The sequence below is a fragment of the Tursiops truncatus genome, chromosome X (assembly GCF_011762595.2).
Source record: "Tursiops truncatus isolate mTurTru1 chromosome X, mTurTru1.mat.Y, whole genome shotgun sequence".
Taxonomy (NCBI): Eukaryota; Metazoa; Chordata; class Mammalia; order Artiodactyla; family Delphinidae; genus Tursiops; species Tursiops truncatus.
Genome location: NC_047055.1, coordinates 80,380,450 through 80,452,538, shown reverse-complemented (window position 1 = coordinate 80,452,538; position 72,089 = coordinate 80,380,450). Strand labels below are relative to the sequence as shown.

General features: G+C 38.6%; 1 protein-coding gene across 2 annotated transcripts; it reads left to right on the top strand.

Annotated features, from left to right (window-relative positions):
* The first annotated feature begins 12,592 nt into the window (after positions 1-12,592).
* Positions 12,593-64,050, top strand: NBDY (negative regulator of P-body association). 2 transcript variants are annotated; one of them, XM_073799693.1, is made up of 3 exons: positions 12,593-12,911; positions 14,611-14,745; positions 63,953-64,050. In XM_073799693.1, the coding sequence occupies exon 1, from the start codon at positions 12,676-12,678 to the stop codon at positions 12,880-12,882; it is 207 nt and encodes a 68-aa protein (XP_073655794.1). In that variant the 5' UTR covers positions 12,593-12,675; the 3' UTR covers positions 12,883-12,911; positions 14,611-14,745; positions 63,953-64,050. The 2 variants fall into 2 exon arrangements, with proteins under 2 accessions (XP_073655794.1, XP_033705856.1); XM_033849965.2 differs by lacking the exon at positions 63,953-64,050 and adding an exon at positions 46,469-47,732.
* Positions 64,051-72,089: the final 8,039 nt, after the last annotated feature.

Sequence of the window (72,089 nt, the reverse complement as noted above, 5' to 3'; positions counted from 1 at the left end):
AAAACATTCCCATTTACCATTGCAACAAAAAGAATAAAATATCTAGGAATAAACCTACCTAAGGAGACAAAAGACCTGTATGCAGAAAATTATAAGACACTGATGAAAGAAATTAAAGATGATACAAACAGATGGAGAAATATACCATGTTCCTGGATTGGAAGAATCAACATTGTGAAAATGAATCTACTACTCAAAGGAATGTACAGATTCAATGCAATCCCTATCAAACTACCACTGCCATTTTTCACAGAACTAGAACAAAAAATTTCACAATTTGTATGGAAAAACAAAAGACCCCGAAGAGTCAAAGCAATCTTGAGAACGAAAAAAGGAGCTGGAGGAATCAGGCTCCCGGACTTCAGACTATACTACAAAGCTACAGTGATCAAGACAGTATGGTACTGGCACAAAAACAGAAAGATGGATCAATGGAACAGGATGGAAAGACCAGAGATAAACTCACGCACATATGGTCACCTTATCTTTGATAAAGGAGGCAGGAATGTACAGTGGAGAAAGACAGCCTCTTCAATAAATGGTGCTGGGAAAACTGGACAGGTACATGTAAAAGGATGAAATTAGATCACTCCCTAAAACCATACACAAAAATAAGCTCAAAATGGATTAAAGACCTAAATGTAAGGCCAGAAACTATCAAACTCTTAGGGGAAAACATAGGCAGAACACTCTATGACATAAGTCACAGCAAGATCCTTTTGGACCCATCCCCAAGAGAAATGGAAATAAAAACAAAAATAAACAATAGGGACCTAATGAAACTTCAGTGCTTTTGCACAGCAAAGGAAAGCATAAACAAGACCAAAAGATAGCCCTCAGAATGGGAGAAAATATTTGCAAATGAAGCAACTGTCAAAGGATTAATCTCCAAAATTTACAAGCAGCTCATGCAGCTCAATAACAAAAAAACAAACAACCCAATCCAAAAATGGGCAGAAGACCTAAATAGACATTTCTCCGAAGAAGATATACAGAGTTCCAACAAACACATGGAAGAATGCTGAACATCATTAATCATTAAAGAAATGCAAATCAAAACTACAATGATATATCTTCTCACACCAGTCAGAATGGCCATCATCAAAAATTCTAGAAACAGGGTTTCCCTGGTGGCGCAGTGATTGAGAGTCCGCCTGCCGATGCAGGGGACATGGGTTCGTGCCCCAGTCCGGGAAGATCCCACTTGCCATGGAGAGACTTGGCCCGTGAGCCATGGCCGCTGAGCCTGCACGTCCAGAGCCTGTGCTCTGCAACGGGAGAGGCCACAGCAATACGAGGCCTACGTTCCACACACACACACAAAAAAAACCCAAAACAATAATTGCTGGAGAGAGTGTGGAGAAAAGGGAACACTCTTGCACTGCTGGTGGGAATGTGAATTGGTTCAGCCACTATAGAGAACAGTATGGAGGTTCCTTAAAAAACTACAAATAGAACTACCATATGACCCAGCAATCCCACTACTGGGCATATACCTTGAGAAAACCAAAATTCAAAAAGAGTCATGTACCAAAATGTTCATTGTAGCTCTATTTACAATAGCCCGGAGATGGAAACAACCTAAGTGCCCATCATTGGATGAATGGATAAAGAAGATGTGGCACATATATACAATGGAATATTACTCAGCAATAAAAAGAAACGGAATTGAGCTATTTGTAATGAGGTGGATAGACCTAGAGTCTGTCATACAGAGTGAAGTAAGTCAGAAAGAGAAAGACAAATACCGTATGCCAACACATATATATGGAATTTAAGGGGAAAAAATGTCATGAAGAACCTAGGGGTAAGACAGGAATAAAGACACAGACTTACTGGAGAACGGACTTGAGGATATGGGGAGGGGGAAGCGTGAGCTGTGACAAAGCAAGAGAGAGACATGGACATATATACACTGTCAAACGTAAGGTAGATAGCTAGTGGGAATCAGCCGCATAGCACAGGGATATCAGCTCGGTGCTTTGTGACTGCTTGGAGGGGTGGGATAGGGAGGGTGGGAGGGAGGGAGATGCAAGAGGGAAGAGGTATGGGAACATATGTATATGTATAACTGATTCACTTTTTTATAAAGCAGAAAGTAACACACCATTGTAAAGCAATTATACTCCAATAAAGATGTTATAAAAAAAAAAAAGAAAAGGGAACACCCTTGCACTGCTGGTGGGAATGTGGATTGGTACAGCCACTGTGGAGAACAGTATGGAGGTTCCTTAAAAAAACTACAAATAGAACTACCATATGACCCAGCAATCCCACTACTGGGCATATACCCTGAGAAAACCGTAATTCAAAAAGAGTCATGTACCAAAATATTCATTGCAGCTCTATTTACAATAGCCAGGAGATGGAAACAACCTAAGTCTCCATCATCAGATGAATGGATAAAGAAGATGTGGCACATATATACAATGGAATATTACTCAGCCATAAAAGGAAACAAAATTGTCTTATTTGTAGTGAGGTGGATGGACCTAGAGTCTGTCATACAGAGTGAAGTAAGTCAGAAAGAGAAAGACAAATACCGTATGCTAACACATATGTATGGAATCTAAGGAAAAAAATGTCATGAAGAACCTAGGAGTAAGAGAGAAATAAAGACACAGACCTACTAGAGAATGGACTTGAGGATATGGGGAGGGGGAAGGGTAAGCTGTGACAAAGTGAGAGAGTGGCATGGACATATATACACGACCAAACGTAAAATAGATATCTAGTGGGAAGCAGCCGCATAGCACAGGGAGATCACCTCGGTGCTTTGTGACCACCTGGAGGGGTGGGATGGGGATGCTCAGAGGGAGGGAGATGCAAGAGGTAAGAGATATGGGAACATATGTGTATGTATAACTGATTCATTTTGTTATAAAGCAGAAACTAACACACCAATGTAAAGGAATTATTCTCCAATAAGATGTAGAAAAAAAAAGAATAAAGAGGGTTCCCTTTTCTGCACACCGTCTCCAGCATTTATTATTTGTAGATTTTCAATGATGGCCATTCTATCTGCTGTGAGGTGATACCTCACTGTAGTTTTGATTTGAATTTCTCAAATGATTAGTCATGTTGAGCATTCTTTCATGTGACTGAAGGCAATAAGTGTATCTTCTTTGAAGAAATGTCTATTTAGGTTTTCTGCAAATTTTTGGATTGGGTTGTTTGTTTTTTTGATATTGAGCTACATAAGCTGCTTGCAAATTTTGGAGATTGATCCTTTGTCACTTGCTTCATTTGCAAATATTTTCTCCGATTCTATGGGTTGTCTTTTCTTCTCATTTACGGTTTCCATTCCTGTGCAAAAGCTTTTAATTTCATTAGGTCCCATTTGTTTTTCTTTCCATTTCTCTAGGAAGTGGGTCAAAAAGGATCTTGCTGTGATTTATGTCATAGAGTGTTCTGCCTATGTTTTCCTCTAAGAGTTTGATAGTTTATGGCCTTACATTTAGGTCTTTAATTCACTTTGAGCTTATTTTTGTGTATGGTGTTAGGGAGTGATCTAATCTCATACTTTTACATGTACCTGTCCAGTTTTCCCAGCACCACTTATTGAGGAGGCTGTCCTTTCTCCACTGTACATTCCTGCTTCCTTTATTAAAGATAAGGTGACCATATGTGTGTGGGTTTATCTCTGGGCGTTCTATCCAGTTCCATTGATCTTATTTTCTGTTTTTGTTCCAGTACCATATTTCCTGGATTACCATAGCTTTGTAGTATTGTCTGAAGTCAGGGAGTCTGATTCCTCCAGCTGCGTTTTTTCATTCTCAAGATTGCTATGGCTCTTCAGTATCTTTTATGTTTACATACAAATTGTGAAATTTTTGTTCTAGTTCTGTGAAAAATACCATTGGTAGTTTTATAGGGATTGCATTGAATCTGTAGATTACTTTGGGTAGTATAGTCATTTCACAGTGTTGATTCTTCCAGTCCAAGAACATGGTATATCTCTCCATCTGTTTGTATCATCTAAAATTTCTTTCATCAGTGTCTTACAGTTTTCTGCATACAGGTTTTTTCTCCTTAGGTAGGTTTATTCCTAGATATTTTATTCTTTCTGTTGCAGTGGTAAATGGGAGTGTTTTCTTAATTTCACTTTCAGATTTGTTATCATTAGTGTATAGGAGTGCCAGAGATTTCTGTGCCTTAATTTTGTATCTTGCTACTTTACCAAATTCCTTGATTAGCTCTAGTAATTTTCTGGTAGCATCTTTGGGATTCTCTATGTATAGTATCATGTTATCTGCAAACAGTGACATCTTTACTTCTCCTTTTCCCATTTGGATTCCTTTTATTTCTTTTTCTTCTTTGATTGCTGTGGCTAAAACTTCCAAAACTATGTTGAATAATAGTGGTGAGAGTGGGCAACTTCTTCCTGATCTTAGTGGAAATGCTTTCAGTTTTTCACCATTGAGGATGATGTTGGCTGTGGTTTTTTCATATATTGCCTTTATTATGTTGTGGAAAGTTCCCTCTATGCCTACTTTCTGTAGGGTTTTTATCATAAATGGGTGTTGAATTTCGTCGGAAGCTTTCTCTGCATTTATTGAGATGATCATATGGTTTTTCTCCTTCAATTTGTTAATATGGTGTATCACGTTGATTGATTTGCATATATTTAAGAATCCTTGCATCCATGGGATAAGTCCCCCTTGATCATGGTGTATAATCCTTTTAATGTGTTGTTGTATCCTGTTTTCTAGTATTTTGTTGAGCATTTTTGCATCTATATTCATCAGTGATATTGGCCTGTAATTTTTTTTTTTTTGTAGTATCTTTGTCTGATTTTGGTATCAGGGTGATGTTGGCTTCATAGAATGAGTTTGGGAGTGTTCCTTCCTCTGAAATTTTTTGGAAGAGTTTGAGAACGATGGGTGTTAACTCTTCTCTAAATATTTGACAGGCTTCACATGTGAAGCCATCTTGTCCTTTTGTTTATTGGAAGTTTTTTTTTTTTTTTTTGTGGTACGCTGGCCTCTCAGTGTTGTGGCCTCCCTCGTTGTGGAGCACAGGCTCCAGATGCTCAGGCTCATCAGCCATGGCTCACGGGCCCAGCTGCACCGTGGCATGTGGAATCCTCCCCGACTGGGGCACAAACCCATGTCCCCTGCATTGGCAGGCGCACTCTCATCCACTGCTCTACCAGGGAAGCCCTGGAAGATTTTTAATCACAGTTTCAATTTCATTACTTGGGATTTGTCGGTTCATATTTTATATTTCTTCCCGGTTCAGTCTCGGAAGGTTGTGCTTTTCTAAGAATTTTTCCATTTCTTCCATGTTGTCCATTTTTTTTGGCATAGAGTTTCTTGTAGTAGTCCCTTACGATGCTTTGTATTTCTGCAGTGTCTGTTGTAACTTCTCCTTTTTCCTTTCTAATTTTATTGATTTGAGTCTTCTCCTTCTTTTTCTTGATGTGTCTGCCTAATGGTTTATTAATTTTGTCTATCTTCTCAAAGAACCAGCTTTTAGTTTTATTGATCTTTGCTACTGTTTTCTTTTTTTCTATTTCATTTATTTCTGCTTGATATTTATGATTTCTTTCCTTCTACTAACTTTGGGTTTTGTTTGTTCTTCTTTCTCTAATTCCTTAAGGTGAAATGTTAGAAATTTTATTTATATTTCTTGTTTCTTGATGTAGGCTTGTATTGCTATAAACTTGCCTCTTTATACCAAACTGCTTTTGCTGCATCCCTTAGGTTTAGGATTGTCGTGTTTTCATTGTAATTTGTCTGTAGGTATTTTTCTTGATTTCCTCTGATTTCTTTAGTGACCTCTTGGTTATTTAGTAACATATTGTTTAGGCACCATGTGTTTGTGTTTTTTCTGTTTTTTCCCTGTAATTGATTTCTAATCTCATAACATTGTGGTCAGAAAAGAATCTTGATATGATTTCAATTTACTGAGGCTTGATTTGTGACCCAAGATGTGATCTATCCTAGAAAACATTCTGTGTGCACTTGAGAAGCAAGTGTAATCTGCTCTTTTGGATGGAATTTTCTATAAGTAGCAATTAAACCTATCTGATCTACTGTGTCATTTAAAGCCTGTTTTCCTTATTAACTTCCTTTTGGATGATCTGTCCATTGGTGTAAGTGAGGTGTTAAATGTCCCCCACTATTATTGTGTTACTGTCAATTTCCTCTTTTATAGCTGTTAGCAGTTTCCTTATGTATTGAGGTGTTCCTATGTTGGGTGCATATATATTTATAATTTTTATATTTTCTTCTTGGATTGATCCCTTGATCATTATGTAGTATCCTTCCTTGTGTCTTTTAACAGTCTTTATTTTAAACTCATTTTATCTGATATAAGTATTGCTATTCCAGCTTTCTTTTGATTTCCATGGAATATCTTTTCACGTCCTCTCATTTTCAGTCTCTATGTGTCCCTAGGTCTGAACTGGGTCTCTTTTAGACAGCATATATATGGGTCTTGTTTTTGTATCCATTCAGCGAGCCTGTGTCTTGTGGTTGGAGCATTTATTCCATTCATGTTTAAGGTAATTATCCATATGCATGTTCCTATTACCATTTTTGTAATTGTTATGGGTGGGGTTTTTTTGTAGGTTCTGTTCATCTCTTGTGTTTCCAACTTAGATAAGTTCCTTTAGCATTTCTTTTAGAGCTGGTTTGTTGGTGCTGAATTCTCTTAGCTTTTGCTTGTCTGTAAAACTTTTGATTTCTCCATCAAATCTGAATGAGATCCTTGCTGGGAAGAGTAATCTTGGTTGTAGGTTCTTCTCTTTCATCACTTTAAATATGTCATGTCACTCCCTTCTGGCTTGTAGAGTTTCTGCTGAGAAATCAGCTGTTACCCTTATGGGAGTTCCTTTGTATGTTTTTTGTAGTTTTCCCCTTGTTGCTATCAGTAATTTTTCTTTGTCTTTAATTTTTGTCAATTTGATTACTATGTGTCTCGGCATCTTTCTCCTTGAGTTTATCCTGCCTGGGACACTCTGTGCTTCCTGGACTTGATTAACTATTTCCTTTCCCATGTTAGGGAATCTTTCACTATAATCTCTTCAAATATTTTCTCGGGTCCTTTCTCTCTCTCTTCTCCTTCTGGGACCCCTATAATGCGAATGTTGTTCCTTTTAATGTTGTCCCAGAAGTCTGTGAAGGCTGAATGAAGTCTTTAATGAATGAAGACTTTAATGTTGTCCCAGAAGTCTGAAGGCTGTCTTCATTTCTTTTCATTCTTTATTCTATTCTGTGGCAGTGAATTCCACCATCTGTCTTCCAGGTCATTTATCCATTCTTCTGCCTCAGTTATTCTGCTATTGATTCCTTCTAGTTTATTTTTCACTTCAGTTATTGTATTATTGATCCCTGTTCATTTGTTCTTTAATTCTTCTAGGTGTTTGTTCTTTAATTCTTCTAGGTCTTTGTTAAAACTTTTTGCATCTTCTCGATCTTTGCCTCCATTCTTGTTCTGAGGTCCTGGATCATCTTCACTATCATTATTCTGAATTCTTTTTCTGGAAGGTTGCCTATCTCCACTTCATTTAGTTGTTTTCCTGGGGTTTTATCTTGTTCCTTCATCTGGTACATAGCTCTCTGCCTTTTCATCTTGTCTATCTTTCTGTGAATGTGGTTTTTGTTGCACAGGCTGCAGGATTCTAGTTCTTCTTGCTTCTGCTGTCTGCTCTCTGGTGTATGAGGCTATCTAAGAGGCTTGTGCAAGGTTCCTGATGGGAGGGACTGGTGGTGGGTAGAGCTGGGTGTTGCTCTGGTGGGCAGAGCTCAGTAAAACTTTAATCCGCTTGTCTGCTAATGGGTGGGACTTGGTTCTCTCCCTGTTGGTTGTTTAGCCTGAGTCAACCCAACACTGGAACCTACCCGGACTCCTCGGTGGGGCTAATGGCCGACTCTGGGAGGGCTCACGCCAAGGAGTACTTCCCAGAACTTCTGCTGCCAGTGTTCTTGTCCTCACGTTGAGCCACAGCTACCCTCAGCCTCTGCAGGAGACCCTCCAACACTAGCAGGTAGGTCTGGTTCAGTCTCTATGGGGTCACTTTTCCTTCCCCTGGTCCCGATGAACACACTACTTTGTGTGTGCCCTCCAATAGTGGAGTCCCTATTTCCCCCAGTCCTGTCAAAGTTGTGCAATCAAATCCCACTAGCTTTCAAAGTCTGATTCTCTAGGAATTCCTCCTCCCATTGCCGGACCCCCAGGTTGGGAAGCCTGATGTGGGGCTCAGAACTTTCATTCCAGTGGGTGGACTTCTGTGCTATATGTGTTCTTTGTGAGTCACCCACCCAGTAGTTATGGGAGTTGATTTTATTGTGATTGCGCCCCTCCTCCCATCTCACTGTGGCTCCTCCTTTGTCTTTGGATGTGGGGTATCTTTTTTGGTGAGTTCCAGTGTCTTCCTGTTGATGACTGTTCAGCAGTTAGTTGTGATTCAGGTGTCCTCATAAGAGGGAGTAAGTGCACGTCCTTCTACTCTGCCATCTTGTTATTTCTATGATTCCATTTATATGAAATATCCAGAATAGTCAAATCCATAGAGACAGAAAATAGATTAGTGGTTTCCAGTGGCTGTGGGATGGAGGATTGGGAGTGACTGCTAATTGGTACATGTTTTCTTTTTGAAGTGATAAAGATATTCTGGAATTAGATAGTGGTAATGGATGCACAATTTTGTGTATACTTTATTTTTGTTTTTTTTTTTGTTTTTTTTTTTTTGCGGTACGTGGGCCTCTCACTGCTGTGGCCTCTCGCATTGCAGGCTCCGGACGCGCAGGCTCAGCAGCCATGGCTCACGGGCCCAGCCGCGCGGCATGTGGGATCTTCCCGGACCGGGGCACGAACCCGTGTCCCCTGCATCGGCAGGCGGACTCCCAACCACTGCGCCACCAGGGAAGCCCCTGTGTATACTTTAAAACGCTGAATTGTATATTATAAAAAGGTGAATTTATGGTTATGGATTAATTTTCAATTTTAAAAGCTGGAAACAATGAAAGTATCCACAAACATCCATAAATAGATAATTATTTAAATTAAAAATTATGGTAAGTCCATACAATGGGTTTGTGTGCAGCCATTAAAAGGACCTTTAAAAATGAGAATAAAGAACATGTTACATGGAAAAATCACCAAGCTACATGGTTAACTTTAAAAAAACACCCTACCAAAATGGTGAATGTATGATCACTTTGTGAAATGAAAAGCAACACATATGCAGGTAGATGCAACTCTCACACACATATCTGTGTGTATGTGTGTGTTTGTGTAAACATATACAAATTTATATTCTGCTCTTCTCCACGCTATTAATTATTGAATCATGACTATACTGGCCAACTTTGGATATTTTTACTTTTCATTGGCTCTTTCTGCAGTATTAATTTTTTCTAATCTTACACTATTTTATCTCTTTTACTTATTTAATCTTTTGAATGTTTATAGAGGCTATCTAGATAGAGAGATAATAGATCTTCTTACTTTCTTCTTTGTGTTTCATAGAATTCTAAAAAATTCTAAGTGAAATATTACATTGAAAACCTGAAGTAAGGGCTTCCCTGGTGGCGCAGTGGTTAAGAGTCTGCCTGCCGATGCAGGGGATGCAGGTTCGTGCCCCGGTCCGGGAGGATCCCGCATTCCGCAGAGCAGCTGGGCCCGTGAGCCGTGGTCTCTGAGCCTGCGCCGTGGTCTCTGAGCCTGCGCGTCCGGAGCCTGTGTTCCGCAGGGGGAGGGACCGCAGCAAGTGAGAGGCCCGCGTGCCAAAAAAAAAAAAAAAACCTGAAGTAAAACACACACACAAAAATACATGTAGTCTTCCTCCAAATCATTCTTATTTTTCATTTTATGAGAATGTTACAGGGACTCCATGGTTCTTATCCTTAGATTTTTACCTTAAAAAAATTAACAGAGAAGTCCTTTATATTTGTTCAAAGAAGAGAAAAATTCTTGGCCTTAAGATGAAAGCTAATTTCCAGAAAAAACACAATGAATCAACGAACTCCTCAATTAAAAAACCCTAAATGAAAACAGATTACTATCGCCCAGAGGGTTCAGTTTTGTTCTCTGTTGTCATCCTTTGAGCACTTGAAATTATGAAAGAATTTCAGATCTATAGTCCTTCACCTTGGCAATGCCCTCTTCTTGTTCCATGTTTCACATGCAGCTAGTTCATCAATGTTGAAAAAAAAAGGCTGAACTTGGAAAAAATGATGGGGAAAAATAATTTTGAAACCTAGAAGTAAAAGGCTTTAGTTTTCCATTCTAGTATAACAAAAAAACACAAAAATCCAGTTGTGAGTATAATGGTGGTTGACAGGGCTGGGGAGAGGGGAAAATGTGAAGTTGTTTAATGGGTATAAAAAATTCTGGACTTTGGTTGTACAACTCTGTGAATATACTTAGCATGACTGAACTGTACACTTAAAAAAGGTTAATATGGTCAATTTTATGTTATATGCATCTTAATGCAGTTTAAAATAAAAATAAATAAATCCATTTAAAGTATAAATGGTTCGGGTTGATGTCAGCAGCTCTAAGTTGGGAATGTTTTCAACTCAAGTCAAATGTTTCCCATAAATCAAACCCACCTGGATTTGATACAATTTTTAATTCCAGTCATTTTACTAAAATACGCACATATTTCTCTTAATTTACTAAAACTATATCTATAGCTATAAAACAACTTAATTTCCAATTTTACTCTTAAAGTCTTTTGTCTTGCAAGATTTAGAGACCCCTGTAAAAAGACTGTGAAAATATTACTACATTTACTTTGGGAAATAATAAATAGTCTGATATATATATATATATACACACACACACACACACACACACACACACACACACACACACACACAAAACTCCAAGGTTTGACTTGTACAACTGGGTAGAAGTGTGACATTCACTGAAATGAAGAGTAGGAAAGGAGCAAGTTTGGAGGATTAGGGCTAGATCAACTGTTCTCAAAAGGTATGATTTCCCCCCCAGGGGACATTTGGGAGTACCTGGAGACATTTCTGGTTACCACACCTGGAGGCAGTTGCGGGATGTGGGGGCATGCTATTGGCCTGGGTTGGGATACTGTAAAACATCCTACAGTGCACAGGACAGGCTCCCACCAGAAAGAGTGATCTGTCCCCAAATATCAATAGTGCCAAGAGTGAGAAACCTTGGGTTGGCACCCTCTCTTCTGAATCTGGCCACTCTTTCTCAGCCTTTGCAGCAGGCTTCTCCTCTTCTGACTCTAATTGCTCAATAGTCTGCCTTTAGCAGCCCACTTCTCTTTTCCTCTACATTTTCTCTTGGGAACATCACTCATGACTTCAACTACCAATTCTATGTTGCTAACTCCCACATCTTTATGCCTAGTCCCAACTGTTCTTCTAGCTCTAGAGCATTTTTTCTTTGTATTTCCCTTCACATCTTTTCATTAACTTACTGCTACGTTTCTTGTCTTTATAAGTAGCATCTGGTAGAAAACCACAGGGTCATTTATTTCCCAAACATTTACTGAGTATCTAGTTTGTGTAAAGGGCAGCACTAGTATTTGAAAGAAGGTAGTGGTGGTGGAGATGAGAGGTAATCATAGTAAGTGTCTTAAATGCATTATCCCTGATTATGGCAATAGTTTTACAAGGAAGAAATTATTATCTCCTGGAAACGAAAGCCTCAAGTGCTTAATCAACTACTTAACTATCACAGAGCTTGTAAATAGCAGAGTATTTTAAAAGTCAGTTCTATTTTGACATTAAGGATTGAACTCTCTACATTAAAAAACACTGGGGACAGTGCTGGAAAAGTGTGTCCATAGCCAAAGGGAGATGGATGTGAATGAGGAAGGTCTAAGACGTTCCAATAGCCTTTTATTCTAAGCCACAGTGCACCCTCTTCCGGTTGCTTACCGTATATCCCAGAATATAATACACCAGCCATAGGAGGATGAATCATTATTTTCCTTAACTCTAGAAAAGATAAAAAATTGACAACGAAAGTATGATATACCATCAATTGTCAGAGATTTCCTAGATGTTGAAATATTTTTTAAAAGGTAAGCCTTCAGAGATTTCTAATTTGTTAAAATATGAAGAAGAAAGTAATCTTAGATTCTATGACATACGATGAATTTGTTTTCTACATTCAATTTCCACGGTCAGTGCTGGTGGCTGGTGTGCTATTCTGCACTTTAGTCAACTAAGACGTTTGTATATTGCTTTCTAAATGGTCGTAGATTGTTTCATGGCTCTGTGTTGTGCTTCTGCAACTAGATCGTAAAGCTCTTAGCTCTTCAATCACCTCTTTGTTCTCCTCCCCCCCCCGCCGCCCCGCCCCCACACCAAGCGCCTTTCAACAATCTACGCAGAGTTTACCACTTATGAGTAAACCTAAATTTCTTGTAACTTAGAATTTCATAGACAGTATAAGACTGTTCACAGATTTAGTTACACTGGGGGGCGGGATGGGGAAAACATTATATTAAATATGAGCATCGTTTTTTTAAAGACCCATCCTTGTAGAAACGTTAAAATGTGGTGGGGTAGGGAGCGAGGCGGAGAGGGGATATACGTCTCAGGATACAGGAAATACGGAAAAAGCGAAACCCGGAGGAAGCTCTGTGCCTGGAGGGGACCCGCCGCCATCTCCGGTCTCTTGGCTTCGCCAGGGCCCACCGGAGAGAGCTGACACCCGGGTCCTATAATCCTTATGGGGGACCAACCTTGTACCTCCGGGAGATCCACGCTCCAGCCTGGAAACACGCGGGAAATCAAGCCTCCAAAAAAGCGCTGCCTCCTAGCTCCACGTTGGGATTATCCAGAAGGAACCCCCAACGGAGGTAGTACCCCTCTCCCTTCCACACCTCCTCCAGCATCACCGGGCCTGAAGTCGCACCCACCTTCTCCGGAGAAATAGTACAATACACTTCTCTCACCCCAAACCAGGTCAGATTCTTTCTCATTTGGGATATCCAGGCTCTCTGAAACTTAATTATATATTTTCCCAGATCTCCTTCTCCCTTTCCCTATTCTCTCCAGGATTTCAAAGTTGAAGAAAGAACATGCAGGCATTAAATAGCTCTTTCACAAAATATGTGGGGGTGAATTTATGGATATTTAATAACATTAAGTAATTATTTTAATATATTAGCTATGACAATTGTGGTTATATTTTTAAGAAGTAGACTTAATCTTTTGATATGCTTGAAAGTAATTCAGTAGGGCCAAGGTGAGGGGTACAAACAAAATGTTCATGAGTTAATAATTGTTAAAGCTGAGTGACGTATACATGGGGATTCATTAAACTGTTCTTGCTACTTTTGTGTATATTTGAAACTTTTCCATTCAAAAAATGATTGGTTCAAGATCAATAACAACATTATATTGAAGGCCTAATTCCTATGGCTAGCACTGTGGTAGCAGTATTGTAAGGTGAGCCTTCAGAGGTGTGTGCTTCTCTGTGTATGGCAGGAGAATTCAATTAGTAAAAAACAAAAAGTTACAATATGGTAACTCAAACCCAAGTGCCATAATGTTTGCTTGTTCAAGGTATTTAGGAAGCACGGGGGCGGGGGGGACGAGATGGACCAAATCATTCTGCCTGGTAGTAATCTTGAGCCATCAAAGAGAAAGGGGTAACTCTGGGTGGACCTTAAAGGGTGAGTGACATCTGCCATGTGGAGGGGGAGAGAATGTTTTTCTGGCTTACCTTTCCCAAGGCAGGCTTGTTCTAGGAAAACTTGGCTATAACTCTGAATGTATGAGAAGAACTAGGTGAGATAGAGTGCTGCAGGGCTTTAAATGTTATGCTAAGGAGTATGCAGTTTAATCCATAAGCAGTGGAAGCCACTGAAGATTTTCAAGGAAGTATTGTATTTTAGCAGTCCAGTTTTTACTATCAGAAAAATGATCTTCTATTTAGATGAGCTTATAGAATACAAAAAACAAACGCTGACCGAAACCTCACAGATTCTTGTAATCCAAAGGAGACAGGGCATCCTTTCTTCATTCATGCAACAAACCTTTAAGAAGCCCTTGCAATGGACTAGGCATTATGCTGGGAGCTGTAGGGGATGGATAACCAAAGCACATAGGAGTGAAACAGATATTTGAATAAATAGGTCAATGAATGATGGGATAACAGTGGCAACTAAGGGAGTTCTGGACTTGGGGCTTGGTGGTAGTGCATAGAAAAAGAATGAGCTCTATTGTGCTTGGAGGCATCACCCAGTCATTCCTTACTGCCTGATTTCCCTCAACTTTACCTCTTTGTTCAAAGGGGTAGAGTTGGGACTGGGAGGCACCATAGGGATAGCAATGCTCAAACAGAAAACAAAGGTTGTACAGGGCAAAAAGTGTAAGAGCTACATAATTTCCTCCAGTGACTCAAATCATTGAAAATTATAATAATAGCAAATATTTACTGAACATCTTTATGTGCCAGACACTGTTCTACAAAGCTTCCTAAAGTCTCTGCTCATAATTACTATGCAATAGATCCCTTCTACTACTGTCTATATAACTGTTTTTCATGAATATATAACTGCAATGGGGGTATGGTAAAGCATAAGGACTTGAGGAGCCCAGGGGAAAGAGATGAACAGTAACAGAAGAAATGATTTAATGTTATTTTATTATTTTTCAGTCTTTGAGGGATTGCAGTATGACTCCATTTCCTTGGTGCATCCATAAAATAATTATTCAGTGAAGACAATGAAGATTATTGACAACGCTACCCTGCTTTTCTGATGTCCTGCTTCAGGAAGTTGTGATTTTTAAGGTAATCTCTTTACCAAAAACTTTTTAAGGAAGGAGCAGGAATAAGAGTTGATTATGACACATTAAATATAACTAGCCAAACAAAAAGCTAGCACCAAATGATAAATTGAAACCATTTTCTACATTATATGAAAGCATATATACCATATAATAATAATGTTATCTATAAGCTGTTTTGCTATATTCATTCCTAATTACCTTATAGTTCCTGCTGTTACTGTGAAATGTATATTTTAAACCACATTTTCAGATTATTGCCCGTAAATGAGAACACGATTGATATTTTTACATACTGATTTTATACACTGTAACCTTTCTGATTTATATCTGTTCTAATAATTTGTAGGTTCTCTGGATTATCTGTTAATTTATTATATTGTGAATAATGGCAGTTTGTTCCTTTCCAATATTTATTTTTTAATTTGTCTTACCGGGCTAGCTAGGATCTTCGGTACAATGAGAAATAGTGGCAGTGACAGAGGATTTCCTTGTCTTGCTCCTGAATTTACAAGGAAACTATACGTATTTCACCATTTTTAGTAGATTTTCTTTTTCGGGTTAAAGAAATTCCTTTGTATTCTTAGTTTGCTGAGAGCTTTTATTCTGAATGAGTATGGAGTTTTTTCTCCAAATACTTTGCATCTACTGCCATGATCATGTGGGGTATTTTCCTCCATTAATATGACACTGTGACTGTGTGATAAATTATAATATTCAGTTTTCTAATGTATTTCCTGCTTTTGGTTTCATCAGGCCTCACCATTGAATATTTTGTCCCCTATTTTTATAATTTTTCCTTTTATCTTTATTTTTCTCTTTACTTTCTTTTTGTTTGCTCTTTTTCTAATTTATTTATTTGGACCATTAGCTCAGTAATTTTAAATCTTCTTTCCTAAAATAAGAATTTATAACGAAGTTTTCCACTACATACCACTTTAGAAGAATTTCACAGGTTTTTATGTGTAGTATTTTTATTATTATTCAATTATTAGTATCTAATTGCTCTTATGATTTCTTTTTTGACTCATGAGTTATTTGGTTTTGTTTCAATTTACATACATATGATCTCTTTTTTAGAAATCATATTGTGAAATTATTAATCCAGTTACAGTTAAACTTCATCTTTATTATTCTTCTGGTAACAAAAACAAAATTATACACTGGCTCCTCATCCCAATAGATTTCAGCAATATAAAACTTTTTCTTTCATTAAATACATAGGGAAACTGATTACGCTATTCAGTGATGGAGTTATTGATGATATTTACACTTGTGATTTTAAACCTTTTATTTTGATCTAATTCTACACTTAAAGAAACGTTCTGAGAATATTACCAAAAACTCCCATACACCCTTTACCCAGGTTCACCAATTACCATTTTACCATGTTTGCTTTATAATTCTCTATTTCTGTTTCTCCCTCTCACTCTCCCTTCCCCTTTCCCTTCCCTGTCTTAAGCCTCCCCCCTCCCTCCTTCTCTCTCTTTGAACTATTTGAGAGTAACTTGCAGACATCATGCTCCTTTACCTGTAAATACTTCAGTGTATATTTCCTCAGAATAATGCCTTTCTCTTACATAGCCTCAGTACATGTGTCAAAATAGAAATTGGACATTGTTCCAATTTTTTGTTCCATAAACCTTTATTGTCAAGATTATCCACTCATACTCACTGAAAAAGGGATGAGTTTGGGAGAACATGTATTTCAAATGGACAATGTAAGCTCTATTATAGTTCATTTTTTCCAGCTTTATTTTTTTTATTGGAGTATAATTGCTTTAGAGTGTTGTGTTAGCTTCTGCTGTACAATGAAGTGAATCAGAATCAGCTATATGTATACCAATATCCCCTCCCTCTTAAACCTCCCTCCCACCCCTCGCCCCATCTAGGTTGTCACAGAGCACTGAGCTGAGTTCCCTGTGCTATACAGCAGGTTCCCACTGGCTATTTTACACATGGTAGTGTATTTATGTCAAACCTAATCTCCCACTTTGTTCCACCCTCCCCTTCCCACACCATATCCACATGTCCTTTCTCTATGTCTACATCTCTATTCCTGCCCTGCTAATAGGTTAATCTGTACCATTTTTCTAAGTTCCACATATATGCGCTAATATACGATATTTCTTTTTTTCTTTCTGGCTTACTTCACTCTATATGACAGACTCTAGGTCCATCCACATCTCCACAAATGACCCAATTTCATTCCTTTTTATGGCTGAGTAATATTCCATTGTATATATGTACCACATCTTCTTTATCCATTCATCTGTCATTGGACATTTGTTTCCATATCATGGCTATTCTAAATAGCGCTGCAATGAACATTGTGGTACATGTGTCCTTTTGAATTATGGTTTTCTCAGGGTATATGCCCAGTAGTGGGATTGCTGGCTCGTATGGTAGTTCTATTTTTAGTTTTTTAAGGAACCTCCATACTGTTATATTTGACATATAACATTGTAAGTTTAAAGTGTACAGTGTGATGATTTGCTACATGTATATATTACAAAATGATTACACAGGATAAGATTAGTTAACACATCAATCACCTCATATAGTTACTATTTTTGTGTGTGTGTGTGGTGAGAACTTTTAAGATCTACTCTCCTAGCAACTTTTAAGTATACAATACAGAATTGTTAACTGTAGTCATTATACTATAGTATTAACTCTACTAACTATAGTTATATAACTATATATACTATAACTATAGTATTAATTACAGTATAATATACATCATGCTTTATATTAGATCCCTAGAACTTATTCATGTTACCACTGAAAGTTTATACCCTTTGACCACCTTCACCCATTTCCCCTACCCTACCACCCCTGGAAACCACCAATATACTCTCTGTTTCTATGAGTTCAGTTTTTTTAGATTCCATGCATAAGTGAGAGCATACAGTATTTATCTTTTTCTGTCTGACTTATTTCTCTTTGCCTGATGCCCTCAAGGTTTATCCACTATGTCAGAAATGACAAGATTTCCTTTTTTTTTATAGCTGAATAATGTTCCATTGTGTATTTTTTTTTCTTTGTCCATTCATCTGTCAGTGGACACTTAGTTTGTTTCCACATCTTGGCTATTGTAAATAATGATGCAGTAAACATAGGGGTTGCAGATATCTCGAGATCGTGATTTCATTTCCTTCAGATATACCAAGGAGTGGAATTGCTGGATCATATGGTAGTTCTATTTTTAATTCTTTGAGGAACCAACATACTGCTTTCCATAGTAGATATTTCAGTTCACATTCCCATCAAGGGATGTGCAAGGGTTCACTTTTCTCTATATCATCACCAGCATTTGTTATCTCCTGCTTTTGTTAATAGCCATTCTAAAAAGTGTGAGATATCTCATTGTGTTTTTGATTTGTATTTCCCTGATGATTAGTGATGTTGAGTACCTTTTCATGTGCCTGTTAGCCAGATATGTCTTCTTTGGAAAAATGTCTATTTAGGTCTTTTGCACCTTTTTGAATTAGATTACTTGTTTTTCTGTTCCTTATATATTCTGGATATTAATTTCTTATCAGATATATGTTTTAAAAATATTTTCTCCCATTCCATAGTTTGCTTTTTCATTTTGTCAATCATTTCTTTGTCTGTGCAGAAGCTTTTTAGTTTGGTATAGTCCCATTCGTTTATTTTTTGCTTTTGTTGCTTATGCTTCGGGTGTCATATCCATAAAATCATTGCAAAGACAAATATCAAGAAGCTTTTTCCCTGTTTTCTTCTAGGAATTTCATGGTTTCAGATCCTTACCTTTAAGTCTTTAATCTATCTTGAATTAATTTTTGCGAGTGGTATAAGATTGGGCTCCAGTTTTATTCTTTTTTGTGTGAATATTCAGTTTCCTCAGCATTATTTATGAAATAGACTATCTTTTCTCCATTAAGTACTCTCAGATCCCTTGTCAAATATTAGTGGACTGTATATGCAGCATTTTATTCTGGGCTCCCGATTCTGTTCCAAGGTCTGTATGTCTGTTTTTATGTCAGCACCATACTCTTTTGATTACTATAGTTTTGTAGTATATGAAATTGGGGTTCCAATATTATTATCTAGGCCATATTCCAATTTCACCTATTTATCCCAATAATGTCTTTTATAGCTATTTTCTTTTCCTGATCAAAATTTCAATCCAAGATGATGCATTGCATTTAGTTCTCATGTCTCTTCAGTTTTTTTTTTTTATTATTACCCTGGAACAGTTCAACCTTTCTTTATCTCTCATGACATTGACAATTTAGAAGACTACAGAACAATTATTTTGTAGATTGTTCCTAAGTTTAAATTTGCATGCCAGTTCCTCATTATTATGTATAGATTATGCATTTTGGCAGGAATGTCAGAGAAGTAATAACTTGTTCTTAGGGCAGCATATCAGTGGCGTATAATATTGATTTGACCCCTTAGAAGAAATGTTAACCTTGATTACTTTGTTCAGATGATGTTTGCTAGATTAATCCACTATAAAGTTCCGTTTTCCTCTTTGTAGTTAATAATTTTGCTGGGGGTACTTTGAAACTGTGTAGATATCCTATTCCTCATCAAACTAAAATCCACTGGCCTTAATATCTATTGATAATTCTTTACCACATCAGTTATTACTATGAAGGCTGCAAAATGGTCATTTTCAAACATCATCATTTTTACTACATTAGTTTGTATTCTACTTCAAGGAAGAGCTTTTTTCCCCCTCCATCTATTTATTTATTTATCTTAGTTTGGCACACAGATTTTTTTTACTTTATTTCATGAATACGCTATTGCTATCATAATTTATTTTAATGCTCAAATTGTCCCAGTGGCAGCCCATTCAACCTGGATTCTCTGATTATTTGACATATTCCCATCATTCTTTGATATATACTTTGAGTTCAATATTTCCTTACTTTTTTACTTTCATGTTTGTCTGGTGTTTCCTGACTCATTGACCATTTCTCTATGGATCTCTGGTACCATTTAGTGGGAGACAGTATTTGGAAACCAAGACATGGGTACATGGATTTTTTTTAACTTTTTAAAAAATTTTTCATACAATTATAAAGATTACTTTCCATTTACAGTTATTACAAAATATTGGCTATATTCCCCACGTTGTACAACACATCTTTGAGCCTGTGTTATACCCAATGGTTCGTACCTCCCACTCCTCCACCCCTATACTGCCCCTCCCCCTTCTCCCCACTGGTGACCACTAGTTTGTTCTCTATATCTGTGAGTCTGCTCCTTTTTTGTTATATTCACTACTTTGTTGTATTTTTTAGATTCCACATATAAGTGATATCATACAGTATTTGTCTTTCTCTGTCTGACTTATTTCACTTAGCATAATGCCTTCCAAGTCCATCCATGTTGCTGTAGATGACAAAATTTCATTCTTTTTTATGGCTGAGTCGTATTCCATTTTGTGTGTGTGTGTGTGTGTGTGTGTGTGTGTGTGTGTGTGTGTATACCCAATTTTACCCATTCATCTGTTGATGGACACTTAGGTTGCTTCCATATCTTGGCAATTATAATGCTGCTAGGAACATTGGGGTTGCATGTATCTTTTCAAATGACTGTTTTTTGTTGTTGTTGGATATATACCCAAGAGTGGAATTGTTGGGTCATATGGTAGTACTATTTTTAGTTTTTTGAGAAACCTCCATACTGTTTTCCGCAGTAGCTGCACCAATTTACATTCCCAACAAGAGTATAAAATGGTCCCTTTTTCCACATGCTCACCAACATTTTTTATTTGTGCTCTTTTCAATGATAGCCATTCTGATAGGTGTGAAGTGTTATCTTGTGGTTTTGATTTGCATTTCCCTGATGATTAGTGATGTTGAGCATGTTTTCATGTGCCTGTTGGCCATCTGCATTTCCTCTTTGGATAAATGTCTATTTAGTTCTTCTGCCCATTTTTTAGTTGGGTTTTTTTTATGATGTTCAACTGTATGAGCTGTTTATATATGTTGGTTGTTAATCCCTCATAGGTCATACCATTTTCAAATATTTTCTCCCATTCACTAAGCTGTCTTTTCATTTTGTCAGTGGTTTCCTTGGCTCTTCAAAAGCTTTTAAACGTGATTAGGTCCCATTTGTTTATTTTTGCTTTTATTTCCTTTACTTTAGGAGACAGATCCAAAAAAATATTGCTGTGATTTATGTCAAAGAGTATTCTGCTTTTGTTTTCCTCTAGGAGTTTTATAGTATCCAATCTTACATTTAGGTCTTTAATCCATTTTGAGTTTGTTTTTGTATATGGTGTTAGAGAATGTTGTAATTTCATTCTTTTACATGTAGCTGTCCAGATTTCCTAGCACTACTTATTGAAGAGACTGTCTTTTCTCCACTGTGTATTCCTGCCTCCTTTGTCATTGATTAATTGACTGTGAGTGTGTAGGTTTATTTCTGGGCTTTCTATCCTGTTGCATTGATCTACATGTCTGTTTTGTTCTAGTACCGTATGATTTGGATTAGTGTAGCTTTGTAGTATAGTATGAAGTCAGGGAGCATAATTCCTCCACCTCTGTTCTTTCTTCTGGAGATTGATTTGGCTATTATGGGTCTTTTGTGTTTCCATAAAAATTTTATGATTTTTGGTTCAGGTTCTATGGAAAATGCCACTGGTACTTTCATAGGGAATGCAATGAATCTTCAGATTGCCTTGGATAGTATGGTCATTTTAACAATATTGATTTTTCCAACCCAAGAATCTGGTATATCTTTCCATGTTTTTATGTCTTCAATTTCTTTCATCAGTGTCTTACAGTTTTTGGAGTACAGGTCTTTTGTCTCCCTAACTAGGTTTAGTCCTAGGTATTTTATTCTTTTTGTTGCAGTGGTAAATGGGAGTGTTTCCTTAATTTCTCTTTCAGATATTTCATCATTAGTGTATAGGAATGGAAGAGATTTCTGTGCATTAATTACTTGACCAAATTCACTGATTAGCTCTAGTAGTTTCCTGGTAACATCTTTAGGATTCTCTATGTGCAGTATCGTGTCATCAGCAGTGACAGCTTTACTTCTCTTCTGATTTGGATTCCTTTTATTTCCTTTTCATCTCTGATTGCTGTGGCTAAAACTTCCAGAACTATGTTGAATAATAATGGTGAGAATAGAAAACCTTGTCATGTTCCTGATCTTAGAGGAAATGGTTTCAGTTTTTCACCATTGAGAATGATGTTGGCTGTGGGTTTGTCATATATAGCCTTTATTATGTTGAAGTAAGCTCCTTCTATACCTACTTTCTGAAGGGTTCTTATCATAAATGGGTGTTGAATTTTGTCAAAAACTTTTTCTGCATCTATTGAGATGATCATATGGATTTTTCTCCTTCAGTTTGTTAATGCGGTTTATCACATTGATTGATTTGCTTATATTGAAGAACCCTTGCATTACTGGGATAAACCCCAGTTGATCATGGTGCATGATCCTTTTCATGTGTTTTGGATTCTGTTTGCTAGTATTCTGTTGAGGATTTTTGCATCTATGTTCATCAGTGATGAACACTACACTACATCAGTGTAGTGTTCTTTCTTTGTGACATCTTTGTCTAATTTGGGAATCAGGGTGATATGACCTCGTAGAATTAGTTTGGGAGTGTTCTTCCGTCTGCTATATTTTAGAAGAGTTTGAGAAGGATGGTTGGTAGCTCTTCTCTAAATGTTTGATAGAATTCACCTGTGAAGCCATCTGGTACTCAGCTTTTGTTTGTTGGAAGATTTTGAAAAACAGTCTCAATTTCAGTGCTTCAATTGCTCTGTTTATATTTTATATTTCTTCCTGATTCAGTCTTGGAAGGTTGTGCTTTTCTAAGAATTTGTCCATTTCTTCCAGGTTGTTCAATTTATTGGTATATAGTTGCTTGTAGTAATATCTAAAGATCCTTTGTGTTTCCTCAGTATCAGGTGTTACTTCTCATTTTTCATTTTGAATTCTATTGATATGAGCCTTCTCCCTTTTTTTCTTTTTTTTTAAAATTTAATTAATTTATTTATTTGGCTGTGTTGGGTCTTCGTTTCTGTGTGAGGGCTTTCTCTAGTTGTGGCAAGCGGGGGCCACTCTTCATCGCGGTGCGCAGGCCTCTCACTGTCGCGGCCTCTCTTGTTGCAGAGCACAGGCTCCAGACGCGCAGGCTCAGTAGTTGTGGCGCACGGGCTTAGTTGCTCCGCGGCATGTGGGATCTTCCCAGACCAGGGTTTGAACCTGTGTTCCCTGCATTGGCAGGCAGATTCTCAACCACTGCGCCACCAGGGAAGTCCCTCCCTTTTTTTCTTGATGAGCCTGGCTAATGGTTTTTCAATTTTGTTTATCTTCTCAATGAACCACCTTTTATTTCATAGATCTTCACTATTGTTTCCTTCATTTTGTTTACATTTATTTCTGATCTGATCTTCATGATTTCTTTCCTACTGCCAACTTTGGGGGTTTTTTTGTTCTTTCTCTAATTGCTTTAGGTATAAGGTTAGGTTGTGTATTTAAGATGTTTCTGGTTTCCTGAGGTAGGATTCTATTGCTATAATCTTCCCTCTTAGAACTGCTTTTGCTGCATCCCATAGGTTTTGGGTTGTCATGTTTTCATTGTAATTAGTTTCTAAGTATTTTTTTATTTCCTCCTTGATTTCTTCAGTTATCCCTTGGTTATTTAGTAATGTATTGTTTAGCCTCCATGTGTTTGTTTTTTTTAAAGATTTGTTCCTGTAATTGATATCTAGTTTCATAGTGGTGTAGTAGGAAAAGGTACTTGATACGATTTCATAAATTTTCATAAATTTACCAAGGCTTGATTTGTGACCCAGGATATGATCAATCATGGAGAATGTTCCATGAGCACTTGAGAAGAAACTGTATTCTGTCTTTTTTGGATGGAATCTCCTATAAATATCAATTAAGTCCATCTTCTTTAATGTATCATTTAAAGCTTGTGTTTCCTTATTTATTTTCCTGTTTTTTTTACACTATTTTGAATTTTATTTATTTTTTTATATGGCAGGTTCTTATTAGTTATCCATTTTATACATATTAGTGTATATTTGTCAATCCCAATCTCCCAGTGTGTCACACCAAACGCCCCCTCCCGCGACTTTGCCCCTTTGGTGTCCATACGTTTTTTCTCTACATCTCTGTCTCTATTTCTGCCCTGCAAACCGCTTCATCTGTAACATTTTTCTAGATCCCACATATATGCATTAATATACAATATTTGTTTTCCTCTTTCTGACTTACTTCACTCTGTATGTCAGTCTCTCGATCCATCTATGTCTCGGCAAGTGACCCAATTTTGTTCCTTTATATGGCTGAGTAATATTCCATTGTACATATCTACCACATCTTCTTTATCCATTCATCTGTCAATGGGCATTTAGGTTGCTTCCATGACCTGGCTATTGTAAATAGTGCTGCAATGAACATTAGGGTGCATGTGTCTTTTTGAATTATGATTTTCTCTGGGTATATGCTCAGTAGTGGGATTGCTGAGTCATATGGTAATTCTACTTTTAGTTTTTTAAGGAACCTCCATACTGTTCTCCATACTGACTGTATCAATTTACATTCCCACAGCAGTGCAAGAGGGTTCCCTTTTCTCCACACCCTCTCCAGCATTTGTTGTTTATAGATTTTCTGATGATGCCCATTCTAACTGGTGTGAGGTGATACCTAATGGTAGTTTTGATTTGCATTTCTCTAATAATTAGTGATGTTGAGAAGCTTATCATGAGCTTCTTGGCCATCTGTATGTCTTCTATGGACAAATGTCTATTTAGGGCTTCTGCCCAGTTTTGGATTGCATTGTTTGTTTTTTTAATATTGAGCTGCATGAGCTCTTTATACATTTTGGAGATTAATCCTTTGTCAGTTGATTCATTTGCAAATATTTCTTCCCATTCTGAGGGTTGTCTTTTCGTCTTGTTTGTAGCTTCCTTTGCTTTGGAAACGCTTTGAAGTTTCATTAGGTCTCATTTGTTTAGTTTTGGTTTTATTTCCATTACTCTGGAAGGTGGATCAAAAAAATCTTCCTGTGATTTTTGTCAAAGAGTATTCTTCCTATGTTTTGCTCTAAGAGTTTTATAATCTCCAGTCTTACATTTAAGTCTCCATTTCAGTTTGAATTTATTTTTGTGTATGGTGTTAGGGAGTGTTATTAATTTCATTCTTTTACATGTTGCTGTCCTGTTTTCCCAGCACCACTTATTGAAGAGACTGTCTTTTCTCCATTGTTAATCATTGCCTCCTTTGTCACAGATTAGTTGACCATAGGTAGCTGGGTTAATCTCTGGGCTTTCTATCCTGATCCTTTCATCTATTTCTGTTTCTCTGCCAATATCATATTGTCTTGATTACTGTAGCTTTGTGTTATAGTTATATTTCTGTTTTTCTGCCAATATCATGTTGTCTTGATTACTGTAGCTTTGTGGTATAGTCGGAAGTCAGGGAGTCTGATTCCTCCAGCTCCGTATTTTTCCCTCATGACTGCTTTAGATATTCAGGGTCTTCTGTGTCTCTATACATATTTTAAGATTTCTTGTTGTAGTTCTGTAAAAACTGCCACTGTTATTTTGATAGGATTGCATTGAATTTTGAGATTCCTTTGGGTAGTATAGTCATTTTCACAATGTTGATTCTTCTGATCCAAGAACATGGTATATCTCTTCATCTGTTTGTATCATCTTTAATTCCTTTCGTCAGTGTCTTATAGTTTTCTGCATACAGCTCTTTTGTCTCCTTAGGTAGGTTTATTCCTACGTTGTTTTTTTTTAACATCTTTATTGGGGTATAATTGCTTTACAATGGTGTGTTAGTTTCTGCTTTATAACAAAGTGAATCAGTTATACATACACATATGTTCCCATATCTCTTCCCTCTTGTGTCTCCGTCCCTCCCACCCTCCCTATCCCACCCCCCCCAGGCAGTCACAAAGCACCAAGCCGATATCCCTGTGCAACGCTGCTGCTTCCACTAGCTATCTACCTTACGTTTGTTAGTGTATATATGTCCGTGCCTCTCTCTCGCCCTGTCACAGCTCACCCATCCCCCTCCCCATATCCTCAAGTCCATTCTCCAGTAGGTCTGTGTCTTTATTCCCATCTTACTCCTAGGTTCTTTATGACATTTTTTTTCTTAAATTCCATACATATGTGTTAGCATACGGTATTTGTCGTTTTCTTTCTGACTTACTTCACTCTGTATGACAGACTCTAGGTCTATCCACCTCATTACAAATAGCTCAATTTCATTTCTTTTTATGGCTGAGTAATATTCCATTGTATATATGTGCCACATCTTCTTTATCCATTCATCCGATGATGGGCACTTAGGTTGTTTCCATCTCCGGGCTATTGTAAATAGAGCTGCAATGAATATTTTGGTATATGACCCTTTTTGAATTTTGGTTTTCTCAGGGTATATGCCCAGTAGTGGGACTGCTGGGTCATATGGTAGTTCTATTTGTAGTTTTTTAAGGAACCTCCATACTGTTCTCCATAGTGGCTGAACGAATTCACATTCCCACCAGCAGGGCAAGAGTGTTCCCTTTTCTCCACACCCTCTCCAGCATTTATGGTTTCTAGATTTTTTGATAATGGCCATTCTGACTGGTGTGAGATGATATCTCATTGTAGTTTTGATTTGCATTTCTCTAATGATTAATGATGTTGAGCATTCTTTCATGTGTTTGTTGGCAGTCTGTATATCTTCTTTGGAGAAATGTCTATTTAGGTCTTCTGCCCATTTTTGGATTGGGTTGTTTGTTTTTTTGTTATTGAGCTCCATGAGCTGCTTGTAAATTTTGGAAATTAATCCTTTGTCAGTTGCTTCATTTGCAAATATTTTCTCCCATTCTGAGAGTTGTTTTTTGGTCTTGTTTATGGTTTCCTTTGCTGTGCAAAAGCTTTGAAGTTTCATTAGGTCCCTATTGTTTATTTTTGTTTTTATATCCATTTCTCTAGGAGGTGGGTCAAAAAGGATCTTACTGTGATTTATGTCATAGAGTGTTCTGCCTATGTTTTCCTCTAAGAGTTTGATAGTTTCTGGCCTTACATTTAGGTCTTTAATTCATTTTGAGCTTATTTTTGTGTATGGTGTTAGGGAGTGATCTAATCTCATACTTTTACATGTACCTGTCCAGTTTTCCCAGCACCACTTATTGAAGAGGCTGTCCTTTCTCCACTCTACATTCCTGCCACCTTTATCAAAGATAAGGTGTCCATATGTGCGTGGGTTTATCTATGGACTCTCTATCCTGTTCCATTGATATATCTTTCTGTTTTTGTGCCAGTACCATACTGTCTTGAGTACTGTAGATTTCTAGTATAGTCTGAAGTCAGGGAGCCTGATTCCTCCAGCTCCATTTTTCATTCTCAAGATTGCTTTGGCTATTCGGGGTCTTTTGTGTTTCCATAAAAATTGCGCTATTTTTTGTTCTAGTTCTGTGAAAAATGCCAGTGGTAGTTTGATAGGGATTGCATTGAATCTGTAGATCGCTTTGGGTAGTAGAGTCATTTTCACAATGTTGATTCCTCCAATCCAAGGACATGGTATATCTCTCCATCTATTTGTGTCATCTTTCATTTCTTTCATCAGCGTCTTATAATTTTCTGCATACAGGTCTTTTGTCTCCTTGGGTAGGTTTATTCCTAGATATTTTATTCTTTTCTTGCAATGGTAAATGGGAGTGTTTCCCCAATTTCTCTTTCATATTTTACATCATTAGTGTATAGGAATGCCAGAGAATTCTGTGTATAAATTTGGTATCCTGCAACTTTACCAAATTCATTGCTTAGCTCTAGTAGTTTTCTGTTGGCATCTTTAGGATTCTCCATGTATAGTATCATGTCATCTGCAAACAGTGACAGTTTAATTCTTCTTTTCTAATTTGTATTCCTTTTATTTCTTTTTCATCTCTGATTGCCATGGCTACGACTGCCAAAACTATGTTGAATAACAGTGGTGAGAGTGAAAATTATTGTCTTGTTCCTGATCTAAGAGGAAATGCTTTCAGTTTTTCACCATTGAGAATGATTTTGCTGTGAATCTGTTGTATATGGCCTTTATTATGTCGAAGTAGGTTACCTAATGCCCCCTTGTTGTAGAGTTTTTATCATCAGTGCATGTTGAATTTTGTCCAAAGCTTTTTCTGCATCTATTGAGATGATCATAATGGTTTTTCTTCTTCAGTTTGTTAATATGGTGTATCACATCGATTGAAATGCGTATATTGAAGAATTCTTGCATCGCTGGGATAAATGCCACTTGACCATAGTATATGACCCTTTTAATGTGTTGTTGGATTCTGTTTCCTAGTGTTTTGTTGAGAATTTTGCATCTATATTCAACAGTATATTGGTCTGTAATTTTCTTTTGTTGTAGTGTCTTTCTCTGCTTTTGGTATCACGGTGATGGTGACCACATAGAATGAGTTTCAGAGTGTTCCTACATCTGCAATATTTTGGAAGAGTTAGAGAAGGATGGGTTTTAGCTCTTCTCTAAATATGTGATAGCATTCTCCTGTGAAGTCATGCAGTCCTGGACTTTTGTTTGTTGTAAGATTTTTAATCCCAGTTTCAATTTCATTACTTTTGATTGGTCTTTTCTTATTTTCTATTTCTCCTTATTTTTTTCTACATCTTTATTGGAGTATAATTACTTTACAATGGTGTGGTAGTTTCTGCTTTTTTTTTTAAACATCTTTATTGGGGTATAATTGCTTTACAATGGTGTGTTAGTTTCTGCTTTATAACAAAGTGAATCACTTATACATATACATATGTTCCCATATGTCTTCCCTCTTGCGTCTCCCTCCCTCCCACCCTCCTTATCCCACCCCTCCAGGCGGTCACAAAGCACAGAGCTGATCTCCCTGTGCTATGCAGCTGCTTCCCACTAGCTATCCACCTTACGTTTGGTAGTTTATATATGTCCATGCCTCTTTCTCACATTGTCACAGTTTGCTCTTCCCCCACCCTATAACCTCAAGTCCATTCTCTAGTAGGTCTCTATCTTTATTCCTGTCTTACCCCTAGGTTCTTCATAACATTTTTTTCTTAAATTCTACATATATGTGTTAGCATACGGTATTTGCCTTTCTCTTTCTGACTTACTTCACTCTGTATGACAGACTCTAGGTCTATCCACCTCATTACAAATAACTCAATTTCATTACTTTTTATGGCTGAGTAATATTCCATTCTATACATGTGCCACATCTTCTTTATCCATTCATCCGATGATGAACACTTAGGTTGTTTCCATCTCCGGGCTATTGTAAATAGAGCTACAATGAATATTTTGGTACATGACTCTTTTTGAATTACGGTTTTCTCAGGGTATATGCCCATTAGTGGGATTGCTGGGTCATATGGTAGTTCTATTTGTAGTTTTTTTTTTTTTTTTTTTTGCCGTACGCGGGCCTCTCAGTGTTGTGGCCTCTCCCGCTGCGGAGCACAGGCTCCGGACGCGCAGACCCAGCGGCCATGGCTCACGGGCCCAGCCGCTCTGCGGCACGTGGGATCCTCCCAGACGGGGGCATGAACCCGTGTCCCCTGCATCGGCAGGCGGACTCTCAACCACTGCGCCACCAGGGAGGCCCCTATTTGTAGTTTTTTAAGGAACTTCCATACTCTTCTCCATAGTGGCTGTACCAATTCACATTCCCACCAGCAGTGGAGGAGTGTTCCCTTTCCTTCACACCCTCTCCAGCATTTATTGTTTCTAGATTTTTTGATGCTGGCCATTGTGACTAGTGTGAGATGATATCTCATTGTAGTTTTCTTTTCTTTTTTTTTGCGGTATGCGGGCCTCCCACTGTTGTGGCCTCTCCAGTTGTGGAGCACAGGATCCAGACGCACAGGCTCAGTGGCCATGGCTCATGGGCCCAGCTGCTCCGGGGCATGTGGGGTCTTCCCGGACCAAGGAACGAACCCATGTCCCCTGCATCGGCAGGAGGACTCTCAACCACTGCGCCACCAGGGAAGGCCCTCATTGTACTTTTGATTTGCATTTCTCTAATAATTAATGACTTTGAGCATTCTTTCATGTGTTTGTTGGCAGTCTATATATCCTCTTTGGAGAGATGTCTATTTAGGTCTTGTGCCCAGTATTTGAATGGGTTGTTTGTTTCTTTGTTATTGAGCTGCATGAGCTGCTTGTAAAGTTTGGAGATTGATCCTTTGTCAGTTGCCTCATTGGCAAATATATTCTCTCATTCTGAGGGTTATCTTTTAGTCTTGTTTATGGTTTCGTTTGTTGTGCAAATCTTTGAAGTTTCATTAGGTCCCATTTGTTTATTTTTGTTTTTATTTCCATTTCTCTAGGAGGTGGGTCAAAAAGGATCTTGCTGTGATTTATGTCATAGAATGTTCTGCCTATGTTTTCCTCTAAGACTTTGATAGTTTCTGGCCTTACATTTAGGTCTTTAATTCATTTTGAGTTTATTTTTGTGTATGGTGTTAGGGAGTGATGTAATCTCATACTTTTACATGTACCTGTCCAGATTTCCCAACAAAAATTATTGAAGAGGCTGTCCTTTCTCCACTCTACATTCCTGCCTCCTTTATCAAAAATAAGGTAACCATATGTGCATGGGTTTATCTCTGTGTTTTCTAACCTGTTCCATTGATATATCTTTCTATTTTTGTGCCAGTACCATACTGTCTTCATTACTGTAGCTTTGTAGTATACGCTAAAGTCAGGGAGCCTGATTCCTCCAGCTCCGTTTTTCATTCTCAAGATTGCTTTGGCTATTCGGGGTCTTTTGTGTTTCCATACAAATTGTGAAATTTTTTATTCTACTTCTGTGAAAAATGCCAGTGGTAGTTTGATGGGGATTGCATTGAATCTGTAGATTGTTTTGGGTAGTAGAGTCATTTTCACAATGTTGATTTTTCCAATCCAAGAACATGGTATATCTCTCCATCTATTTCTCTCACCTTTAATTTCTTTCATCAGTGTCTTATAATATTCTGCATACAGGTCTTTTGTCTCCTTAGGTAGGTTTATTTCTGGATATTTTGTTCTTTTCATTGCAATGGTAACTGGAGTGTTTTCTTAATTTCACTTTCAGATATTTCATCATTAGTGCATAACAATGCCAGAGATTTCTGTGCATTAATTGTGTATCCTGCTACTTTACCAAATTCATTGATTAGCTCTGGTAGTTTTCTGGTAGCCTGTTTAGGATTCTCTATGTATAGTATCATGTCATCTGCAAACAGTGACAGCTTTACTTCTTCTTTTCCGATTGGATTCCTTTTATTTCTTTGTCTCTCTGATTACTGTGGATAAAACTTCCAAAACTATGTTGAATAAGAGTGGTGAGAGTGGGCAACCTTGTCTTGTTCCTGATCTTGGTAGAAATGCTTTCAGTTTTTCACCATTGAGGATGATGTTTGCTGTGGGTTTGTCATATATGGCCTTTATTATGTTGAGGAAAGTTCTCTCTATACCTATTTTCTGCAGGGTTTTTATCATAAATGGGTGTTGAATTTTGTTGAAAGCTTTCTCTGCATCTATTGAGTTGATCATATGGCTTTCTCCTTCAATTTGTTACTATGGTTTATCACATTGATTGATTTGCGTATATTGAGGAATCCTTGCATTCCTGGAATAAACCCCACTTGATAGTGGTGTATGATCCTTTTAATGTACTGTTGGATTCTGTTTGCTAGTATTTTGTTGAGGATTTTTGCATCTATGTTCATCACTGATATTGGCCTGTAGTGTTCTTTCTTTGTGACATCATTGTCTGGTTTTGGTATCAGGGTGATGCTGGCCTCGTAGAATGAATTTGGGAGTGTTCATCCCTCTGCTATATTTTGGAAGAGTTTGAGAAGGATAGATGTTAGCTCTTCTCCAAATATTTGATAGAATTCGCCTGTGAAGCCACCTGGTCCTAGGCTTTTGTTTGTTGGAAGATTTTTAATCACAGTTAAAATTTTAGTGCTTGTGATTGGTCTGTTCATATTTTCTATTTCTTCCTGTTCAGCCTTGGCAGGTTGTGCATTTCTAAGAATTTGTCCATTTCTTCTAGTATTTCCATTTTATTGGCATAGAGTTGCTTGTAGTAATCTCTCATGATCTTTTGTATTTCTGCAGTGTCAGTTGTTACTTCTCCTTTTTCATTTCTAATTCTATTGATTTGGGTCTTCTCCCTTTTTTTTCTAGATGAGTCTGGCTAATGGTTTATCTATTTTTTTTTATATTCTCAAAGAACCAGATTTTAGATTTATTGCTCTTTGCTATCATTTCCTTCATTTCTTTTTCATGTATTTCTGGTTAGATTTTAATGATTTCTTTCCTTCTGCTAAATTTGGGGATTTTTGTTCTTCTTTCTCTAATTGCCTTAGGTGCAAGGTTAGGTTGTTTATTCAAAATGTTTCCTGTTTCTTAAGGTGGACTTGTATTGCTATAAATTTTCCTCTTAGAACTGCTTTTGTTGCATCCCGTAGGTTTCAGGTTGTCGTGTCTCCATTGTCATACGTTTCTAGGTATTTTTTGATTTCCTCTTTGATTTCTTCAGGGATCACTTCGTTATTAAGTAGTGTATTGTTTAGACTCCATGTGTTTGTATTTTTTACAGACCTTTTCCTGTAATTGATATCTAGTCTCTTAGCGTTGTGGTCAGAAAAGATACTTGATATAATTTCAATTTTCTTAAATTTACCAAGGCTTGATTTGTGACCCAAGATATGATCTATCCTGGAGAATGTTCCATGAGCACTAGAGAAAAATGTGTATTCTGTTGTGTTTGGATGGAATGTCCTATAAATATCAATTAAGTCCATCTTGTTTAATGTATCATTTAAAGCTTGTGTTTCCTTATTTATTTCCATTTTTTGATGATCTGTTCATTGGTGAAAATGGGGTGTTAAAGTCCCCTACTATGATTGTGTTACTATCGATTTCCCCTTTTATGGCTGTTAGTATTTGCCTTATGTGTTGAGGGGCTCCTATGTTGGGTGCATAAATATTTACAATTCTTTTATCTTCTTATTTGATCAAACCCTTGATCATTATGTAGTGTCCTTCTTTGTCTCTTCTAATGCTCTTTATTTTAATGTCTATTTTGTATGATATGAGAATTGCTACTACAGCTTTCTTTTAGTTTCCATTTGCATGGAAAATCTTTTTCCATCCCCTTACTTTCAGTCTGTGTGTGTCTCTAGGTCTGTAGTGGGTCTCTTGTAGACAGCATCTATATAGGTATTGTTTTTGTATACATTCAGCAAATCTGTGTCTTTTGGTGGGAGCATTTAGTCCATTTACATTTAAGGTAATTATCGATATGTATGTTCCTATTCCCATTTTCTAAATTGTTTTGGGTTCATTATTGTAGGTCTTTTCCTTCTCTTGTGTTTCTTGCCTAGAGAAGTTCCTTTAGCATTTGTTGCAAAGCTGGTTTGGTAGTGCTGAACTCTGTCAGCTTTTGCTTGTCTGTAAAGGTTTTAATTTTTCCGTCAAATCTGAATGAGATCCTTGCTGGGTAGAGTAATCTTGATTGCAGGTTTTTCTCGTTCATCACTTTAAATATGTCCTGGCAGTCCCTTCTGGCTTGCAGAGTTTCTGCTGAAAGATCAGCTGTTAGTCTTATGGGGATTCCCTTGTGTGTTATTTGTTGTTTTTCCCTTGCTGCTTTTAATATGTTTTCTTTGTATTTAATTTTTGACAGTTTGATTAATATGTGTCTTGGAGTATTTCTCCTTGGATTTATCCTGTATGGGACTCTCTGTGCTTCCTGGACTTGATTAACTATTTCCTTTCCCATATTAGGGAAGTTTTCAACTATAATCTCTTCAAATATTTTCTCAGTCCCTTTCTTTTTCTCTTCTTCTTCTGGAACCCCTATAATTCGAATATTGGTGCGTTTCATGTTGTCCCCAAAGGTCTCTGAGACTGTCCTCAGTTCTTTTCATTCCTTTTTCTTTATTCTGCTCTGCAGTAGTTATTTCCACTATTTTATCTTCCAGGTCACTTATCCGTTCTTCTGCCTCAGTTATTCTGCTACTGGTCCCATCTAGAGTATTTTTAATTTCATTTATTGTGTTGTTCATCATTGTTTGTTTCATGTTCAGTTCTTCTAGGTCCTTGTTAAATATTTCTTGCCATTTGTCTGTTCTATTTCCGAGATTTTGGATCATCTTTACTGTCATTATTCTGAATTCTTTTTCTGGTAGACTGCCTATTTCCTCTTCATTTGTTAAGTCCGGTGAGATTTTATCTTGCTCCTTCATCTGTGGTGTGTTTTTCTGCCTTCTCATTTTGCTTATCTTACTGTTTTTGGCGTCTCCTTTTTGCAGGCTGCAGGTACATAGTTCCCGTTGTTTTTGGTGTCTGTCCCCAGTGGCTAAGGTTGGTTCAGTGGGTTGTGTAGGCTTCCTGGTGGAGGGCAGTAGTGCCTGTGTTCTGGTGGATGAGGCTGGATCTCGTCTTTCTGGTGGGCAGGTCCACCACTGGTGGTGTGTTTGGGGTGTCTATGGACTTATTATGATTTTAGGAAGGCTCTCTACTAATGGGTAGGATTGTGTTCCTGTTTTGCTAGTTGTTTGGCATAGGGTGTGCAGCACTGTAGCTTGCTGTTCGTTGAGTGAAGCTGGGTGCTGGCGTTGAGATGGAGATCTCTGGGAGATTTTCACCGTTTGATATTATGTGGAGCTTGGAGGTCTCTTTTTGACCAGTTTCCTGAAGTTGGCTCTCCCACCTCAGAGGCACAGCACTGACTCCTGCCTGCAGCCCCAAGAGCCTTTCATCCACGCAGCTCAGAGTAAAAGGAAGAAAAAGTAGAAAGAAAGCATTAGTAGAAGTACAAAGAAAGAATGAAAGAATAGAGAAAGAAAGAAAGGAAGGAAGAAAGAAAGAAAGAAGAAAAGAAGGAGAGAAAGAAAGGAGGGAGGGAGAGAGGGAGGGACGTAGGGAGGAAGGAAGAAAGGAAGAAAGGCAGGAAGGAAGGAAAAAGGAAAGAAAGAAAAAAGATAAAGTAAAATAAAACAAAGTAAAATATAATAAAATTATTAAAATAAATAAATAATTATTAAGGAAAAAAATTAAAAATGGACTGATAGAACCCTAGGACAAATGGTAGAAGCAAAGCTATACAGACAAAATCTCATACAGAAGCATAAACATACACACTCACGAAAAGAGGAAAAGGGGAAAAAGTCATAAATCTTGCTCTCAAAGTCCGCCTCCTCAATTTGGGATGATTCGTTGTCTAAAGGTGGGAAGGAAGGAAAGAAAGAAGGAAAGAAAGAAGATAAAGTAAAATAAAGTAAAGTTATTAAAATAAAAAATAATTATTATGAAAAAAATTTTTTTAAAAAGACGGATAGAACCATAGGACAATTGGTGGAAGCAAAGCTATACAGACAAAATCTCACACAGAAGCATACACACTCACAAAGAGAGGAAAAGGGGAAAAAATCATAAATCTTGCTCTCAAACTCCACCTCCTCAATTTGGGATGATTCGTTGTCAATTCATGTATTCCACAGATGCAGGATACATCAAGTTGATTGTGGAGCTTTAATCCGCTGCTTTTGAGGCTTCTGGGAGAGTTTTCCCTTTCTCTTCTTTGTTCTTACAGCTCCCAGAGGCTCAGGTTTGGATTTGGCCCTGCCTCTGCGTGTAGGTCGCCAGAGGGCATCTTTTTTTCGCTCAGACAGGACGGGATTAAAGGAGCCGCTGATTCCGGGGCTCTGGCTCACTCAGGCCGGGGGAAGCGTGGGGCACGGAGTGCGGGGCGAGCCTGCGACAGCGGAGACCAGAATTCCATTGCACCAGCCTGAGGCGCGCCATGCATTCTCCTGGGGAAGTTGTTCCTGGATCCCGGGACCCTGGCAGTGGCTGGCTGCAGACTCCCAGGGAGGTGTGGATAGTGACCTGTGCTCGCACACAGGCTTCTTGGTGGCAGCAGCAGCAGCCCTAGCGTTTCCTGCCCGTCTCTGTGGTCCGCGCTTTTAGCCACGGCTTGCACCGGTCTCTGGAGCTCCTTTAAGCAGCGTTCTTAATCCCCTGTCCTCACGCACCAGGAAACAAAGAGGGAAGAAAAAGTCTCTTGCCTCTTCGGCAGCTCCAGACCTTTTCCCGGACTCCCTCCTGGCTATCCGTGGTGCACTAACCCCTTCAGGCTGTGTTCACACAGCCAACACCAGTCCTCTCCCTGTGCTCCAACCGAAGCCCGAGCCTCAGCTCGCAGCCCTGCCCGCCCCACCGGGTGAGCAGACTAGCCTCTTGGGCTGGTGAGTGCCAGTCAGTACTGATCCTCTGTGCGGGAATCTCCCCGCTTTGCCCTCCACACCCCGGTTGCTGTGCTCTCCTCCGTGGCTCTGAAGCTACCCCCTCTGCCACCTGCAGCCTCCGCCCGTGAAGGGGCTTCCTAGTGTGTGGAAACCTTTCCTCCTTCACAGCTCCCTCCCACTGGTGCAGGTTCCATCCCTATTCTTTTGTCTTTGTTTTTTCTTTTGTCTTTTGCCCTACCCAGGTACATGGGGAGTTTCTTTCCTTTTGGGAGGTCTGAGGTCTTCTGCCAGCGTTCAGTAGGTGTTCTGTAGGAGTTGTTCCACGTGTAGATGTATTTCTGGTGTATCTGTGGGGAGGAAGGTGTCTTACTCCGCGTCTTACTCTTCCGCCATCTTCCCCTCTGGTTCTAATTCTTCTTAATTCAGTCTTGGAAGGTTATACCTTTCTAAGAATTTCTCCATTTTTTTCCAGGTTGTGCATTTTATTGGCATAGAGTTGCTTGTAGTAGTCTCTTACGATGCTTTGTATTTCTGCAGTGTCTGTTGTAACTTCTCCATTTTCATTTCTAATTTTATTGGAGTCCTCTCCCTCATTTTCTAGATAAGTCTGGATAATGGTTTATCAATTTTGTTTATCTTCTCAGGGAACCTGCTTTTAGTTTTATTCATCTGTGCTATTGTTTTCTTTGTTTCTATTTCATTAATTTTTGCTCTGATCTTTATGATTTCTTTCCTTTTACTAACTTTGAGCTTTGTTTGCTCTTCTTTCTCTAGTTCCTTTTGGTGTAAGGTTAGATTTTTTGAGATTTTTCTTCTTTGCAGAGGAAGCCGTGTATTATTATAAACTTCCCTCTTAGAACTGCTTTTGCTGCATTCCAAAGGTTTTGAGTCATCATGTTTTCATGGTCGTTTTTTTCTTGGTATTTTTTTATTTCCTCTTTGATTTCTTCAGTGATCTCCTGGTTATTTAGTAGTGTATTATTTTGCCTCTATGTGTTTTTATGTTTTACACAATTTTTCCTGTGATTGATATCTAGTCTCATAGCATTGTGGTCGGGGAAGATAGTTAATATGATTTCAATTGTCTTAAATTTACCAAGGCTTACCCTAGATATGATGTATCCTGGAGAATATTCCATGAACACTTGACCATAAAGTGTATTCTGTTGTTTTCGGATGGAATGTCCTATAAATATCAATTAAGTCCATCTTGTTTAATGTATCATTTAAAGCTTGGGTTTCCTTATTTACTTTCATTTTGGATGATCAGTCCATTGGTGAAAGTGGCGTGTTAAAGTCCCCTACTATAATTGTGTTACTGTCAAGTTCCCCTTTTAAGGCTGTTAGCATTTGCCTTATATATGTTGGGTGCATAAGTATTTACAATTGTTATATCTTCTTCTTGGATTGATCCCTTGATCATTATGTAGTGTCCTTCTTTGTTTCTTGTAATTGTCTGTATTTTAAAGTCTATTTTGTTTGATATGAGAATAGCTACTCCAGCTTTGTTTTTTTTGTTTTGTTGTTTTGTTGTTTTTTTTGGTACACAGGCCTCTCACTGTTGTGGTCTCTCCCATTGCAGAGGACAGGCTCCAGACTCACAGGCTCAGCGGCCATGGCTCACGGGCCCAGCTGCTCCATGGCATGTGGGATCTTCCCAGACCAGGGCAGGAACTCATGTCCCCTGCATCGGCAGGTGGACTCTCAACCACTGTGCCACCAGGGAAGCCCTCCAGCTTTGTTTTGATTTCCATTTCCATGGAATATCTTTTTCCATCCCCTCAGTTTCAGTCTATATGTGTCCTTACGTCTGAAGTGAGTCTCTTGTGGACAACATGTATATGGGTCTTGTTTTTGTATCCATTTAGCCAGTCTATGTCTTTTGGTGGAGCATTTAAACCATTTGCATTTATGGTAGTTATCAATATGTATGTTCCTATTAACATTTTCTTAATTGTTTTGGGTTTGTTATTGTAGGTCTTTTCCTTCTCTTGTGTTTCCTGCCTAGAGAAGTTCCTTTAGCATGTGTTGTAAAGCTGGTTTGGTGGTGATGAATTCTCTTACCTTTTGCTTGTCTGTAAAGCTTTTACTTTCTCCATCAAATCTGAATGAGATCCTTGCTGTTTAGTGTAATCTTGGTTGTAGGTTTTTCCCTTTCCTCACTTTAAATATGTCCTGCCACTCCCTTGTGTCTTGCAGAGTTTCTGCTGAAAGATCAGCTGTTAACCTTCTGGGGATTCTATTGTATGTTATTTGTTGTTTTCCCCTTGCTGCTTTTAATAGTTTTTCTTTGTATTTAATTTTTGATAGTTTGATTAATTTGTGTCTTGGTGTGTTTCTCCTTGGATTTATCCTATATGGGATTCTCTGTGCTTCCTGTACTTGATTGACCATTTCCTTTCCCATATTAAGGAAGTTTTCAACTATAATATGTTCAAATATTTTCTCGCACCCTTCCTTTCTTCTTCTTCATAGACCCCTATACTTTGAATGTTCGTGTGTTTAATGTTCTACCAGAGTCTCTGAGACTCAATTCTTTTCATTCTTTTTTCTTTATTCTGCTCTGTGGTAGTTTTTCCACTATATTATCTTCCAGGTCACTTAGCCATTCTTCTGCATCAGTTATTCTGCCATTGATTCCTTCTAGAGAATTTTTAATTTCATTTATTGTGTTGTTCATCATTGTTTGTTTGCTCTTTATTTCTTCTACATCTTTGTGAAACATTTTTTGTATTTTCTTGATTCTATTTCTGAGATTCTGGATCATCTTTACTATCATTACTCTGAATTCTTTTTCAGGTAGGCTGCCTATTTCCTCATATTTTTGGTGGGTGGGTTTTTATCTTCCTTCTTCATCTGCTGTGTGTTTCTCTGTCTTCTCATCTTACTTACTTACTGTGTTTTGAGTCTCCTTTTCACAGGCTGCATTTTCGTAGTTCCCGTTGTTTTTGGTGTCTGGCCCCAGTGAATAATGTTGGTTCATTAGGTTGTGTAGGCTTCCTGGTAGAGGGAACTGGTGCCTGTGTTCTGTTGGCTGAGACTGGATCTTCTCTTTCTGGTGGGCAGGACCATGTCCGGTGGTGTGTTTTGGCATGTCTGTGACATTATTATGATTTTAGGCAGCCTCTCTGCTAATAGGTGGGGTTGTATTCCTGTCTTGCTAGTTGTTTGGCATAGGGTGTCCAGCACTGTAGATTGCTGGTCGTTGAGTGGAGCTGGCTCTTAGTGTTGAGATGGCTATCTCTGGGAGATCTTTTGCTGTTTGATAGTACGTGGAGCCTGGAGGTCTCTGATGGACCAGTGTCCTGAACTCGGCTCTCCCACCTTCAGAGGCACAGGCCTGTCACCCAGATGGAGCACCAAGACCCTGTCAGCTACACGTCTCAGAAGAAAAGAGAAAATAATGAAAGAAAGAAAAATAAATAAAGTTATTAAAATAAAATTTATTTTAAATATTACAATTTAAACTCTTTAAAAGTTATGAAAAAAACGAAAGAAAGTAGAGAGCAACCAAACTGAAAAACAAATCCACCAATGATAACAAGCACTGAAAACTATACTAAAAAAAACAAAAATAAAAATGGACAGTCAGAACCCTTGTACAAATGGTAACAGCAAATCTATACAGACAAAATCACACCCAGAAACATACACATACATACTCACAACAAGAGAAAAAGGGAAAAAAAAAAAAAAATATATATATATATATATATATATATAGAAAAGAAAAGAAAGGAAGAGAACAACCAAATCAATAAACAAATCTACCAATGATAATAAACTCTAAATAATAAACTAAGATAAACATAAAACGAGAAACAAATTAGATGTAGAAAGCAAACCCAAAGTCTAAAGGTGATCCCAAAATCCACTGCCTCAATTTTAGGATGATTCGTTGTCTATTCTGGAATTCCAGAGATGCAGGGTACATCAAGTTGATTGTGGCAATTTAATCCACTACTCCTGAGTCTGCTGGGAGAAATTTCCCTTTCTCTTCTTTGTTTGCACCGCTGCTTGGGTTCAGCTTTGGATTTGACCCCGTCTCTGCATGTAGGTTGCCTGAGGGTGTCTTTTCTTCACTCAGACAGGACGAGGTTAAAGTAACAGCTGACTAGGGGGCTCTGGCTCACTCAGGCCAGGGCGGAGGGAGGGATACGGAATGTGGGACAAGCCTGCGTCAGCAGAGGCGGGGGTGTGAGCTTGCAACAGCCTGAGGCATGTCATGTGTTCTCCTGGGGAATTTGTCCCTGGATCACGGGACCCTGACAGTGGCGGACTGCACAGGCTCTCGGGAGGGGAGGTGTGGATAGTGACCTGTGCTTGCACACAGGCTTCCTGGTGGTTGCAGAAGCAGACTTAGCATTTCATGCCCATCTCTGGTGTCTGCACTGATAGCCACAGCTCGCACCTGTCTCCGGGGCTCATTTACACAGTGCTCTGAATCCCCTCTCCTCGCACACCCTGAAGCAATGGTCTCCTTTCTCATAGGCTGTTACAGACTTTTTCCTGGACTCCCTCCTGGCTAGCTGTGGCACACTAGCCCCCTTCAGGCTGTGTTCATGCAGCCAATCCCAGTTCTCTCCCTGAGATCTGATCTCTGAAGCTGGAGCCTCACCTCCCATTCCCCACCTGACCCAGTGGGCTTTCTCAGGCTGGTGAGTGCTGGTCGGCACTGATCATCTGTGTGGGAGTCTCTCTGCTTTGCCCTCTGCACCTTTATTGCTGCCCTTTCCTCCAAGGCTCTGAAACTTCCCTCTGCCACCTCCCTTCTCTGCCAGTGAAGGGGCTTCCTAGTGTGTGGAAACTTTTCATCCTGCACAGCTCCCTCCCAGAGGTGCAGGTCCCTTCCCTATTCTTTTGTCTCTGTTTTTTCTTTTGCCCTACACAGGTACATGGGGAGTTTCTTGCCTTTGGGGAGTCTGAGTTCTTCTGCCAGCATTCAGTAGGTATTTTATAGGAGTCGTTCCACATGTAGATGTATTTCTGATATATTTCTGGGGAGAAAGGTGATCTCCACGTCTTACTCCTCTGCCATCTTGAAGGTCACATGGATATTTTTTAGCTTAATATTTTGTTACTCTTTTCCATTTAATTGCACTTAGTACAGACAACATGGTTTACATGATACTGATTTTTAGTATATGTTGAGATTTGCTTTATGTTCTAGAGAACATGATGAATTTATAAGTGTTTCATGTGTGCCTGAAAATATTTTGTATATTCTAATTGTTTCATGTAGCATTCTATAAAAGTCCATTAAACTTGTTAATTGTATTGTTTGTCTTCTATATTACTGTTAATTCTGTTTGTCTGCTACATCTATCCATTATTGAGAGCAATTAAAAATCTCCCACTGTAATTGTAGATTTGTCAAATTCTTGTAGTTCTGTAAGTTTTTGCTTTATATATTCAAGGCTTTATTATGTGCATACTAGTCTAAAATAGATACACTTTTTATCTTTTATAGTGACTCATTTGACCTTTTTGAATTTAAAGTCTACTTTGATAGACTTTGTTTTGGATGATATTTCTGTTTTCTATCCTTTTACTTACTTAATTTCTTTATTTCCTTTCTTTTATTTTTCAGAGAATTTTTTGCCAAAAAAATTGAATGCATTGGTTTACTTCTGAATTTACCAGTAGGATTTATAATTAGAATTAAGGATAAACTTCATAGCTCCAAACATTATTTTCTTCACCAATTTTTTATTTTATGAAACTTCAACTCTTCAGGAACATCAAAAGCCATCCTTCATGTAGATACGTCTATTGTTTATTTTTCTACATATTTTTTCTCTTTGTAGATATATATATAGATATATATAGATAGATAGATAGATAGATAGATAGATAGATAGATACACACTTTTTTTGCTGAACCTTTTGGAAGTAACTTGCAGCTATTGTGACACTTCAACCTTAAATACTTTGATGTGTATCTCTTAGGAGCGAGTGCATTACTATTATCACACTCAGAAAAATTCAACATTGATGCAATTATCTAATATACTATTCATGTCAAAGTTCTCCAGTTGTCCTAACAATATCCTTTATATCTTTTTATTTGTTTTGATCCAGGATCCAGTCAAGAATCATGCACCATATTTAGCTGTCATGCCCCTTTAGTCTTTTAAAATCTCGAATTGCACCTTCCCATCCTTTTCTTTTAATTTTTCATTACATTGGCATTTTGGATGAGTCCAGGCAGTTGTCCTACATTCATCCCACAATCCAAACTTGTCTGCTTTCCCAAGATTAATTTGAGCATTTTTAGTAAGAAGTCTACATAGGTGATGCTCTGTCCTTGCTATTGCATCACATCAAGAGGCACAAAATGCCATTTGGTCCCATTCATTATTGACGATGTTAAGTTTGTTGACCTTGTTTAAAGACTTTTTTAAGAGCAGTTTTAAGTTCACAAAAAAATTGAGAGGAAGGAACAGAGATTTCCCATATGCCCACTGCCCCTACACAGGCATAGCGCCTTCTCCATTATTAACATCTCGTACCAGATTTGTACATTTGTCACATTTGATGAACATACATTGACATATCATTATATTCCAAAGTCCATAGTTATATTTTTACTCTTGAACAATATACATTCTTGCTGTTATACATTCTATGAGTTCGCACAAATGTATAATGACATGTATTCATCATACAGAGTATTTTCAGTGCCTTTAATATCTTCTGTGCTCCACCTATTCATCCCACTGCCTCAACCCCTGGCAACCACTGATCTTTTTAGAGACTCCATGGTTTTACCTTTTCCAGAATGTCGTGTAGTTGGAATCATACATTATGTAGTCTTTTCAGATTGTCCTCTTTCCCTTAGTAATATGCATTTATGCTTCCTCCATGTCTTTTCATGACCTGATAGCTCATTTATTTTCAATGCTGAATAACATTCCATTGTCTGGATGTACCAGTTTATTTGTCCATTCATCTACTGAAGGCTGTATCCAAGTTTTGGCAAGTATGAATGAGGCTGCTATAAACTGCCATGTGCAGGTTTTTGTGTGGATATGAGTTTTCAACTCTTTTGGATAAACATCAAGAATCATGATTTTTTATATTTATAGTTATATTTATACATTTATTTCTTCTTTTATATGTACACATATATTTTTTGAAACATTAGACAATAAGTTGCCTCATGACTCAAAAACACTTCAGTATGTGTTTCCTAAAGACCTTATTTATTTTTTACCAATTATGCCAATAAATGTCCTTTAGGTAAAGAGAAAGAAAAGAAAATCTGGTCCAGGATCCACTCCAGAATCATATGTTGCATTTAGTTGTCATGTCTGTTTAATTTTCTTTAATCTGCAATAATTTCTTAGACTTTCTTTGTCTAAGAAAAAAATGTTTTTGAAGATATAACACAGTTATTTTATAGAATTTCCTTTGATTTCAGTTTTCCGAGCTTTCCTCATGGTTAGATTCAGCTTATGTACTTTTGTCAAGGAATACCACTGAAATGAGCTTTTTTTCTTCTCAGTGTTTTATATTAGGTGGTGCACAATGTCAAATTGTTCTTTAACTTTCAATTTCTTGTTACAGAATGCTGTTCAGGAGATGTCAGAATGTAAGGCTTTGATGCCCTTCAGTGACTTTATGAATAGCTATGTGGGTACTTTTTACTTTCTCCTTGGGAAATAGTCACACTTTTTTGGAAACAGGTGAAATTATAGTTTATAAATAGCATCGTATTCCTTGTCTACGTTTATAGAAGTGCTCAGCATTAAAGGGAGTTCTCATGTCTATTCTGCCATAATATTTTCCTTCCTCAGAGCATTTATGTAGCCTGGCTGGTTGTCTGTCCATTTCTCTCTCCCAGAAGAGATTGTTTTTTCCATTTCTCTCTCCCAGAAGAGGTTAACTTGTTTTCTTTCTTTTTTTTTTTTAAGAGAAAGAAGGTTTATTCAGGGAGATACACACTCCATAGACAGAGTGTGGGCCATTTCAGAAGGCAAGAGGCCTCAAAATATGGGGTGGTCAGTTTTTATGGGCTGGGTAATTTCATAGGCTAATGAGTGGGAGGATTATTGCAACTATTTTGGCAAAGGGGCGGGGATTTCCAAGAATTGTGCCACTGCCCACTTTTTCACGTTTTATGGTCGGCCTCAGAACTGCCATGGCACCTGTGGGTGAGTCTTTTAGCATGCTAGTGTATTACAATGAGCATATAATGAGGCCCAAGGTCTACTGGAAGTTGAATCTTCCGCCATCTTGGACCTAGATGGTTCTAACCAGTTTATGTCGTATCCTCAAGGGCTGTGTCATTCTTTTAGAGGTTGTGCCATGCCTCCTTCTCTCTTGTTTCCTTCCCCCCTCAGAGATTTTACTCCCATAATCTTCTGGGAAGCAGAGGGGTGATGGTCTCTCTTCTGTAGCTGCTTGAGAGCTGACTAGAAGTGTTAACCCTGCCTGTCAGGGAATAAAACTCTCTGGATGCCTGATCTAGTGACCCCAGTGGCAGGATGGCTTCTTGTTTTGAGTCAGAGGGTAGTAAGGACTGGAATCCTGGAATCCTCATGTAGCCAACATCTTGATGTCAAACTGTTGTAACTGCTTCTGTAGCCTTCCTATGAATCTTCTTGAAGATGAAGCACTTTTTGCAACAGCATCAGTACAACAATAACTGTTTATAAATGACAAAAGACTAAAGCATGCGTGGTTAAACATCCGATTACAGTGAAATCGATAAAGAAGCTTGGTTACTGTTGTGACATACAACATTTTAAGATAACAACTACAACTATAGCATTATACCAGGACATATCCAAATTTCAGAAAATTTATATAATTTTTAGAATGTCTATATTAATGCCATTCATCCATACAGTGTATTTTAAGTAGGTTTATTGCTCATGTGATAATGTTCTCCATGTAATTTAACATACCAAATAATACTAGTTAAATATCTTTTGTTAAGATACCTCAGGGGCCCTCTAAAGCATCCCAAAGTTAGCTGGAAGTCAAAAGAAATTGAATTAAAATTTGTTACTTGGGAAGTTTGTGAAAAACTTTCAAAACACTTGGTCAAATAAGATCATAGGTCACTGTGAGACAATACTTATTCCTTAACCAAAGTTAAAAGAGATCTCAAAAGCAAATACAGATCACTTAAAGGCAAAGAAACTCATACAACCTGTTACTAAAAGTAGCATTTTAAGAAAACTTTGGAGGGAGAAACCAAATCCATTCTTGCCCCAGCCCACTCCCAACAAAATCCATTTACCCAACTAAGTTTCCTTTTCCTTTTCCACAAACCTTTGACAACTTTTTGTATCTATGTTATTTTGTCCATTTTCTTTCCATTTAGGAGCAATGAGCTGTAGGACAAAAATTGCTCTTTTCCCTTAAGAGAATGTAATGCCCTTCCTCACACCTTCTTTTGTTTAAAATACACACCCTACATTCCTTAAGCAACCATAAACTGTGTTCTGCACCAGGACTTTGTAGATTGGTAAACATAAATACTAATGATTTCTAAAAACATATGCTTTCTTATAGAGAATAACTCAGGGTGGCACCAAATATATTTATCATTAGTGCTAAATACCTTTAGTTTCTCTGTTCAGTAATTTATATCTCAGTAACTTATTTTATTTGGGAATAACCTAGCTATTAAATAAACTTCCATCACTTAACTTAGAACAACTCTAAATATCAAGTAAATTTCCAAATATCTGGAGAGATTCTTTAATTTTTATTGTAGTATAGTTGATTTAAAATGTTGTGTTAGTTTCTGCTGTACAGCAAAATGGATCAGTTATATACATATACATATATCCATTCTTTTTTAGATTCTTTTCCCATATAGGTAATTACAGATTATTGAGTAGAGTTCCCTGTGCTATGCAATACGTCCTTCTTGGTTATCTATCTTATATATATTAGTGTGTATACGTCAATCCCAATCTCCAAATTTATCCCTTCCCCCATCCCCCTGGGTAACCATAAATTTGTTTTCTATATCTGGGACTCTATTTCTGTTTTGGAGGTAAGATCATTTGTACCATATTTTTAGATTCCACATATAAGCGATAGCATATGATATTTGTCTTTCTCTGTCTGACTTACTTCACTCATTATGACAATCTCTAGGTCCATCCATGTTGCTGCAAATGGCATTACTTCATTCCTTTTTATGGCTGAGTCATATTCCATTGTATATATGTACCACATCTTCTTTATCCATTCCTCTGTTGATGGACATTTATGTTGCTTCCATGTCCTGGCTATTCTAAATAGTGCTGTGGTGAACATCGGGATGCATGTATCTTTTTGAATTATGGTTTTCTCCAGAGATATGCCCAGAGTAGATGACTGGATCATAGGGTAACTATGTTTTAAGTTTTGTTCTCCATAGTGGCTGTACCAATTTACATTCCCACCAACAGTGTAGGAGGGTTCCCTTTTCTCCACACCCTGGAGAGATTCTTTTTAAGTACACATTCCTAAAACATAATTATTCCTAAAAAGTTCATCCAGATTGGGGAAGACAGCGGAAGAGTAAGACGTGGAGACCACCTTCCTCCCCACAGATACATCAGAAATACATCTTCACATGGAACAACTCCTACAGAACACCTACTGAACACTGACAGAAAACCTCAGACCTCCCAAAAGGCAAGAAACTCCCCATGTACCTGGGTAGGGCAAAAGAAAAAAGAATAAACAGAGACAAAAGAATAGGGATGGGACCTGCACCAGTGGGACGGAGCTGTGAAGGAGGAAAGGTTTCCATACACTAGGAAGACCCTTCACGGGTGGAGACTGCAGGTGCTGGAGGGGGGAAGCTGAGGAGCTGCGGAGGAGAGCACAGCAACAGGTGTGTGGAGGGCAAAGCAGAGAGATTCCCGCACAGAGGATCAGTGCTGACCGGCACTCACCAGCCTGAGAGGCTTTTCTGCTCACCCGGCGGGGCGGGCAGGGACTGGGAGCTGAGGCTCGGGCTTCAGTCGGATCGCAGGGAGAGGACTGGGGTTGGCGGCATGAACACTGCCTGAACGGGCTAGTGCGCCACACCTAGCCAGGAGGGAGTCTGGGAAAAAGTCTGGACCTGCTGAAGAGGCAAGAGACTTTTTCTTCCCTCTTTCCCGCTGCACGAGGAGAGGGTATTAAGAGCGCTGTTTAAAGGAGCTCCAGAGATGTGCGCGAGCGGCGGCTATCACCGCGGACCCCAGAGACGGGCATGAGACACTAAGGTTGCTGCTGCCACCACTAAGAATCCTGTGTGTGAGCACTGGTCACTATCCCCACTATCCCTCCCGGGAGCCTGTGGAGCCCGCCACCGCCAGGGTACCGGGATCCAGGGACAAGTTCCCCAGGAGAACGCACGGCGCGCCTCAGGCTGGTGCAATGTTACACTGGCCTCTGCTGCTGCAGGCTCATCCCACATTGTGCCCCTCCCTCCCTGCGGCCTCAGTGAGCCAGAGACCCCGAATCAGTGGCTCCTTTAACCCTGTCCTGAGTGAAGAACAGACGCCGTCTGGCGACCTAAGCTTAACCCTGGGAGCTGTGCGAACAGGGAAGAGAAAGGGAAATCTCTACCAGCAGGCTCCGGTCCAGCGGATTAAATCTCCACAATCAACTGGATGTACTCTGCATCTGCGGAATACCTGAATACACAACGAATCATCCCAAATTAATGAGGTGGACTTTGAGAGCACGATTTATTATTGTTCCCCTTTTCCTCTTTTTGTGAGTGTGTAAGTGTATGATTCTGTGTGAGATTTTGTCTGTATACCTTTGCTTTCACCATTTGTCCTAGGGATCTATCCGTCCGTGTTTTTGTTTTTAATTTTCAAAAAAAAATTTTCTAGGGCTTCCCTGGTGGCGCAGTGGTTGGGAGTCCACCTGCCGATGCACGGTATGTGGGTTCATGCCCCTGTACAGAAAGATCCCACATTCCATGGAGCGGCTGGGACCGGGAGCCAAGGCCGCTGAGCCTGTGCGTCCAGACCCTGTGCTTCACAACAGGAGAGGCCACAGCAGTGAGAGGGCTGTGTACGGCAAAAAACAAACAAAAAAATTGCTTGATACTTATTTTTTATGTTAATTTATTTTATTTTGCCTTTATTTTATTTTCTTTTATCCCCTTTCTTGCTTTATTTCTACCTTTTCTCCCTTTTATTCTGAGCCATGTGGATGAAAGGCTCTTGGTGCTACAGCCAGGAGTCAGTGCTGTGCCTCTGTGGTGGGAGAGTCAATGTCAGGACACTGGTCCACAAGAGACCGCCCAGCTCCACGTAATATCAAATAGTGAAAATCTCCCAGAGATCTCCATCTCAGCATCAACACCCAGCTTCACTCAACGACCAGCAACTACAGTGCTGGACACTCTATGCCAAACAACTAGCAAGACAGAAAAACAAAACCACCCATTATCAGAGAGGCTGACTAAAATAATAATAAGTCCACAGACACCCCAAAACACACCACCAGACATGGACCTGCCCACCAGAAAGATAAGATCCAGCCTCATCCACCAGAACAAAGGCACTAGTCCTATCCACCAGGAAGCCTACACAACCCACTGAAACAACTTTAGCCATGGGGACAGACACAAAAAACGATGGGAATTACAAACCTGCAGCCTGAAAAAAGGAGACCTGAAACACAGTAAGATAAGCAAAATGAGAAGACAGAAGTATACACAGCAGTTGAAGGAGCAAGAAAAAAACCCAACAAACCTAGCTAATGAAGAGGAAATAGGCAGTCTACCTGCAAAAGAACTCAGAATAATGATAGTAAAGATGATCCAAAATCTTGGAAATAGAAGAGACAAAATGCAAGAAACATTTAACAAGGACATAGAAGAAATAAAGATAAAACAAGCAATGATGAACAACACAATAAATGAAATTAAAAATACTCTAGAAGGGATCAGTAGCAGAATAACTGAGGGAGAAGAACAGATAAGTGACCTGGAAGATAAAATAGTGGAAATAACTACTGCACAGCAGAATAAAGGAAAAAGAAGGAAAAGAACTGAGGACAGTCTCAGAGACCTCTGGGACAACATTAAACACACCAACATTCGAATTATAGGGATTCCAGAAGAAGAAGACAAAAAGAAAGTGACTGAGAAAATATTTGAAGAGATTATAGTTGAAAACTTCCCTAATATGGGAAAGGAAATAGTTAATCAAGTCAAGGAAACACAGAGTCCCATACAGGATAAATCCAAGGAGAAACATGCCAAGAAACATATTAATCAAACTGTCAAAAATGAAATACAAAGAAAACATATTAAAAGCAGCAAGGGAAAAACAACAAATAACACACAAGGTAATCCCCATAAGGTTAACAGCTGATCTGTCAGCAGAAAATCTGCAAGCCAGAAGGGAGTGGCAGGATATATTTAAAGTGATGAAGGGCAAGAACCTACAACCAAGATTACTCTACCCATCAAGGATCTCATTCAGATTTGACAGAGAAATTAAAATCTTCAGAGACAAGCAAAAGCTGAGAGAGTTCAACACCACCAAACCAGCTTTACAATAAATACTAATGGATCTTCTCTACACAGGAAACACAAGAGAAGGAAAAGACCTACAATAATGAACCCAAAACAATAAAGAAAATGGGAATAGGAACATAGATATTGATAATTACCTTAAATGTAAATGGATTAAATGCTTCCACCAAAAGAAACAGACTGGATGAATGGATACAAAAACAAGACCCAAATATATGCTGTGGACAAGAGACCCACGTCGGACCTACAGACACACACAGACGGAAAGTGAGGGGATGGAAAAAGATATTCCATGCAAATGGAAACCAAAAGAAAGCTGGAGTAGCAATTCTCATATCAGAGCAGACAGACTTTAAAATAAAGAGTATTAGAAGAGACAAAGAAGGACACTACATAATGATCAACGGATCGATCCAAGAAGAAGATATAACAATTGTAAATATTTATGCATCCAACATAGGAGCACCTCAATACCTAAGGCAAATACTAACAGCCATAAAAGGGGAAATTGACAGTAACACATTCATAGTAGGGGACTTTAACACCCCACTTTCACCAATGGACAGATCATCCAAAATGGAAGTAAATAAGGAAACACAAGCTTTAAATGATACATTAAACAAGATGGACTTAATGGATATTTATAGGACATTCCATCCAAAAACAACAGAATACACATTTTTCTCAAGTGCTCATGGAACATTCTCCAGGATAGATCATATCTTGGGTCACAAATCAAGCCTTGGTAAATTTAATAAAATTGAAATTGTATCAAGTATCTTTTTGGACCACAATGCAATGAGACTAGGTATCAATTAAAGGAAAAGATCTGTAAAAAATAAAAACACATGGAGGCTAAACTATACACTGCTTAACAAAGAAGTGATCACTGAAGAAATCAAGGAGGAAATCAAAACATACCTAGAAACAAATGACAATGGACACATGGTGACGCAAAACCTACGGGATGCAGCAAAAGCAGTTCTAAAAGGGAAGTTTATAGCAATACAATCCTACCGTAAGAAACAGGAGACATCTTGAATAAACAACCTAACATTGCACCTAAAGCAATTAGAGACAGAAGAACAAAAACCACCAAAGTTAGCGGAAGGAAAGAAATCATAATGATTAGACCAGAAATAAATGAGAAAGAAATGAAGGAAATGATAGCAAAGATCAATAAAACTAAAAACTGGTTCTTTGAGAAGATAAAAATAATTGATAAACCATTAGCCAGACTCATCAAGAAAAAAAGGGAGAACACTCAAATCAATAGAATTAGAAATGAAAAAGGAGAAGTAACAACTGACACTGCAGAAATACGAAAGATCGTGTGAGATTACTGCAAGCAACTCCATGACAATAAAATGGACAACCTGGAAGAAATGGACAAATTCTTAGAAATGCACAACCTGCCAAGACTGAATCAGGAAGAAATAGAAAATATGAACAGACCAATCACAAGCACTGAAATTCAAACTGTGATTAAAAATCTTCCAACAAACAAAAACCCAGGACCAGATGGCTTCACAGGCAAATTCTATCAAACATTTAGAGAACGACTCACACCTATCCTTCTCTAAATCTTCTAAAATATAGCAGAGGAAGGAACACTCCCAAACTCATTCTACGAGGCCACCATCACCCTGTCACCAAAACAAGACAAGGATGTCACAAAGAGAGAAGACTACAGGCCAAATCAGTGATGAACATAGATGCAAAAATCATCAACAAAATACTAGCAAACAGGATTCAACAGCACATTAAAAGGATCCTACACCGTGATCAAGTGGGGTTTATTCCAGGAATGCAAGGATTCTTCAATATACGCAAATCACTCAACGTGATACACCATATTAAAAAATTGAAGGAAAAAAACCATATGATCATCTCAAGAGATGCAGAGAAAGCTTTCCACAAAATTCAACACCGATTTATGATAAAAAACCCTGCATAAATAGGCAAAGAGGGAACTTTCCTCAACATAGTAAAGGCCATATATGACAAACCCACAGCCAACATCATCCTCAATGGTGAAAAACTGAAAGCATTTCCACTAAGCTCAGGAACAAGACAAGGTTGCCCACTCTCAACACTCTTATTCAACATAGTTTTGGAAATTTAGCCACAGAAATCTGAGAAGAAAAGGAAATAAAATGAATCCAAATTGGAAAAGAAGAAGTAAACCTGTCACTGTTTTCAGATGACATGATACTATACATAGAGAATCCTAAAGGTGCTACCAGAAACTACTAGAACTAATCAATAAATTTGGTAAAGTAGCAGGATACAAAATTAATGCACAGAAATCTCTGTGCAAAATTGCCAAAGCAATCTTGAGAACGAAAAAACGAGCTGGAGGAATCAGGCTCCCTGTCTTCAGACTATACTACAAAGCTACAGTAATCAAGACAGTATGGTACTGGCACAAAAACAGAAAGATAGATCAACGGAACAGGATAGAAAGCCCAGAGATATACCCACCCACACATGGTCACATTATCTTTGATAAAGGAGGCAGGAATGTACAGTGGAGAAAGGACAGCCTCCTCAATAATTGGTGATGGGAAAACTGGACAGGTACATGTAAAAGTGTGAGATTAGATCACTCCCTAACACCATACACAAAGTTAAGCTCAAAATGGATTAAAGACCTAAATGTAAGGCCTCAAACTATCAAACTCTTAGAGGAAAATATAGGCAGAACACTCTATGACATAAATCACAGTAAGATCCTTTTTGACCCACCTCCTAGAGAAATGGAAATAAAAACAAAAATAAACAAATGGGACCTAATGAAACTTCAAAGCTTTTGCACAACAAACGAAACCATAAACAAGACTAAAAAATAACCCTCAGGGGCTTCCCTGGTGGCGCAGTGGTGGAGAGTCCGCCTGCCGATGCGGGGGACACGGGTTCGTGCCCCGTTCCGGGAGGATCCCACATGCCATGGAGCGGCTGGGCCAGTGAGCTATGGCCGCTGAGCCTGCACGTCCTGAGCCTGTGTTCCGCAACGGGAGAGGCCACAACAGTGAGAGGCCCGCTTACCGCAAAAAAAAAAAAAAGATAACCCTCAGAATGGGAGAAAATATTTGCAAATGAAGCAACTGAAAAAGGATTAATCTCCAAAGTTTATAAGCAGCTCATGCAGCTCAATAGCAAAGTAACAAACAAACAAATCCAAAAATGGGCAGAAGACCTAAAAAGACATTTCTCCAAAGAAAGTATACAGCCTGCCAACATACACATGAAAGACTGATCAACATCACTAATCATTAGAGAAATTCAAATCAAAATTACAATGAGATATCATCTCACACCTGTCAGAATGGCCATCATCAAAAAATCTAGAAACAATAATTGCTGGAGACGGTGTGGAGAAAAGGGAACACTCTTGCACTGCTGGTGGGAATGTGAATTGGTACAGCCACCATGGAGAACAGTATGGAGCTTCCTTAAAAAAACTACAAATAGAACTGCCATATGACCCAGCAATCCCACTACTGTGCATATACCCTGAGAAAACCATGATTGAAAAAGTGTCATGTACCAAAATGTTCATTGCAGCTCTATTTAAAATAGCCCAGAGATGGAAACAACCTAAGTGCCCATCATCGGATGAATGCATAAAGAAGATGTGGCACATATATACAATGGAATATTACTCAGCCATGAAAAGAAAAGAAATGAGCTATTTGTAATGAGGTGGATAGACCTAGAGTCTTTCATACAGAGTGAAGTAAGTCAGAAAGAGAAAGACAAATACCGTATGCTAACACATATATATGGAATGTAAGAAAAAAAAATGTCATGAAGAACCTAGGGCTAAGACAGGAATAAAGACACAGACCTACTAGAGAACAGACCTGAGGATATTGGGAGGGGGAAGGGTGAGCTGTGACAAAGTGAGAGAGAGGTATGGACAATATACACTACCAAACATAAGGTAGATAGCTAGTGGGAAGCAGCCGCATAGCATAGGGAGATTGGGTCTGTGCTTTATGACCGCCTGGAGGGGTGGGATAGGGAGGGTGTGAGGGAGGGAGACCCAAGAGGGAAGAGATATGGGAACATATGTATATGTATAACTGATTCACTTTGTTATAAAGCAGAAACTAACACACCGTTTTAAAGCAATTATTCCCCAATAAAGATGTTAAAAAAAAAAAAGACACACTCCTACTAGAGAATGGACTTAAGGATATCAGGAGGCGGAAGGGTAAGTTGTGACAAAGCGAGAGAGAGGCATGGACATATATACAGTACCAAACATAAGGTAGATAGCTAGTGGGAAGCAGCCGCATAGCACAGGGAGATCAGCTCTGTGCTTTGTGACCTTCTGGAGGGGTCGGATAGGGAGGGTGGGAGGGAGGGAGACCCAAGAGGGAAGAGACATGGGAACATAGGTATATGTAGAACTGATTCACTTTGTTATAAAGCAGAAACTAACACACCATTGTAAAGCAATTATACCCTAATAAAGTTGTTAAGATAATAATAATAAAGATTCTTTCACTTCAGAATTAGGAAAAAAGAGACAAATACCATATGCTAACACATATATATGGAATTTAAGAAAAGCAAATGTCAGGAAGAACCTAGGGTAACACAGGAATAAAGACACAGACCTACTAGAGAATTGACTTGAGGATATGGGGAGGGGGAAAGGTAAGCTGTGACAAAGTGAGAGAGTGCCATGGACATATAAACACTACCAAAAGTAAAATAGATAGCTAGTTGGAAGCAGCCGCATAGCACAGGGAAATGAGCTCAGTGTTTTGTGACCACCTAAAGGTGTGGGATAGGGAGGTTGGGAGGGAGGGAGACGCAAGAGGGAAGAGATACGGGAACATATGTATATGTATAACTGATTCACTTTGTTATAAAGCAGAAACTAGCAAACCATTGTAAAGCAATTATACTCCAATTAAGATGTAAAAAAAAAAGAAATGAAGGAAACAATAGCAATTATCAATAAAATTAAACGCTGGTTTGTTGAGAAGATAAACAAAATTGATAAACCATTAGCCAGACTCATTAACAAAAAAATGAGAGAAGACTCAAGTCAATAGAATTAGAACCGAAAAAGGAGAAGTAACAACTGACACTGCAGAAATACAAAAGATCATGAGAGATTACTACAAGCAACTCAATGCCAATAAAATGGACAACCTGGAAGAAATGGACAAATTCTTAAAAATGCACAACCTGCCAAGACTGAATCAGGAAGAAATAGACAATATTAAAAAACCAATCGCAGCACTGAAATTGAAACTGTGATTTAAAATCTTCCAACAGAGCTTCCCTGGTGGCGCAGTCATTGGGAGTCCGCCTGCCGATGCAGTGGACACGAGTTCATGCATCGGTCAGGGAGGATCCCGGGCACCATGGAATGGCTGCGACCATGAGCCTCGTCCGCTGAGCCTGCGCTTCCGGAGCCTGTGTTCCGCAGCGTGAGAGGTCACTAAAGTGAGAGGCCTGTGTTGTGCAGAAAAATAAATAAATCAATCCAACAAACGAAAGCCCAGGACCACATGGCTTCACAGGCGAATTCTATCAAACATTTTGAGAAGAGCTAACACCTATCCTCAAAATCTTCCTAAATATAGCAGAGGCGGTAACACTACGAAACTTATTATATGAGGCCACCATCACCCTGATACCAAAACCAGACAAAGATGTTGCAAAGAAAGAAAACTACAGACCAATACCACTGATGAACACAGATGCAAAACTCCTCAACAAAATACTAGCAGACAGAATCCAACAGCACATTAAAAGGATAATACACCATGGTCAAGTGGGGTTTATTCCAGGAATGCAAGGATTCTTCAATATACGCAAATCAATCAATGTGATAAACCACATTAATAAATTGAAGGAGAAAAACCATATGATCATCTTAATAGATGCAGAGAAAGCTTTCGACAAAATTCAACATCATTTACGATAAAAACCCTGCAAGAAGTTGGCATAAAGGGAACTTTCCTCAACATAATAAAGGCCATATATGACAAACCCACAGCCAACGTCGTCCTCAATGGTGAAAAACTGAAAGCATTTCCACTAAGATCAGGAACAACACAAGGTTGCCCACTCTCACTACTCTTATTCAACATAGTTTTGGAAGTTTTCGCCACAGTAATCAGAGAGACAAAGAAATAAAAGGAATCCAAATCAGAAAAGCAGAAGTAAAGCTGTCACTGTTTGCAGATGACATGATACTATACATAGAGAATCCTAAACAGGCTACCAGAAAACTACCAGAGCTAATCAATGAATTTGGTAAAGTAGCAGGATACACAATTAATGCACAGAAATCTCTGGCATTGTTATACACTAATGATGAAATATCTGAAAGTGAAATTAAGAAAACACTCCAGTTACCATTGCAACAAAAAGAAAAAAATATCCAGAAATAAACCTACCTAAGGAGACAAAAGACCTGTATGCAGAATATTATAAGATACTGATGAAAGAAATTAAAGGTGAGAGAAATAGATGGAGAGATATACCATGTTCTTGGATTGGAAAAATCAACATTGTGAAAGTGACTCTACTACCCAAAGCAATCTACAGATTCAATGCAATTCCTATCAAACTACCACTGGCATTTTTCAAAGAAGTAGAACAAAAATTTTCACAATTTGTATGGAAACACAAAAGACCCCGAATAGCCAAAGTAATCTTGAGAATGAAAAATGGAGCTGGAGGGATCAGGCTCCCTGACTTCAGACTATACTATAAAGCTACAGTAATCAAGACAGTATGGTCCTGGCACAAAACAGAAAGATAGATCAATGGAACAGGATAGAAAGCCCAGAGATAAACCCACGCACATATGATCACCTTATATTTGATAAAGGGGGCAGGAATGTACAGTGGAGAAAGGACAGACTCTTCAGTAAGTGGTGCTGGGAAAACTGGACAGGTACATGTAAAAGTATGAGATTAGATCACTCCCTAACACCATACACAAAAATAAGCTCAAAATGGATTAAAGACCTAAATGTAATGCCAGAAACTATCAAAGTCTTAGAGGAAAACATACGCAGAACACTCTATGACACAAATCACAGCAAGATCCTTTTTGACCCACTTCCTAGAGAAATGGAAATAAAAACAAAAATAAACAAATGGGACCTAATGAAACTTTAAAACTTTTGCACACCAAATGAAACCATAAACAAGACAAAAATCCAACCCTCAGAATGGGAAAAATATTTGCAAATGAAGCAACTGACAAAGGATTAATCTCCAAAATTTATAAGCAGCTCATGCAGCTCAATAACAGGAAAACAAACAATCCAATCCAAAAATGGTCAGAAGACCTAAATAGACATTTCTCCAAAGAATATATACAGATTGCCAACAAACACATGAAAGAATGCTCAACATCATTAATCATTAGAGAATTGCAAATCAAAACTACAATGAGATATCATCTCACACCGGTCAGAATGGCCATCATCAATAAATCTAGAAACAATAAATGCTGGAGAGGATGTGGAGAAAAGGGAACACTGTTGCACTGCTGGTGGGAATGTGAATTGGTACAATCACTATGGAGAACAGTATGGAGTTTCCTTAAAAAACTACAAATAGAACTACCATACGACCCACCAATCCCACTACTGGGCATATACCCTGAGAAAACCATAATTCAAAAGGAGTCATGTAACAAAATATTCACTGCAGCTCTATTTACAATAGCCCCGAGATGGATGCAACCTAAGTGTCCATCATTGGATGAATGGATAAAGAAGATGTAGCATATATATACAATGGAATATTACTCAGCCATAAAAATAAACGAAATTGAGTTATTTTTAGTGAGAAGGATGGACCTAGAGTCTGTCATACAGAGTGAAGTAAGTCAGAAAGAGAAAGACAAATACCGTATGCTAACACATATATATGGAATCTAAGAAAAAAATGTCATGAAGAACCTAGGGGTAAGACGGGAATAAAGACACAGACCTACTAGAGAATGAACTTGAGGATATGGGGAGAGGAAGGTTAAGCTGTTACAAAGTGAGAGAGTGCCATGGACATATATACACTATCAAACATAAAATAGATAGGTAGTGGGAAGCACCCGCATAGCACAGGAGATCAGCTGGGTGTTTTGTGACCACCTGGATGGGTGGGATCGGGAGGGTGGGAGGGAGGGAGACGCAAGAGTGTGGAGATATGGGAACTGATTCACTTTGTTTTAAAGCAGAAACTAACACACCATTGTAAAGCAATTATACTCCAATAAAGATGTTTAAAAAAAAAAAGAACCTAGGGGTAAGACAGGAATAAAGACACAGATATACTAGAGAATGGACTTGAGGATTTGGGGACGGGGAAGGGTAAGCTGTGACAAAGTGAGTGAGTGGCATGGACATATATACACTACCAAATGTAAAATCGATACCTAGTTGGAAGCAGCCGAATAGCACAGCGAGATCAGCTTGGTGCTTTGTTATCACCTAGAGGGGTGCGATAGGGAGGGTGGGAGGGAGGGAGACGCAAGAGGGAAGAGATATGGGAACATATGTATATGTATAGCTGATTCACTTTGTTATAAAGCAGAAACTAACACACCATTGTTAAGTAACTCTACTCCAATAAAGATGTTTTAAAAAAAGTTCATCCAGAAGCTCTTATCTCACTTGCATTTAATTCACTTTTAAAACTTTCATCATATCAAGTGAAGGTCTTATTTGACCTGTAGTAAACCTAGCTACAAGAGAAGTATTATACTTAACATTGATGACTTTAAAGACATCTATATTAATCAAACCAAGAGGCTGGAGCTAATGCCAGGTATTAATTTAATACTGAATATTTTCTATATCACGTGAACGTGCAATTTACTCTGGCCAGTTTCTTTCTTATTTATGAATATTTATATACACATCAAGGTCACCTGTCTAGATGGTTAAATCTTTTCTTACTAATATTTATGGCGAAGACACTTAAGACTTTTATTTGTCCTTAATAAGTTCCAGATTACCTGCCTCTTTTTCAAAACTTGTATTTTAAAAGATAGCAGAGATAAAGGTTCTTGGAGAAAACCAGGTAGAATATTTGCATTTCAAAAGCATGGGAGGAGAAAGGCAAGTTCCTCCTGGGATGACTTTGTTCTCCTTTTGTTTGATACTTAAGAGCCTCTTAAATTAAATAGGGAAGGTTTGGGGAGTGGTGAAGAGATTGGTGGGTTTTGGATTATTTTTGTAACCATACCTCTGGCTATGTAAAGACTAGATTTGTAAAACAAGGACAGTTTTTTTTTCTTTCTTTTTCAAAGAATTGGGTGACTATCTCAATGATATTGAAGGACCCATTTATTTATATTGGAATGTTTTAGCTTAGGGGAGAGGGCCTCCCCAAAACTTCCTATCAGGTATGGTTAGTTTAGTCAGATCAGTGGCCTCCTACTTTGGTAATCTATTTACAAACACTTTTGGGAATCCTCCCTGGGTTTAAGAAATTATTTAATTATGGCCCTCAGTTCAGCCTTTGATCTAAAGAGGCTTGTCTACAGGCTCATGTGATCCCATATTTAAAGGTAGCTGGACAATTTTTGCCCAAATTTTTGTCCATTCAATTTTTATCCTGTAGGCATCCTTGGCTTGAATTTTATAAACACACCGAATGGAAGCATTCATGGCATTAGAGTGTCTGAATTTGTCTACTCAAAGGCAAAGAGTTACTGGGAGTCTGGGTACAGAGGATCGCGACCTTTTGTTCTAGCACTGTGAACAAGTTTAACAGCCCATAGTTTAAAAACTTAGACGGGGTGGAATGGAGACCTCTTCTGGTTGGGGACTGAGGTTGACTCTTCTGGCCAAGAGCAACTGTTTCTCTTGGTGGGTCCCTTTTCTGTGAGAGTCTCCACCTTGGACTGTCTGGAATTTAGTAAGTCCCTTCCCAATGCCAACTTAAAAATAATGCACAATGTGAGTGTTGTGAGTTTTTATTTGGGGAAAATGAGAACTATAGCCTGAGAGACAGCATCTCAGGTAGCTCTGAGAAACTGCTCCAGAGAGGTAGGGGGGAAGGTCAGTATATATGTGATTTTGGTGAAGGGGGAGTACATGTGCACATATTTTTTGCAGAAGGTTCTGATAGTCTGGTGAAGGTACTGCTAGTCACGAGGTGCAGAATCACCTTTAAGGATTTTAGTGCTTTTCTAGATATGAGGAGATACAAGAATTGGGCTCATAAAATCGTCTCCTAAAAATATCTAACTGTCTGAAGACCTGTTCTGCCAGTTTTTCCCAGAGCACAGAGTGCCTCATTTTTGCTTTCCACCCTGAACTCCTTTCAGGGGGTGTTGAAAGTCAGCAGCTGCAGCAGCTCATGATTTAATCTTTGTAGAGGTAGAAAGCAAATGTCAACGGCAAGTGCCAATTTGTCGTTGACACCAGTAAGGGGACGGAGCACTCAGGCATGAGCAGAAACTGAGGCGCAAAGGTACAATTTCCTATAAAGCAGTTGAGGGGAGGGGTGAATCGTTTGATTTAGGGCTTTCCATCAGTCCACATTATCATACAGGATTGGGGGGACTAGAGTCCTGGGAAATCAGTCAGCACAAAGTAGGCGGCCCACATATCTAATAAGAAGATAACTTTCCTACCTGCCACGTCAAGTGTTACCCGAGGCTCCTCCAGAGAAATGACCAGGTGTGCTTTGGGACACAGGAAGGGTCCGGGACCCATCAGTCTTCATCCTCTTGGCCATGATTGGTTTGGGAACCTGAGTCCTGTTCGGGACTGGAGGCAGTTCTGCTTCCAGTTGCATTCTAGTTGTATATTGCACAGGGTCCCAGTGGACTTTTCCCATACAGGGAGCATTAGTCTTTCCAGTGGCCCTCCTGGCTACTCTTAAAACATATGCTTTCTCGGCGAGACAGTGGCTCTGATCTAGCCTTCCTGTATCCTGTCCTCACCAGATGCTTAAAACAGATGCTTAAACAGATGCTTAAAGCAGATGCTTTCTCGGCAAAACAGTGGCTCTGATCTAGCCTTCCTGTATCCTGTCCTCACCATGGGTCTTCACAAGGGAGGGTAACCCTGAGGTGGTGCAGGTCTTAGGGCTGCCACCAGTAATTGTGCTTTTTTGCTGTTGTCCCTGATGCTGAAAGCTCAGCTCCTCTGTACACAGGCACCAAATTGAACCTCCAAGACAGAGTTTGGGGTGAAGTAGAAAAGGATAGCTTTATTGCTTTGCCAGGCAAAGGGGGACACAGCAGGCTCCCGCCTCAAAAATCTATGTGTCCCAAAGAAGATGTGGCACATATATAGAATGGAATATGACTCAGCCATAAAAAGAAATGAAATTGAGTTATTTGTAGTGAGGTGGATGGACTTAGAGACTATCATACAGAGTGAAGTAAGTCAGAAAGAGAAAAATAAATACCACATGCTAACACATATATTTGGAATCTAAAAAAAAAATGGTTCTGAAGACCCTAGGGGCAGGACAGGAATAAAGATGCAGACATAGAGAATGGACTTCAGGACACGGGGAGGGGAAGGGTAAGCTGGGATGAAGTGAGAGTGGCATGGACATATATACACTACCAAACGTAAAATAGATAGCTAGTGGGAAGAAGCTGCATAGCACAGGGAGATCAGCTCAGTGCTTTGTGACCACCTAGAGGGGTGGGATAGGGAGGGTGGGAGGGAGACGCAAGAGGGAAGAGATATGGGGTTATATGTATACGTATAGCTGATTCGCTTTGTTATAAAGCAGAAACTAACACACCATTGTAAAGCAGTTATACTCCAATAAAGATGTATAAAAAAAAAAAATGTGTCCCAACCCGGGAGGATTTAAGGGGTTTTATAGCAATAGTTCAAAGGGTGGGCTTGTTGACAAGATTAGGGTGTGTGTAGGGCTCCTCTCCTCTCCTAACCTTGATGAGCTTCTTTGGTCCCTTTAATCTTTTTTATTTTAATTTTAAAAAAATTTTAAATGATCTTTTTTTAAAAAGAATTTATTTGGGGGGGGTGGGTTTGGTTTTGATTTTGTGGGGTTTTTTTTGTTGTTCCCTTTACTCTTGCATCAGGTGGTTTCTTGGCTGCTTCTCCCTTGATTAGCAGCTGTTCAAATATGCCCTTTGGAACTCAGGGAAGGTCATGGAGGCTGGAGTCTTACCTATGAGAAACAGGGGGCAAAAAGGCCTCCAAACATGGGAGCCCCACAGAGCCCCCCTCAGTTTCATCCCTGAATCCTTTTTGTCTCTTCAACCCTATCTCAATTGTTAAATACTCCAAAGGCCAAATGCATGAGCTGATTGATGGGGGTCTGGGTTCTCCAGCTCCTCAGATGGGGCATTAGGGGTAGATGATCCGGAAGACTGTCCCAGCTGTATACCTCAAGGAGGTGGACTCATAAAGAGATCATCTAAAACATCAGGCTCCTGTGGGGGAAGAAGGCACTTTGAAGGGATGTGAGCCAGGCACACCAAGCAGGAGTTATTTAGACTTGGATTTTGGAATAGGGTCATGAACATTTGGATGTATAGGACTTCCCCTCATTTACCTTTCCTTTTACAAAATAGGCTCAACTGCAAGATGGTATTGTAATTCAATGACCCATTTTTTTGGCCAGATCTCTTGGTCCCCTAGTTTGTATTCGGGCCATGAATATTGCAAAAGAAAATTAATTTTTTCTTAAACCATCCTGTCTAAATTTTCCCCAATTAGCTAATGTGCATCTTAGTGGGCAGTCCTTCAGGATGCTTGTAGTCACCCCCATTTTTTATTAGGATGTCTTGACAAGACGTGGGTCTGCTGCATCCTGGCCAGGTGGTAGTTATTTGTCCTGGTGTTCTCCCAGTGTCAACAGTGGGGTCTCTGTGAGCACCCAAAATCTGCCTGGTCGGTGAGCCTGAGGAGGCCCCTTGGATTAGTCAAGGAAAGGAACAAGAGCCTGTGGGAGAAAAAGCAACCAGAGTCCCAGGGCCTAAATCCTTCAGAGAGGGAGGGAAGAGACCTAGGCCCTGAGCCAACTAAACGGATTACCTTTATCACTGAAACAAAAGAAAGAGAAACAAATAATGTAGGACTGGAGCACCACAAGGCAGTGATAACAATACAAAGCAAAAGCTCCTCTCAGGATATGGTCCTTGTGATGTTGAAGAGGGCTGCCTCTCCACAGAAGTAAAAGAGGTAACACCCAACCTGCTGGCAAAGCTGGCCAGGAGGCTCAAGGATCAACAGAGAGTCCAAGAAGTCAGGAGAGAAGGAGAGTATAAGAGAAATCCATGACAGGAGGGAAGGTGTACAGCCATGACACTTCCCAGAATAGAGAGGAGCTGGCAGGAAGGTGTACAGTCATGATACTTCCTAGGCCAGAGATTCATAAGCCCACTGAGAAATGTGCTCGACCACTAACCTCTGCTCAGGGGTTGATAGTCTGCCCTCGACCCCCACGAGGGAAGTTTTCACCCACAAAGAAGAGGTTTTTTAACAGCTTCATGTGCAGAATCTCCTTAAGCACCTTTCTCTGTGTTATTAGCCTTTTTTTGCCTCTCATTACGCAAGCACCTTCCTATAATACTTTAGATTGATCATCTTTAAAAGGAAAATGTGATATAAGTTCCTTTCTTGGTAATCTTACTTCCTGACATGCTATCACATCTCAGTCCGTCTTTCTTGGAAGTGCACCGGGTTTTTTTGCACTGATTCTGTATTAGTTTTCTATTATTGCCATAACAGATTTATCACAAACTTGGAGGCTTAACATGACACATTTATTATATTATAGTTCTGTAGGTCAGAAATCCAATATGAGTCTCATTGAGTGAAAATCAAGGAGTTGGCTGGCTGCATTTCTTTCTGAGGGCTTTAGGGGGAAATCTGTGTCTTACTCATTTGGTTATTGGCAGAATTCAGTTCCTCTTAACTGTAGGTCTGAGATCCCTGTTTCCTTGCTGGCTGTTGACTGAGGGCTTTTCCCAGCTTCTAGAAGCCACCTGCATTCTTTGGCTTGTTGTATACTTCTTCCATATTCAAAGACAACAACAACAGGTCGAGTCCTTCTCACATTAGAAATTCTCCATTTTCTTTTTTTATCTGAGAGGTATAAACTTTGGAAATTTATATCACCTAGGATATATGTATATGTTTGAACAGCACTGCACTAAAAAAATTACGGTGACACTAAGAGAATGTCAGATTACTTTTCTTTTAAAATAATATTTATATGATTTACTTTTGAGGAAAAAATAGAAAACAGAAGCATTTTATGTTGTTGTAAGATAATCTCTTCTGAAATCATAAAATCTGGGTTCAAATATGATTTCTTGATTTTCTAATTATATCATTTGAAGCAAGTCCAGCTTCTGAGTCCAGTTTTCGTCTTTTTAAATGAAAATAATGTCTGTCACATTTGACTCATAAGCTATTGTGAAAGTCAAGTGACATAAGTCAAATAAAAAAGCTATGTGCATGTACAATATATTAAATCAATTGCAATTTTAGTTTCAGAGCTCCCAAATCAATATGCGTCAAATCCTCCAAGCTTCCAAGGTCAGCCATACACTACCACACTTGACCTGCAAAAAGGTGAATAAAAGAACATTTTCTTTTTTTTTTTTCTGATTCGGGGGCTCTGGCTCATTCAGGCCGGGGGGAGGGAGGGGCACGGAGTGTAGGGCGAGCCTGCGGCGGCAGAGGCCGGCGTGACGTTGCACCAGCCTGAGGCGCGCGTGTGTTCTCCCAGGGAAGTTTTCCCTGGATCACGGGACCCTGGCAGTGGCGGGCTGCACAGTCACCCGGGAGGGGAGGTGTGAATAGTGACCTGTGCTCGCACACAGGCTTCTTGGTAGCGGCAGCAGCAGCCTTAGCGTCTCATGCCCGTCTCTAGGGTCCGCGATGTTAGCCGCGGCTCGCGCCCGTCTCTGGAGCTCCTTTAAGCAGCGCTCTTAATCCCCTTTCCTCGCGCACCAGGAAACAAAGAGGCAAGAAAAAGTCTCCTGCCTCTTCGGCAGGTCCAGACTTTTTCCCGGACTCCCTCGCGGCTAACCGTGGTGCACTAACCCCTTCAGGCTGTGTTCACACCGCCAGTCCTCTCCCTGCGATCCGACGGAAGGCCGAGCCTCAGCTCCCAGCCCCCGCCCGCGCCGGCGGTGAGCAGACAAGCCTCTCGGGCTGGTTGAGTGCTGGTCAGCACCGATCCTCTGTGCGGGAATCTCTCCGCTAAAAGCACATTTTCTGACTATTACCCTCAACCATAAAGAACGTATAAAAGTGTCCTCATGGAGCATAGAGACAGAAATTTTTCTGCACGTGGACTATATGTACCCTGCACCCTCTAATAAGGGTGGGTATTAATGGAAGCTTTTATCTTCATCTCACAAATTATTTTTCAGCTTTTTTGAGGTATAATCTGTTTTCATTTTTTAAAAAATATTTGTTGTTTATTTATTTATTTATTGGCCACACTGTGCAGCTTGTGGGATCTTAGTTCCCTGACCAGGGATCAAACCCCAGGCCCTTGGCAGTGAAAGCAGGGAGTCCTAACCACTGGACTGCCAGGGAATTTCCCTGTTGAGGTATAATTGACAAAATTGTAAGATATTTAAAGAGTAATCGTGGTGATTTGTTATACATATACATTGTGAAAGGATTCCCATCATCTAGTTAATCTGCACATTTATCACCTCGCATTTTTTTTTTTTTTTTTGGTGAGAGCATTTAAGTTCTAATCTCTTAGCAAATTTCAATTATGTAATACAGTGTTATCAACTATAGTTAACATGTTTTACATTAGATCCTCAAACTTTCTTCATCTTATAGTTGAAAATTTGTAACCTTTTACAAACCTGTCTCTATTTCCTCCACACCCTAGCTCCTAGCAACTATTTTTCTACTCTATGTTACTAAGAGTTTGACTTTTTTTTTTTTAGATTCCACATATAAGTGATACCATGCAGTGTTTGTCTTTCTCTCTCTGGCTTATTTCACTCAGCATAATGCTGTCAAAATTTATCCGTTATGTCAGAATGTCAGAAATGTCAGAATTTCCTTCATTTTCATGGCTGATTATACATATATATATGTATATATATATTATTAATATATTATATATATTATATATTAATATATAATAACTTCTTTATTATATCAGCCTTTGATAGACACTTAGGTTGTTTCCATATCTTGGCTCTTGTGAATAATGCTATAATGAATATGGGAGTGTAGCTATCTTTTCAATGTCCTGTTTTTATTTCTTTTGGATATATATGCAGAAATCTCCATTTTCTTTTGTCTTCCCATCTCTCTCTGATTCTCCTGAGGAAAAATTCTCTGCTTTAAGGGACTCATGCAACTACAGTGTGACCACCCAGGTAATCCAGAATCATCTTCCCCATCTCAATGTTCTTAATCACATCAGCAAACTTCCTTTTGCCATGGAACTAGGGTGTGAATATCTTTGGATAGCCATAATTCTGCCTACTACAGATTCCATTATAGCAACCAAACTGATATCCAGAGTGTGATACATCTATCCTTTCATTCCATCAATAAAAATATATTGAGCATCTTTTAAATTCTAGGCATTTTTCTAGATGCTAGGGTCACAAAATTAAGACACCTAACTTACCCAAGGAGTTCATAAGCTGATGTGGTAAGTGCTGTAAGTAGAAATTGGAATAGAGTGTTATAAGGGAAAAGAGGAGGGCGTATGCTAGTAAGGTCTGGGATGACCTCCTGTGTGAATCAATGTCTAAGCAGCATCTTAATAAAAAGAGTAGAAGTATTAAGTTAGGATGGGTGATGGTAGAGAGACAAATAGATGGAATAACTTTAAGCAATGAGAATAGAATACCAAAGGTACAGAAGTTTGATATAGCCTGTTCTTGTTGGGGGATGGAGGTGGATGGTAAGCATATCTACAAGTCAAATAGGTTTCCTAGAGTGGAGAGATGAAACTAGATTAGCAAGCTAGAGCATGAACGTGAAGACCTTATGTGCCTTGCTAGATAGGTTTAAGATAAATACGTAGGAAATTAGAAGTCATTGAAGATTTTTAAAGAGGGTACTATGTTCGCATTTATATTTTATATAGATCATACTAGTGATCATATGGAGGATGGTGTAAAGATTGGGGTGAGACCATTTAAGATGCTTTTGTGATAATCCTGAGAAGAAATGATAAGGACCTGAACTCAGTCAATCATAGTTGAGATGGGCTTCCCTGATGGCACAGTGGTTGAGAGTCCGCCTGCCGATGCAGGGGACACGGGTTCGTGCCCCAGTCCGGGAAGATCCCACATGCCGCGGAGCAGCTGGGCCCGTGAGCCATGGCCGCTGAGCCTGCATGTCCGGAGCCTGTGCTCCGCAACGGGAGAGGCCACAACAGTGAGAGGCCCGCGTACCGCAAAAAAATAATAATATTATTAGTTGGGATGAATAACAGAGGAATGGATTTGAGAAAGGTTGATGAAGTATTACTAAATACATGACATATCAATCAAGGTTAAACTAGAGAAACAGAGCCAGTAAGAGATACATATTAAGAAATTTATTGCAAAGAATTGACCTATGTGATTTTGGGGACTGGCTAGGCAAGTCTGAAATCCACAGAGCAGTCTCTCAGGAGTTTCAGGCTGGACCTCTGGCACAAACTGAAGTTGGTGTTCATAGGAGATATTTCTTCTCCAGGAAAGTCTCAGGTCTGCTCTTAAGGCCTATCAACTGATTGAATCAGATACACCCAGATTATCTAGGATAATCTCCTTTACTTAAAGGAGATTACAGACATTAATCACTTGTACAAAATGGTTTCACAGTAATACCTAGATCTGTGCTTGATTGAACAACTGGAAAATCTAACTAGCCAAGTTTACATATTAAAAGACCATCACAAATGGGATGGGGGCCAATGGAGACAGAATAATAAAGAATGATTCTTAAGTTTCTGTCTTGAGTATTAGATGAAATCACTAACCGACATATAGAATACAAGAGGAGCAAGTTTTGGACGTTTTGAGTAAGATATATCTGTAAAGTTATGAGATTGCAGAACTAGCAGGTAAATACATTTGGAAACCATCAGCATAAAGGTGATAGTTGAACCAGGTGAGTAAAATAGATAATCTAGTAGGGGGTGTATATAGGGAAAAGTTACTAGCTGAGGAGGAAATTCTGGGGACCACCAACATTAAGGGATTATCTAGAAAAAGATGAAAAGCTAAAGTATAAATAGGATGAGGGGAGGATCCAGAAGTTTTTGATGCCCAGTTTTAAGAAAACATGTAGTGAACAGCAGTAGAGGTTCAGTAAGTTTAGTGCTGAAATATAACCATTAATTTGTGAATTAAGTTCATTAGTGAATTTAGCATGATTGGTTTCAATGTTGTTAGAGCAAAAGCCATATTGCAGTGGGTTAAGGAGTGACTAGGAGGTGCCAAATTGAAGCTAGTTGGTGTAGACCACTCATAGGAGATGTTTAACTGAGAAGGGGAAGATAAAAATTAGATGATATAGAAAATGGTAGAAATTTGAGAAAGTGTATTGGCTGAAAGTAACAAGAAAAGAGGGAGAGATTGATGATCTAGGAGAGAAGACAATTCATAATAACTGAGAAGGAAAAGAAATAGGCCTAGTTGTTAGAGGGCGATGCAATGCCAAGGGAAGCACTTGTTTTCTTCTTTGGACGAGAACAAAATAATGGCTCTCAATGAAGGTAGTATAAACCCAAAGGATGGTTTGAAAGTTTGTGAGAAGCATTTTAGAATATCATAATGGGGACTTTCCTAACAGTCCAGTGGTTAACACTGCGCGATTCCACTGTAGGGGGACACGGGCTCAATCCCTGGTCGGGGAACTAAGATCCCACATGCCACGTGGCATGGCCAAAAAAAAAAAAAAAAAGAATATCATAATGATGGAGGGCTTCCTGGCATATCGTGGGCAGGGTCAAGATTCCCAAATGTCCTGCAATATGCAGGACAGCCTGCACAAAATTTAATTTTTCTATATCCCATACAACTTGAATAGCCCATTGAATATTCATATAGGTGAAAAGTATGTTTACGTTGATCTAGGCCTTGAATTGAACTCCATTTTATATACAAAGAAGAAAGTTTTAATATACACTGACTTTTCCCAGAATACAACTACCATGTAAGCCAACTTAAGATCTTACTTTGTTTTGTTCATGATGTTACCAAGAATGTTCATAATTTTGGAAAATCATGTCACATACAAAAATGCTGCTCTTGGATATTTGAAATAACGGTAATAACATACCTGTATCGGTCATCATTTGTAGTTGCCACATTTACAGGCATTTTCTGTATATTTTTCTACATATGTCTTTTAGTGTTATGTCCCAGCATTTACATATTGAAATACATCTTATTTCTTTATAAACTACTTTCTTTGTATTTCTCTTTCATATTATTGATAACAAATTTTTGAAATTTTGTGTATTTAATTTCATGATATTAAAATAGGTATTAAAATATTTAAGAAAGTGGGCTAGATAGGATTGAGAAAACTAACCAGAGGAAAGAAGATAAAAATGGGTGAGAATGTTAATAAACTTTATGTAGAGATGCAGGAATTTGTGAGAATGGCCATGCATTATGCTTTGTGGTAGAGGTTACCATAACTCTAATTGACAAATCTAGTGAATTGTTTTCAGTCCTTATCTTGACCTTCTGTAACATTTAAAATTATCTCCTCTCTTCCTTTCTATGACACCCTTCACTTCCAGTTCTCCTCTTTCATTGTTTTCTCACTTTCCTTTTCTGAATACTCTATCTGGATCCTTAGATTTGGTGGTTCCTGAATCTCATTGTTTTGATTCTCACTTCTGCTTGGCAATCTCACTCACTGCTTTGAGTTAATTAAACATTATGCAGATGACTCCCAAATCTGTATCTCCAACACAAGTCTTTATGCCAGGCTTCAGACTCATGAAGCCAACTGCCTGCTGGCTTTTTCTATGTGGATGCCTTACCAGCATCTCAAACTGAACACAGCTAAAACTGAACTTTTCATGGCTCCACCAGCAGCACCACAAACCTTTTTCTTGTTGGTATTAATACTCCCAAGGCAAAAACGAGGGCATCATGTCATATTTCTCCTTTCACACTTCCACAGTTTAATCTGTCACAAAATCATAATTATTATTCCTTCAAAATATCTCATGAATTTTTCTTCTTTTCCATTCCCAAATCTCCATTCCCATACCCTGGTTTGGACCCTTACCATTTTTCTCCTAAATGACAATAATAGTTTTCTAACTGATCTCCAGCTTGTTCCACTACTGCTTGTTGACCCTTGGTACAGCCTCTAGAATTAGTATCTAACCATATTTTTACCTACTTAAAATCCTTTAATGACTTCCTATTTTCTATGATAAAATGTTAACCTGACCTAAAAGATTCTCTATGATAATCCTCTTACTCAAGCCTTGCTTGTTGCCTCTAATTCCTATCCCCCATCCCAGACTTCTACAACCCTCTTCTTGTATTTTATATTCCATTAAGCTTTCCTTGAACTTTGTTATTTCATTCCCATTTCTTTGTACAGTTGGCTCCCTCTAATATCTTTAGGCCCTTGTCTACCTCATGAATTTTGTTCTTCAAAGCCCTTCTCAGCTGTCCTAGTCTCAGGAAAATATTCCCTCATTTCCTGTCCTCAGTCTCTAGATGTGACTACTCCCTCTTTGCTACTTCTCTGCCTGGTATTTGTCTATTACTGCATATATCATATACACACTTGGTAGATGCACATTGATTTGATTTGAATTCTCAGTGTAGTATCTTTCCATCTGGTTGATTAGGATTATTAAAAAAGAAATAAAGTACACAACAGAAGTTCATTGGTTTGTTTTCTTTGTTTTGCTTATTAATTGATATATAACTCATAGTAAAGTAATAAATCTTAAGTATATAGCTCAGTGAATTTGTATATATATTTATACACTTGTGTAACTACCACCACTTAAAACAAAATATAGAACATTTCCAGTAACTCAAAAGACCCATTTGTGCCCCTTCCAAGTCAGTACCCTCAAGAAGTAACCACTATTGTTACTTCTATCACCATTGGTTAATTTGGCCTGTTCTTGAACTTTGTATAAATGGAATCACAGAATATGTGCTCTTTTGACTGACAGGTTTTTGTATGAACTCTTATAAAAACCTTAGAACTCTTGGGCACCCTAATGGTGCCTATGAGGTAATAAGATACTGAAATAGCCCATGAAGGTAATGTTCCAAGAGGGAAACAAAGACTTCAACAACTCTTCAGTCAGAAAAATCAGAAAGTCTATGCCCATTTGGATGGGTATCCTCACAATGAAATAAAATGTTGTAGCACATGTATTATCTATGACAATGCAAAATGAAATATCAAGAATTTCGAAGAAACTGAAGGGAGGAATAGACAGTAATAGTTGGAGAAAAATACTCTACTTTCAATAATGGATAGGACATGTAGACAGAAGGCCAATAAAGAAATAGCAGACTTAAACAACACTATAAACAAGTAGACCTAACAGAGAAGTATACCACACTCCACCCAACAACAGTAGTGTACACATTTCTCTCAATTGCCAGGAACATTCTCTAGGATAGGCCATGTGTTAGTCCACAAATTTAAATCATACAGTGTATCTTCTCCCACCAAAATTGACTGAAGCTAGAAATTAATAACAGGAAAACTGGAAAATTTACAAATAGATGGAATTAAATAGCACATCCTTAAACAGCAAATGGGTCAAAGAAGAAATCATGAGGGAAATATAATATAATACTGTGAGATAAATTAAAATGAAAACACAATATACCAAATGTATACATTTGGTAAATGTCAACATTAAAAAAGAAGAAAGATCTCAAAACCTGACTTTATAACTTAAGGAACCAAGAAAAGAAAAACAAAACAAACCCAAAGCTAGCAGAAGGAAGGAAATAATAAAAATTAGAGTGTAAATAAAATAGAGAATAGAGAAACAATAGCACAAACAAAATCAAAAGTTGGTTCTTTGAAAAGATCAACAAAATTGAGAAAACATTCCCTGGACCAAGGAAAAAAGGGATAAGACACAACTAACTAAAACAATAACTAAATCAGAAGTGAGGGGGGGACATTACTACCTTACAGAAATAAAAAAGGATTATAAGAGAGTACTGTGAACAATTGCATACAAACAGGTTAGTTAACCTAAATTAAATGGGCAAATTCCTAAACGTACACAACTTACTGAAACTTAAGAAGAAACAGAAAATCTGAATCAGTAATCAAGAATCTCTCTGATCTTCACTGATAGATTGTACCAAATATTTAAAGAAGAATTAACACCAATCCTTCACAAACTCTTCCAAAAATAGAAGAGGAGGGAACACTGCCTGTTAATTTATGAGGCCAGAATTACCCTGATATAAATGCCAGACAAGAAACCACAGGAAAAAAAATATAGACCAATATCCTTTATGAATATAAATACAAATGTCCTTAACAAAATACTAGCAAAGTGAATCCAACACTGCATTATATATATGGGATGGGGTGGGGGAGAAATAGATTGATTATACACCATGACCAAGTAGGATTTATCTCAGAGATAAAAAAGCATGGTTCTATATAAGAAAATCAC

Bases quoted from the DNA above. Each gene is read 5' to 3' on its own strand.
- NBDY (XM_073799693.1), top strand. From the start codon at position 12,676: ATGGGGGACCAACCTTGTACCTCCGGGAGATCCACGCTCCAGCCTGGA.